Source organism: Triticum aestivum, chromosome 3B (assembly GCF_018294505.1).
Source record: "Triticum aestivum cultivar Chinese Spring chromosome 3B, IWGSC CS RefSeq v2.1, whole genome shotgun sequence".
In the NCBI taxonomy this organism is placed as follows: Eukaryota; Viridiplantae; Streptophyta; class Magnoliopsida; order Poales; family Poaceae; genus Triticum; species Triticum aestivum.
Window position 1 is genome coordinate 811,955,054 of NC_057801.1, and position 72,089 is coordinate 812,027,142.

Here is a 72,089-nt window from a genome sequence, read left to right on the forward strand (position 1 = left end):
AGGGCTAGAAAAAGGAAGAAAGATGAGAGTTAATTAATATGTGTACATATACCAAAATAATGAATGCATCAATTAACTAGTCAGCACGGGCTTAACTATTATATATATATATATATATATACCTGGCCGTACTCGGTTCGGTCACCGGAGCAGTCATCATGGTCTCCTTCTTATACCTCCATTGGGTCACCGGAGCCATCATGAACATAGCCCTCTTCTTGTACCGGCATTAATGGGCCGGAGCCATCATGAACATAGCCCTCTTCTTCACCCAGTCCTTCCTGACCATCGGTGTCGTTGAGAAATGACACAACGACATCACTTCCTTGTGCGATTATGTCCCCCAACATCGCTTCTGTTGCTTCGTCTCGGGAGTGCTCCATAGTTTCTGCAAATATTTACAACATGTCAATTATTATTCAAACATGGTACAGATGGATATATATTAGTGGCAAACGTAGAACTAGCTAGCTAATCACAATAAGGAATCATGTTAGTGGCCTCGACACTGCTTCTCTAGAGTTTGGGGTGGCCTAGACAACGCTTCAAGGGTTTGGGGTGGCCTCGACACAACGCTTCAAGGGTTTGGGGTGGCCTCGACGACAACACTCTTTTAACTTGGTAAATTTGGGTGGCCTCGAGAGAGTTTGTCGAGTAGGGGTGCGGTCGGAGGGTAGGAGACCAACATCATTTTTTCTCTAGGGTTTGGGTGTCCTCGAGAGTTTTGGTCGAGCGAGAGGGCCGAGGGGGGTGCTGCCGTGGTATAAGTTATCACGGTCGAGAGGGGGTATATAGACCAACATCATTTTTTCTCTAGGGTTTGGGTGTCCTCAAGAGTTTTGGTCGAGCGAGAGGGCCGAGGGGGGTGCTGCCGTGGTATAAGTTATCACGGTCGAGAGGGGGTATATATATATATATCGACCGCCCCTCATGTCGAAGTTATCCAGGTGGGGGTTATATCGACAACGACGAGACATACATATACATGGGAAAATAATGTTATCGGGGAGGGGGTTATATCGACAACGACGCGACATACATATACTAACCTAAAATGCACAAAAATGCTCGAAGAAGAAGAAATAGACTAACCTAAAATGCACTAACAACAACTAACCTAAAATGCACTATAAATCAACTAACCTAAAATGCACTAACCTAAATCAACTAACTCAACATATGAAGAAGGAAATGCTATCGGAGAGGGGGTATATCGACCCCCCTCATGTATCCACATACATACATCTATACATACATACATCCATCTATACATACATACATCCATCTATGTATCATCATTGGAAAAAAATGCATCATCCATGGATCATCATTTCTCATATATATCCATCTATAGCCACATACATATATAAATGGAAAAAATGCTATGAAAAAAATACATATATGAAAAAAATACATATATACTTGGTAAATATTCTATGAACATCATTTCTCATATATATCAATGCATATACATCCATGGATCATCATTGCTCATATAGCCATAGTCATATATAAAAACTTTCTATATATGAACAAAAACCTTTCTACAAACAAAAAAAAACATTTTTTACATATTTAGCATATTCTAAATTTTCCTAACTCTTTTACAACCAGAAAAATTACTCTAACTTCATGACAGTACCCACACTCCATTTCACCAAAAACCTTCTGATCCATAGTTCAATTTTTTCAAATTTCATTCAAATGAAATTTGAATCAGATTCAAATTACTTTCTAAAAACATATTCTAAACCACTCCAAAAATTCTGAAATTTTGCCTCTCCTCTTCTTCTGCTCTTCTCTGCTTCTCCTCTCCTCTCCTTCTCTCCTTCTGCTCTTCATGCGCCGGGGCCGTCGGCGACCATGGAGCAGGGGCAGAGCAAGGGGCGCTCGAGACCATGGGAAAGGGGGGCGGGGGGGGGGGGGGCTCACTTCGAGGGCAGCAACGATGGCTGGAGTCTGGTGACGAGGACGGCGGGCTCGGGGCGGCGCGGGACGTGGGCGACGACGGGGGCGGCGATGACGTCGGGGCGGCGCGGGATGCGGCGACAGCGTTGGGGCGGCGTGGGGCGTGGGCGACGATGACGAGGAGCAGGGCGTCGGGGTAGAGGGCAGCGTCGACGGCAGGGAGAATGAGGAACTAAATGAAATTTTTCACAAGTGCTATATATATAGCAAGAGCATTGGTCCCAGTTCGTGAAACCAACCAGGACTAATGCACCCTTTAGTCCCGGTTGGTGCCACCAACCGGGACCAAAGGCCACCAACCGGGACTAAAGGGTGGCATTGGTCCCGGTTGATGCCGCGAACCGGGACCAATGCAGCCCTTTAGTCCCGGTTGGTGCCACCAACCGAGACCAGTGGCCTTGCACATCGGGGTGGTGGTGGGAGTTTAGTCCCACCTCGCTAGTTGGAGACGCCCGACACCTGTTTATAAGCCCTGTTACCTCTTCCCTCTCGAGCTCCTCTGAACTGCAGGCCTATGGGCCTAAACTGATACTGATATGCCTGTGGGCCTGCTGGGCCTCCTGTGGGCCTGAATCCTGGCCCATGGTTGGGTTTCTAGTCGTATTCAGGCCGTGGGGGCCCAGTAGGAGGCACTTTTTTTGTTTTTTTGTTTTCTTTACTTATTGTTGCTATTTTTATTTTTTTTTCCAGTTTTTCTGTTTAGTTTTCTGCATTATTTATTTTCTTTTGTTTTTGCTTTATTTTTTAATTCTTTTTTGCTTTTAGTTTTAGAAAAATTATAAACTTTCTGTTAGTGCCATTAGTTTTCAAATTTGAAAACGCATTTTTTGTTTTTTTTGTTTTCTTTCTTGCTTTATTTATTTTATTTTGTTTCTACTTACAACAAAATACTTATTGTTGCTATTTTTATTTTTTTCCCAGTTTTTTTATTTTGTTTTCTGCATTATTTATTTTCTTTTGTTTTTTTGCTTTATTTTTTAATTCTTTTTGCTTTTAGTTTTAGAAAAATTATAAAATTTCTGTTAGTGCCATTAGTTTTCAAATTTGGAAACACTTTTTTTGTTTTCTTTCTTGCTTTATTTATTTTATTTTGTTTCTACTTACAACAAAATAGTTATTGTTGCTATTTTTTTTCCAGTTTTTTTTTGTTTTCTGTATTATTTATTTTCTTTTGTTTTTTGCTTTATTTTTTAATTCTTTTTTGCTTTTAGTTTTAGAAAAGTTATAAACTTTCTTTTAGTACCATAAGACATTAAAGCATTTCAAATGAACTCTGAAAAAGTTGAAAGTTGGCACGGTATCATAATTTCACCACATAGCATGTCCATGTACAAAATGGACAATGGTATCATATTCGTCTGTTACAAAGTTGGCATGGTATCATCATAATAGTTGCGGGAGAAAGTCTTCATTTTTTTCGCTTGTGTCATTTGCTTTACTTATTGCGCCGTAACCATGGATAATCTTCATCGTTTATCAGGATGCTGGGGTCAGCCTTGACTTTGAATGGAGGAATTTCATGAAACTTTTCATAATCTTTAGACATGTCTGTCTTGCCCTCCACTCCCACGACGTCCCTTTTTCCTGAAAGAACTATGTGGCGCTTTGGCTCATCGTATGATGTATTCGCTTCCTTATCTTTTCTTTTTCTCGGTCTGGTAGACATGTCCTTCACATAGATAACCTGTGCCACATCATTGGCTAGGACGAATGGTTCGTCAGTGTACCCAAGATTTTTCAGATCCATTGTTGTCATTCCATACTGTGGGTCTACCTGTACCCCGCCTCCTGACAGATTGACCCATTTGCACTTAAACAAAGGGATCTTAAAATCATGTTCGTAGTCAAGTTCCCATATGTACACTATGTAACAATAATATGTGTCATTTCCCCTCTCGGTTGTTGCATCCAAGCGGACACCGCTGTTTTGGTTGGTCCTCTTTTGATCTTGGTCAATCGTGTAAAATGTATTCCCATTTATCTCGTATCCTTTGTCAATCAATACAGTCAAAGATGGTCCCCTGGACAACAAGTACAGCTCATCACAAACAGTGTTATCACCTCTGAGACGTGTTTCCAACCAACTGCTGAAAGTCCTGATGTGTTCACATGTAATCCAGTCGTCGCACTGCTCCGGGTGTTTGGAGCGCAGACTGTTCTTGTGTTCATCGACATACGGGGTCATCAAGATAGAGTTCTGTAGAATTGTGTAGTGTGCTTGAGACCAAGAATATCCGTCCCTGCATATTATTGAGTTCCTTCCAAGCGTGCCTTTTCCAGTCAGTCTCCCCTCATACTGTTATTTAGGGAGACCTATTTTCTTAAGGCCAAGAATGAAGTCAACACAAAACCCGATGACATCCTCTGTTTAATGGCCCATGGAGATGCTTCCTTCTGGCCTAGCGCGGTTACAGACATATTTCTTTAGGACTCCCATGAACCTCTCAAAGGGGTACATATTGTGTAAAATACAGGGCCCAGAATGACAATCTCGTCAACTAGATGATCTAGGACGTGCGTGATGATATTGAAGAAGGATGGTGGGAACACCAGCTCGAAACTGACAAGACATTGCACCACATCACTCCTTAGCCTTGGTATGATTTTTGGATCGATCACCTTCTGAGAGATTGCATTGAGGAATGCACATAGCTTCACAATGGCTAATCGGACGTTTTCCAGTAGAAGCCCCCTCAATGCAACAGGAAGCAGTTGCGTCATAATCACATGGCAGTCATGAGACTTTAGGTTCTGAAACTTTTTCTCTGCATATTTATTATTCCCTTTATATTCGACGAGAAGCCAGTCGGGACCTTCATACTAAGCAGGCATTCAAAGAAGATTTCCTTCTCTTTTTTGGTAAGAGCATAGCTGGCAGGACCTTCATACTGCTTTGGAGGCATGTCGTCTTTTTCGTGCAAACGTTTCAGGTCCTCCCGTGCCTCAGCTGTATCTTTTGTCTTTCCATACACGCCCAAGAAGCCTAGCAGGTTCGCGCAAAGGTTCTTCGTCATGTGCATCACGTCAATTGAAGAGCGGACCTCTAGGTCTTTCCTGTAGGGTAGGTCCCAAAATATAGATTTCTTCTTCCACATGGGTGCGTGTCCCTCAACGTCATTCGAGATAGCTAGTGCGTCGGGACCCTTTCCAAAGATTACATGTAAATCATTGACCATAGCAAGTACGTGATCACCGGTACGCATGGCGGGCTTCTTCCGGTAAGCTGCCTCGCCTTTGAAATGCTTCCTTTCTTTCGACATTGATGGTTGGTCGGAAGAAATTGATGATGGACCAGGTACACATTCTTCCTGTAGCGTCCCAGGTATATACTATCGGTGTCAAGTAAACAGTGTGTGCAATGCATGGTATCCCTTGTTTGTCTGTCCTGAAAGGTTACTGAGAGCGGGCCATCGTTGATGGTCACGAACAGCAACGCCTTTAGGTCAAATTCCTCCTATTTGTGCTCATCCCACGCACGTACACCGTTTCCATTCCACAGCTGTAAAAGTTCTTCAACTAATGGCCTTAGGTACACATCAATGTCATTCCCGGGTTGCTTAGGGCCTTGGATGAGAACTGGTATCATAATGAACTTCCGCTTCATGCACATCCAAGGAGGAAGGTTATACATACATAGAGTCACGGGCCAGGTGCTGTGATTGCTGCTCTGCTCCCCGAAAGGATTAATGCCATCCGTGCTTAAAGCAAACCATATGTTCCTTGGGTCACTTGCAAACTCATCCCAGTACTTTCTCTTGATTTTTCTCCAATGCGACCCGTCAGCGGGTGCTCTCAACTTCCTGTCTTTCTTACGATTCTCACTGTGCCATAGCATCAACTTGGCATGCTCTCCGTTTCTGAACAGACGTTTCAACCGTGGTATTATAGGAGCATACCACATCACCTTCGCAGGAACCCTCTTCCTGGGGGGCTCACCGGCAACATCACCAGGGTCATCTCGTCTGATCTTATACCGTAATGCACCGCATACCGGGCATGCCTTCAGATCCTTGTATGCACCACGGTAGAGGATGCAGTCATTAGGGCATGCATGTACCTTCTGCACCTCCAATCCTAGAGGGCATACGACCTTCTTTGCTGCGTATGTACTGTCGGGCAATTCATTATCCTTTGGAAGCTTCTTCTTCAATATTTTCAGTAGCTTCTCAAATCCTTTGTCAGGCACAACATTCTCTGCCTTCCACTGCTGCAATTCCAGAGTACCGAGCTTTGTGTTACCATCTTTGCAATTGGGGTACAACCCTTTTTTGTGATCCTCTAACATGCGATCGAACTTCAGCTTCTCCTTTTGACTTTCGCATTGCGTCCTTGCATCAACAATGACCCGGCGGAGATCATCATCATCGGGCACATCGTCTGGTTCCTCTTGATCTTCTGCAGTTTCGCCCGTTGCAGCATCATCGTGCACATCGCCTGGTTCCTCTTGATCTTCAGTAGCATCACCGTATTCAGGGGCACATAGTTGTCATTGTACTCTTCTTCTTCGCCGTCTTCCATCATAACCCCTATTTCTCCGTGCCTCGTCCAAACATTATAGTGTGGCATGAAACCCTTGTAAAGTAGGTGGGCATGAAACCATTCTGCTTGTTTGCTTCAGCCACTTCGAGAAAATCATGCACGCCGTTAATGTACTCGGAGGTGTGTCTTTCACCGTACATCCATTGCCAGTTCATCTGCATGCATTATATATAATTAAGTGTGTCAAAAATCATTACAGAACATCATGAATAGATAATTAAGTGACCAAATTAATAGAAGTTCATCATCACATTAAAACCAAAGTACATACATAGTTCTCATCTAACAACATAAAGCTCTGCAGAGCATCTAAATTAATTAAACCATACATTGAAACTATGTAAAACATTTCAATGCGAAAACAAATGCGATCATAATCGTAACCAATGTAACAACTGATCCAACGGCATAATGATACCAAGCCTCGGTATGAATGGCATATTTTCTAATCTTTCTAATCTTCAATCGCATTGCATCCATCTTGATCTTGTGATCATCGACGACATCCGCAACATGCAACTCCAATATCGTCTTCTCCTCCTCAATTTTTCTTATTTTTTCCTTCAAGAAATTGTTTTCTTCTTCAACTAAATTTAACCTCTCGACAATAGGGTCGGTTGGAATTTCCGGTTCAACAACGTCCTAGATAAATAAAATCTATGTCACGTTGGTCGGCATAATTGTCATAAACAAAAAATGAACCCATAGTTATGAAAAGATAATATATACCACATAAGAATCATAGACAGGACGAGGGCCGACGGGGGCGGATACCAAAACCATCGCACTATATAAGATGCAATAATAAAAGTAAGAAAATTATAGAAGTATCTATATAAACATACAAGTGAGAATTTTTTTCCTTTCAGAAAGAAGATAAGAAGAAGAGGCTCACCACGGTGGTGCCGGCGACGAGATCGGCGCGGGCGATCGACGGTGGTGAAGACGGGGACGGGACGTGACGGACCGCTAAACCTAGACAAATATTGAGAAAAATGGAGCTTGGAGGTCGAGCTTGAAGAGGAGAAAGCTTAAGTAGTGTGGCTCGGGCATTCCATCGAACACCTCGTGTGCATAGGAGGTGAGCTAGAGCACCACAAAGCTCTTCCCTCGCCAGCCAGGAAAAACAAAGCAGTGGGAGTGCTCTGCTCGCGGGCAAGGGGTATATATAGGCAACTCATTGGTCCCGGTTCGTGGCACGAACCGGGACTAAAGGGCAGCCTTTGGTCTCGGTTCAAACCACCAACCGGGACCAATGGTGGTGGGCCAGGAGCGAGGCCCATTGGTCCCGGTTCGTCCCACCAACCGGGACCAAAAGGTCCAGACGAACCGGGACCAATGGCCCACGTGGCCCGGCCGGCCCCGGGGCTCACGAACCGGGTCCAATGCCCCCATGGGTCCCGGTTCTGGACTGAATCGGGACTAATGGGCTGGCCCGGCCTGGACCATTGCCCCCTTTTCTACTAGTGTATTAATGTGTCGTTTCAACGCAATAAAAATAGTTACATTTGTGTTAGTCTAAATTTCTCCTGCAATTGCAAATAAAATCAAATTATTAATAATTTCATCAGAAGATAACCTAATTTCTAAATACTTTCCTTTTCAATTTAGATTATCTTGCAATTCTGAACAAGTCGTCTCCATCTGGACTGGGATTGGCAACTTGCACATTAGCCCCGTTAACTATATCATTAAATTGGGAACCCAGTACAACAAGCTTAAAAGTTAAATTAATCATTATGATGTTTGTCGGCGCTTTTCTTTTCATAACCCCTTCTTGAGTTTTGCGAATGCTTTTCATAACTACTTGGCAGATCAAACTATCAAAAGAAATTTCAAAGGAACTACCGTTGTAAATCACCATTAGAATAAGTAAAACTGGATATGCAATTCAGACGCGCATAGATGAGGGTTGAGAAAGAATAGCAGACTGTTTTAGTGATGCTGACCTTGACTAGTTGATTTGGACCGCTGGAGATCTGGCGGGAGTAGTCTGCAAGATTGCTCATCGCGGAGCTAGTGCCGGTTGATTTAATCGGACTCAAATCTGATCATGGCCAGGGGAGGGCAGGAAGCAGCCACAGCCGCCAGCGCTTCGCCTCAAATCACGTCGAGGGTTAATCATTTTTTAGGGTAAATAACGCCAGGGGCTACTAGTACTTTTTTATTTAGAGAACCAGGGGCAGACGCCATGACCAACGGCAGCCTCCCTAGTGGCGCGATCTAGTGGGCAGGACACAGAACTGTGGTGGGAGGAGATCCAACGATGTGGCAGCTGCAGCCGCTGGCGAGCACGACGGAGGCGGAGGCACGAGTACGAGGCGCAGCCAGAGATCGAGGAAGAGAGGAGAGGCAACACAACCTCGGAACGAACGGTGTCGCAGGAGAGGGAGACAGCGGCCGCATGTGACTGGGGAGACAAGCGTTAGACTCGAGAGAGAGCGTGATAGGGGAATCCGCCCCGATGTCATGAGACATGGATCCTTTCCCATGAAAATCACACGGGGATAGGGCCGAGAAAACCCCGTGTATTCCAGACTCCAAATGTCCAGACACCTAGCCCGGAGCTCATTTTGCGTGTGGGCTTTCCACCCAGGGAATGGGCCGGGATTCCGCAGGGATCCCCTGGCTACCAAATGAGCCCTCATGAGTAAATATGGAGGTCTATGTCGCCATGATGAATGGCTATCCGCAATCTAAAATATTTTAAATGGGGGGGGGGGGGGGGGGGGGGGGTAAACACTACTAGCAAACCTTTCACTAACGATGCAATTCCGATTGTTTTTATTAATAGTAAATGGTAATTCTGTAATTCCGAAACTGGTAAAGAGCCGATAGAAATTATAGAAATAGGAAGGACGCTAAGAATAACACCGTCTAAGCCGTCCTCTATTGCTAACTGCGTCCAAGTCTAGACCCTAGTACGGATGGCGTCCAGTCATGCCCTTTGATTGGTGCTCTCATTGGGCTCAACAGAGTCATTTTCCTTTAATAGATAGAGGTTTCATGACCTATGTACTCTAATACGTCTCCAACCATCGCTTCTTACCTTGCTGGGTGGTAAGCAAGCTCTAGCACGGACATCACCAATCATCACAGGAGCAACATCGTCTCACTAGCCGCTTGTCATTAGGATCATTCACTCATCGTTAGGATCATCCACTCGACCTATGGTTGGACCATGTGAGTTGTTCCATGGCCTCGTTGAATCTTCTTTGTTTGGTCTTCTGTACAAATATTCAATGGTTGCAAGCGTACATTGTATAGGTGACTAGGTTGTTACTTTTGGGCAATACAATTGGTAACTGGCTAGTTTATGATAACAGATAAGTCAATCTTGAGTCAGCGGTTGCGCTTTTGCCTCTACGTGTCAGTGCACCACTGCCAGCAGTTTTGGAAGCATTGTGTGCCGGTGTTGCAGCCCGACGTGAACCTGCCGCACGACCTCAACCTCGATAAGGTTCCGGTGTCGAAAGTGCCGGACTCAGGCCGCACGCAGCTGATGGAGATCCACCACCGTCGTGCTCTACTCCTGAACGACCTCCGCTGTGGCCCAACGTACACGGTGGATTTGCCGAACTAGGACGCGTGGTTCCCCACCAAGCACGGCCAACCGATATTTTTATTAATAATAAATAATAATGTTGTAAGCACGACCAGGCCAGTGTTGTCGGTTGTGCTTCAAGGGTGCACCCCGTGCACCACGCGCGCTCGCCGCTCCACCATCACCACCGACCATGGTCAAGGGGGAGGATTAGGAGGCCTACATTGTGGCCCTCGAGGAGGCCACAAGGAGGTCCATCGAGGAGTCTGAGTGCAAGGAGCTCGACAGGTGGCCTAGCCTTGCACACGAGCGGGTTGAATCGGCAGCTGGAGTGGAGGCCAGCATGCCCCCATCGCCACCAGCACCGCCCGCGCCCGAGCGTGCGGAGGAGGAGCCATGGCCGCTGCTTGGGCAATCATGGTCGTGGACGACCATGTTGCCATCATATATCGTACACGCCCATGTGGGTGGGCGAGGCCGAGCGGCATGCTGCAGAGCACGTGATGAAGGCCGAGCGGCAGGAGAAGCAGCAGCTGGTGGCCCAACAAGCGGCGACGCTGCCCGCCATCGAGCAGGCGTTCCCATAGATGAAGATGCTGGTCTACGTCGACCTGAACAAGGAGGAGGTTGACAACGACGATGCCTAGATGTATGCCCACCGCTGAGTGTTTTTTTATCTTTTCATTTAATTTTTTAGTTTTAATTAATGTAAATTGGACTTTTGTTGGCTGTTTTATTTAATAATTTCTAAAATCCAGCGAAATGTGAATTTTTTTCGTCCGTGTTGTTCGCATCTTCGGACAGGCGAACGAAAACAGACATTGTCGTCTGCCTGACTAACCCAAATGAACAAAGAACGAACAAAATATGTGTCAATTTGGGTCGCCGCATCGGAGTTGCCCTTAGATCGGACGAAGGCGTGGACTTTTCTAGGCCAGGTTGAACCAAACACTGGACGCCTCTAAGAGCAGCGTCCAGGTGTGGACGTGATTTGCAACAGCGAACAGCGTCGAGATGTAGTACTATTGATGGCGTCCTTTCCGAAATTTTTATTATTGATAATTAATATTCCAGTAATTCTGAAACTAATGAACACTAATGAAAAAAATTGAAAAATAGGAAGGACGCTAGGAATAATAACGTCCAAGGCTGGACGCCAGTACCAACAACGTCCATGGCTGGACGCTCTTATAAAAAGCGTCCACTATTTGGTTCGACCAAATCCCGCCTGGCTATCTTTGGCCTTCGACTTGTACCCTCAGCAACTTCCGCAAGACCAAAGCTAGACTCTGCCACCTCTAGCCCGTCGAAAATGGCACTCCAGCAACGCACCACCCTCTTTTCTCTCGCTGGTATCCCTCTTTGCCAATTCCCATCGTCGTACCTCGCTCGCGATGGTGATCCGCGGAATCCCCGTTGCCGCCGGGGCTGCAGTTGTCGAACTCTGACGGTCATATCCTCCTCAGCAAGGACGACCCCAACCTCTTCCCTGTTACGTTTGGAGCCATCGTCTCTGGCAACACTGACTACTAACACGCCATTGTGAGCCCCTTCTCCCCCCTACACTAGGCATGCGCAACCGTGCGAGTGGGTGTGCTGTGAATTTGTGCATGAATATTTGTGCATCTTGGCGTGAACTTGAGTTGTTTTCTACCAAAAAAGGCTTGCGCCCCGCTTTATAGAGAACACAACAATCATACAACTCGACACTGTAGGGCAACGCAGCAGAAAACAAAAAATTTCCGACCTACGCACCAGCCCAGGACCACTATGGAGACTGCATACATGGTTTGATCTTTTTCGTTACCGACTCGTAGCGCAGCGGAAGTAGAGTCGATGACGAACGGCGGTGCAGATCCCCGCAGCTAGGATTTACAACCTCCCAACCGCGAGGATGTATATCCTCATACGCCCCACGGACAGCCCTCCGGGAGGCGGTCGGACAGTCCCTCGGACGGTGTCGCGGACAGCCCTTCGGGAGGACCCTCAAAACTCGAACGATCACTCGGACAGCCCTTTGGGAGGATTCACAGAACTCGGACCGTCACTTGGACAGCCCTTCGGGAGGCACTCTCAAAACATCCCCTCGGGCAAAAGGATCAAAACTATGACCTCTCTACGGGGTTGCACACATACGGTGTCATCTATCCGGCAGGACTTCGCCGTCCAGAACTAGTTCCTGCCGGAACCTAGACAACCTTACGGCTCTACGAAACTCTTTTCGTGGGAGGGAGAGAAGAAGCCAGATAATGCATGGCATGTGTATGAGAGCAAGGGATGATTGTGGAGAGTGCCTCTCCACCTCTATTTATAGGAAAACCCCAAGGGGTAGGGGCACATGAAAAACCCCAAAATGTCTACACTTTATGTCACACATAAAGGGCATAAAGGGCATAAAGGGATGTCAAGTGGAGCCCCATGGCGGAGCTGCACCCTCCAACGTCCCACCTTCATGGGGGCCCCCCAAAGGGGGTTCCTTGATCCCCAAGTCCTTCTAGAAGCCTTTTGGGAAAAGCCCCAAAAGGTGGCTTTCCATAAATATCCCAAAAAGCACTTTCACTATTCACGACGACATTTTTCAGCGTCCGTTCGAACTGAAAATATTTATGTGGGCTTAGAACATTTCCAGTACCCATCATAATAATTTTCAACGCGTTCCGAAACAATTCCGGTTTTAGTGATTTTCATCTGCGAAACGCATCTGAAGTGGCTCCGGCAGCTCCGGAACATTTCCGGTTTTTATCTCAGAAAATTCCAAAAAGCTTCCAGAATGATTCTGGCACCCTTCAAGAATTATCAGGCATTTGCCGAAACCAAATTGACTTAATGGTATATCCCGAAACAACTTTTCGGTATCATCGAAACTCATCCGATGACCTCTCTCTGCGGTACGATTCCGCTGTCCGAAACTTTTCCGGTGTCCGAAACATTTTCGGTGATTTTCTCTCAGACTCCTTGTCTAGTATTGAATAGATAGATGACCCTTAAGTGTGTGACCCTATAGGTTCGGTGAAGTATAGACATGACCCGAAAACACTTCCGATCAATGATCAACATCGGAGCCGTGGACACCCATATTGACCCCTATACCCACATGAATGAATATTCGAGTGAACCTCTAGTTGCCATGTGCTATTCCTGTTGCTTTGCGATATGTTACATAGACCCGAGGTGAGATTTACTTGCATCCCCGTGGATCAACAATTTGTCCACTATGCTAGTTACCTCGTTACTGGTTTTGTTCTCTTTTCTCGTTTCCGTGTTCCGGCATCCCTGTGATCAAATCACACTGCGTCTGGCCAGACGATGATGGATACCGTAACACCGAGAGGGACCGAGAATATCTCTCCATGGTTGGAGGAGCAAATCCCAATCTTGAGCTATCAAGTTACTTGACACACTTTTCCATGAACCCGTAAGCCGCCGTAATAGCCACCCATTTACGGATGACGTTTAACAAACCCCAAAGTTCATGAAGCAAGCATGAAGAAACTCGATACTCTCATGGTCTAAGGAATCATGCAAACATTAACCATCTCTGTGTTATTTACCATTAACTTGTGACGAATGAATCTCATAGCATAACATCAAACCGGGTTGATTCAACACAAATGTTCTCTTAACATTGTGCCCTCAAAGTTGCTGGCATAGACATGCCCATGATCAGGAAAACGGAACCATCATGCAACACTTGAGCTAGTCTTAGAGGCCAAACTAGGAATACTTCTTACCGTTTATTATTCCACATGTGCATATGAGTCTTCCTTCGAGCCTCGTGGATTTTGCAGACTCGAGAATCATTGCAGTTATAGCATGGAACATAAACATAATTATGAACTCAGAGATAAATAATATCATTTATTATTGCCTCTAGGGCATATCTCCTACAGACTCCCACTTGCACTAGAGTCAATGATCTAGTTAATGCTAATGCACTTTACACCTATGGCATGCCGGTGTAAAAAATGCTTCGCATGTGGTATAGCCTGATGTCCATCAGATCTGACAACTTCAGCTCCGTGTCTATCTCTGCATATCATCGCGTTTTCACGCTTTCATAAAATTCATATTTTGTGCGGACTTGGCTTTGTATAAATGTGAATCATAAGTTGAACCTGGATTCCTCAGACTGAGTTATGGAGAAACTACCTGCAGTATTGTCCCATTGACAAAAGTCATCTTGGAACCATACTAATTTCATGAATGAACTATATGATTCAACATCTTCTTTGTCGCTTCTAAAGCGTCAACATACTTAGCCTTTGTTATAGAATTCGCCACAGTAACTTGTTTGGAACATTTTCCAACAAACTGTGCCACCACATTGTGTGCAACACAGAACCCTTAATTTAAATCAAAAATCGCATGGAGCATTGATGAAGACTGTATCGATGTAATTACTTACAACGAGCTCTTCATAATCTCTTCTTGTGAGAAAACATGTCATCAGTACTACTCTGGTACTAAATGACATCTTTCACTGTTGTCCTATGATCAGTACTTTTGATCTCTTTGGTATCCATACTCGCAACACCTTTGGAGTATCGGACATATCTGGTTGTTTTACATACCATGGAATACATGATTAATCCAAACACAAGAGTGTGTGGAATCTCCATCATGTATTTTACTCATCAGTGTTTTGGGACACCGAATCTTGCAAAAACTCTTTCCATGTGACTTCGGCAAGAATCACTCCTTGGCTTTTTTAAATGCTAAAAGATTTTAGCATCTTGTCAATATGTATTCATAGCTTAGCCCCATTAGGTAAATCTATCTCCATAGATCATCATACCTAATACCAAGGCTATTTAGCCTAAGCACTTCATCGAAAAACTATTTTTAAATGAAGTCCTAATTCGTGTCAAGAAATTTATTTCCAATTACCAATGTGTCAAGCACACAAGGTTTATAGAAATATTATTACGCTCCCACTTACTTTCTTGAATTACAAGCATCTTCGTTACCCATTGATGAAGTCAAAACCCCTTTTGACCATTTCATCAAAACACGAAGATTCCAACTCCATTTTGCTCTCTTCTGTCCATCGCTGGATCTTTGAAGTTTGCATATTTACTAGCATCCTCTGGATCGATAAATTACTTTGGACTGTATCACATACAAGTCCTAGGTTTTATTTCCATAAGATGGAAATCCTTTTATCATCCATGTTTCATATCTCATGATTGAAATATGTATTAATTGCTAATTCAACCCGAACCGACTTTAAGCATCGCTACGATGAAACAACCTCATCGTAGTCAACTCCTTGAACTTGTTATTGCAACAAGTCGAGCTTTATGAATAAAACATTTTTATCCATATCAGTTTTAAGTTCCATAAATATTCGTTAGACTCTAAATCTTCCTAATGGTGTATCAAGGTTTTTAATCTTGAATCATTTATATGGAAACTAACTCGGGTTGTATTGGCATTTAGCCAATTCCGGAGTCAGGGCCCATCAACGCTTCCTTGTGTATCGTAGGTATACTGTTGTCCAACAACAATATCTCATCTGCGCACCTGAGAGGTTTGCACGAGCCTTGCCTACGTGGTTCAGCTGCAAGTTCGACCGAAGTCCATACATTTTATTGTAGAGACTTCCGTATCAGTCGCAGTAGGAAACTCTGGAATTACTTCCAATGTCTCTTTCCTTTGAATAGATGACGAAGATACTGTTTATCTCATCGAGTTGCATTATTCTCCCACTCACCTTTTTGAAAGAACAATTTTCTTCAAAATCACACCGTTCTTTATGGCAAAACTTTTTGCCTCAGTATAGTGGTGAGGGAATACCCAATAATTTGGATAACCTACAAAGTAGCACTTGAATGATTTGGAATAGGTTTGTAACCTTTTACACAAGCCCAATATTCCAAATGTTAAGAAAAGATATAACATGGTTGGGCGTACCATACCATGGCATCATTTCAACAGACCCGATGGAGCTCTTTTCAGTGTAAAAGCCGCAGTCTCTAAAGCATCACTCTTTAAAAGGGATAATGGCAAATTTATTTATGTCATCTTTGATCTTACCATCTCATAAATGGTTTGATTACATCTTCACAGACTTTCCACTTGCAGTGGTATTCTGGGAAGTGCAAGTTATGAAACCCCTTTCACAACTCATCAGACATTCGCTAAACTTGTAACTCAAATATTCCTTTCTGCAATCAAATTGTAGAAACATAATTTCTTGTTACAATAACTTCTACTTCATTTTTGAAAACCTTTCGAATGATTTCAAAAGATCCAGACTTACGTCTCATCAAGTAAATATCCATATATCTACTTGAGCCATTTCTGAAGATAGATAAATCCACTACCTGCAACATTTATCGGACTACACACATCAAATGTATGATCACCAATAAGTTTGTTGTTCATTCTTTATTGCCTGTGAACGGTATTTCAGTCACTTCACCTTTCGGAGGAAAGTTGCAAGTGTCAGATGATTCAAAATCAAACGACATCAAAATCCATCATAATGGAATTTTCCATGCGGGTTTCCCCAAATGTGACCAAATGTAGTGCCACACTTGTGTGGTATTCTTTTAGTCTTGCGACATTTAGCGTCAGTGTTATGGATGTATCATATTACCATCAATATTCATAACATACATCCCATCTTGGATGGAAGCATAGCCCTTCATGTTATTCATAATACTGAACAACAATTGTTGTTTTTATGAATAACCTCTCTTGCAAAAACATTGTGCAATGGGCTAGAGTGTATGAAACTCTAAAATGATTTATGAAAATAAACCTAGAGGTAATGTATTATTATCAATATTCATAACATACATCTCATTCATAATGAAAGTATGGCCCTTATGTTATTCATAACACTGAACATGAAAAGTTCTCTTATGAACAACCTTCTTGCAAGATACCTTATGCAATGGGCTAAAGTGTGAAACTCTAAATGAATTATGAAAATAAATACAGACGCTAATACACCAATGGAAAGTATAGTAACATTTACTATGTTCCCTGTGTATACCTAAACCTCATTCCTGGCTAGTCTTTCAGGCCATATCAGTTCTTACATCGAGTTGCAACAGAATGCAATCGAGTGGGTATCTTTGTGATTAACTCACAATACCCAAAACTCAATGATTAACAATTTAATCATAATTCGCAAGAACTATATCTTTGACCAGCCTTCTATACATCAAAAACTTGTATGACATTCATACATGAGCTGGATATTCCAATCTTCTTTCTTTTCGCCTTTATACTTCTAACAGTTTAACTTTTAGTATTTCTCCTACTCTCAGAAGAAGCACCCAACTTAAGAGTGGCGTTAGCCCCGGACTTCCTAGGCGTGAAAGTCTCACTAACACCCTTCGGACACTTCCTTTCTCTTTAAGTTGTTGTTTTATTCACCTTTCATCATATGACAGGCGTTCTTCTGGATCCCTTTCCCAACAGTCAAATGCATAGTAAACACTTTTACTAATACTTGCAAACAAACATTACTTTGGATATTTCATATCTTTCAGCCTTTGTTTGTATCTGAAAATTAATTTTCAGTTCCATGAATATCATATAACTGTCCCAACTTTCGAAGTTTGGGTTTCATGGAAGCAAACATATTCCACTTGACCGTAACAGAATTCTAGCTTTTGGATCGAAGGACGGGAGTCACATGATCCATAGCATTAGCGGGAGGATACGGAAAGCATGCGATAGGACAAATTCCCTCTCGACACTTTTGAGGACAATCCTCACATTACGTTACCAATCGTAAAGTTTTTAACCAGATATTTAACAGCTATTCAATTTTAACAGGGAAGGTGGAAACACGAGCCATTATTCTACAACTATTTTGCAAGAAACACTTAGACAGTGTTCATAATTAATTGCACTGAGAATTAAGCATGTTAATTCAATAGTGCGCTCCCACTCAAATCAATATCTCTCATAATTAATTTTGAGTGATACAAGATCCAGACTTCAACTCATCGCCATAGAATCATCATCTCATAACGGGAATTTTAATCGGTAGGCCAACTTGCCGATCACATCTCTATGTGACTCTTGCTCATCTTTCAATGCGTGTGTTCCGAGCTCAGGACGATCCTGCCATGAACGTCAAGACAACCAAGTGATCTTGCTGCGAGGTCTGACCTCACCCGCCTCACACTTCTCTAATCGTTCGTACCCATGCATCCATGGCGCACCCCGAAAAGATAGGTGTCGTGACGGTGCTACACTTGGGAGAACACTAACTACTTGATATTTTAGTGAGAGATCACCCTAATAAAAGCGACTACCGCGCAATCAAGAAGGGTGCATCATAAGGGATAAACATCTCAGGCAATTCATAATAGCATGATATGGTATAGCCCTTTCTGACGGAGAAGTCTTTCATTTCTTCGTCTTCGGCATTTGCGTCGGTGTTCACCTTCGTGAAGATTTCCACCACCTTATCGGTGCACCAGATAATATCGCTATTTCCATAGCTAATAAAATAAGTGCATTACTTAAGGTTGACACGCAGGTCACTAAAGTGACAATCATATGGCTCCAGCCATCATGCCGAATCATGACACGCAGGTCATGTTAATCAATTTACATCATATAGTCATCTCATACATAATCAAATTGAATATGAGCATTGCTATACCACATCACATGCACATGCAAACCCTCCTGCAAAACCAAGTTAGACGTTTCTAATCGGTTCATGCAAACTTGTTTTTCGTGGCTTCTAAGGTTTTGACTTAAACCACAGCTACCAACGTTTTATCATCAAGTATGATTATTCAAGTTGCTAGATTAACATCTCGGGGTGTATGAAACACGAGATAGTTAAATCTCGAGCCCCATACTAAACTTCGTCATACGCATGACCCCCGTGCAGATCATATCTGCAATGCCCTTTCATCTGCGAATTTCATCTTTCTTTTGACTACGGCAGAACCCAAAGAACTGATAGCACTTCCATGATCAATCAGGATCACGGATTGCCAGAACTTTGTGAAATTCCACCATGCTGTCTCGAGATTGAGCAAACGCAAATTCTAGGGAAGCAACAAGAACGTCGGGTAACAGATTTCATCTGTCACCCGCATAAATAATTTTTAGCAATAGATCTCATCTACTCCAAAATAATATTATGCAATACCCATACATCTCCATGTATTCTAGATCATAACCTGCATCTACGCATAGCACGGCTCTGATACCACTGTAGGGGAACGTAGCAGAAAACAAAAAATTTCTGACCTACGCACCAGCCCAGGACCACTATGGAGACTGCATACATGGTTTGATCTTTTTCGTTACCGACTCGTAGCGCAGCGGAAGTAGAGTCGATGACGAACGGCGGTGCAGATCCCCGCAGCTAGGATTTACAACCTCCCAACCGCGAGGATGTATACCCTCATACGCCCCACGGACAGCCCTCCGGGAGGCGGTCGGACAGTCCCTCGGACGGTGTCGCGGACAGCCCTTCGGGAGGACCCTCAAAACTCGAACGATCACTCGGACAGCCCTTCGGGAGGATTCACAGAACTCGGACCGTCACTTGGACAGCCCTTCGGGAGGCACTCTCAAAACATCCCCTCGGGCAAAAGGATCGAAACTATGACCTCTCTACGGGGTTGCACACATACGGTGTCATCTATCCGGCAGGGCTTCGCCGTCCAGAACTAGTTCCTGTCGGAACTCAGACAGCCTTACGGCTCTATGAAACTCTTTTCGTGGGAGGGAGAGAAGAAGCCAGATAATGCATGGCATGTGTATGAGAGCAAGGGATGATTGTGGAGAGTGCCTCTCCACCTCTATTTATAGGAAAAACCCAAGGGGTAGGGGCACATGAAAAACCCCAAAATGCCCACACTTTATGTCACACATAAAGGGCATAAAGGGCATAAAGGGATGTCAAGTGGAGCCCCATGGAGGAGCTGCACCCTCCAGCGTCCCACCTTCATGGGGGCCCCCAAAGGGGGTTCCTTGATCCCCAAGTCCTTCTAGAAGCCTTTTGGGAAAAGCCCCAAAAGGTGGCTTTCCATAAATATCCCAAAAAGCACTTTCACTATTCACGACGACATTTTTCAGCGTCCGTTCGAACTGAAAATATTTATGTGGGCTTAGAACATTTCCAGTACCCATCATAATAATTTTCAACGTGTTCCGAAACAATTCCGGTTTTAGTGATTTTCATCTGCGAAACGCATCTGAAGTGGCTCCGGCAGCTCCGGAACATTTCCGGTTTTTATCTCAGAAAATTCCAAAAAGATTCCAGAATGATTCTGGCACCCTTCAAGAATTATCAGGCATTTGCCGAAACCAAATTGACTTAATGGTATATCCCGAAACAACTTTTCGGTATCATCGAAACTCATCCGATGACCTCTCTCTGCGGTACGATTCCGCTGTCCGAAACTTTTCCGGTGTCCGAAACTTTTTCGGTGATTTTCTCTCAGACTCCTTGTCTAGTATTCAACAGATAGATGACCCTTAAGTGTGTGACCCTATAGGTTCGGTGAAGTATAGACATGACCCGGAACCCCTTCCGATCAATGATCAACATCGGAGCCGTGGACAGCCATATTGACCCCTATACCCACACGAATGAATATTCGAGTGAACCTCTAGTTGCCGTGTGCTATTCCTGTTGCTTCGCGATATGTTACATAGACCCGAGGTGAGATTTACTTGCATCCCCATGGATCAACAATTTGTCCACTATGCTAGTTACCTCGTTACTGGTTTTGTTCTCTTTTCTCGTTTTCATGTTCCGGCATCCCTATGATCAAATCACACTGTGTCTGGCCAGACGATGATGGATACCGTAACACCGACAGGGACCGAGAATATCTCTCCATGGTTGGAGGAGCAAATCCCAATCTTGAGCTATCAAGTTACTTGACACACTTTTCCATGAACCCGTAAGCCGCCGTAATAGCCACCCATTTACGGATGACGTTTAACAAACCCCAAAGTTTATGAAGCAAGCATGAAGAAACTCGATACTCTCATGGTCTAAGGAATCATGCAAACGTTAACCATCTCTGTGTTATTTACCATTAACTTGTGACGAATGAATCTCATAGCATAACATCAAACCGGGTCGATTCAACACAAATGTTCTCTTAACATTGTGCCCTCAAAGTTGCTGGCATAGACAATGCCCATGATCAGGAAAACGGAACCATCATGCAACACTTGAGCTAGTCTTAGAGGCCAAACTAGGAATACTTCTTACCGTTTATTATTCCACACGTGCATATGAGTCTTCCTTCGAGCCTCGTGGATATTGCAGACTCGAGAATCATTGCAGTTATAGCATGAAACATAAACATAATTATGAACTCAGAGATAAATAATATCATTTATTATTGCCTCTAGGGCATATCTCCTACAGACACCACACCACATACACTCGAGATAGGATACAAGAATGCAAAATAACAACGACACCACCACAACACACTCCATGCTCGCAAAAGGAATATAAAGAGTCCCGCGAGAAGCGGTCGGAGTGCTCCACCGTGACAGAGGTGTCACGAAGAGACGACGTTGCGCCCGACGAACCATGGACTCCAAGACGGTGCCTTCAGGAAGGGTACGATACTGGAGCACTGCCACCACCGATTCAAAAAAAAATCATGGTTTCACCTAGAGCAAACCGAAGGAGGAGAGTAGCCGCAACGTCGCCTTCACGAAGGTGACGACGTCCACGGCTGCCGCCGCCGTTGGCCTGGTGCAAGCCAACAAGGACTGCCCTCTCGCACGCACTTTCCACCTCTGAGACCACCATTGGTTGTTTAACACCGGACCATGCCGCCCGCACGCTCATGGCAGGGGTAGCTTCCCACCGCCCGCGAGACCCACGACCCACGCCGCCACATCCGGCAGCTTGCACCGCCTGTGCCACCATGCCGCCTGTCACGCTGCCGGCACAACACCGTCTATAACCGCTTCAGCGCACCACCACACCCGTTGTCCAACATTGTGTCCATGCCTGCTCGATCTGGCCCGCGCCCGACCTCCTTTGCATGGAAGACAAAATATCCCCGCCGCCGCCTACGCCGACCAGGCTTCGCCCGGCCGCGCCCTGTGGCAACGACTAAGGAGGGAGAGGGGGAGGGGGAACCCCGACGACGGTGGCTAGGGTTAGCCTCCCGGTAGCTCACGGGAGCGTCGCAGAAGGGAGAGAGGAGGCCTCCTGACTAGCTCACCACTCGAGTTGTTTTCTTAGCAGCAAGGAGTGTACTAGAGCACACTGTCCAGGGTTGCTTGGGACAGTTTTGGTAGCTAATGAGTTAGAAATACATATATATTCGTGTTTAAGACAATTTCTCTTCTAATTTGGCAAAAGCAAACTGGTCTAGAATGGTACAAATGGGCGTTTCAGTGATTTGTTATCGATGCCTCACAACCATCACAAAATATCCAAAGCTCACATATTAAATCTATTAGATGAAATACTCTCAGTAGAGTAAAATAAAAGCACCTGACCGAACCACATAATTGGATGCTGGTTATAATAGCGTCCGGCCGTGGACATCATTCGCAATAGCGTCCAGCCTGGACGTCGTTGTCCATAGCGTCCTTCCTATTTTTCAAATTTTGGCCCACCCATCATCATTTTTCTAATTGTTGCAGTACTAATTACTATTAATAAAAAATCGGTTACTAGTTTCAGAATTACAGCATTATTATTTATTATTAATAAAAAATCTGGTGCAATTCGAATGAACATTAAATGGGGGTAATTTGGGCCATAAATATCACAGTACTCCGTAGAAGTTATCAATTAAAATTCACTCTCCCGAAAATAGTGGGGAAAAGGACATGCTGATTTGACTTGTTTAACATAAGTATCATCAAACAAAACAAAAACATGTAGTGTCACTCGTATTGAATCCAGTGATCGGTTTCTTAATACTCCCATAGCCTAGATCAACGGAAATCCGAGGGAAAAAGCAACTAGAAACTTTGGGCAAAGTTCGGTGCTAGGCTACTAGGTTAGATAAAAATTACGCACGAGAGAGGAGATGTGATGTGATCTCACTACCTTGAATTTGGACTTTTTATTACCTGCTTGCCTTTAAAAAAAATACCTGCTTGCCGACTGTCTCTCCTTGCCATCCTGCCGCTCGCCACTGGCCGAACAGGAGAGACGAGCGACCTGCCGCCAAAGGTACCAAGAGGAGATGGCCATTATTTCATGTATATTATTCTGGCCGAGAAGACCAAACTCTTGTACCAGATTCTGAATAATAAAAATCATTCGCTAACGTGCAATTCAAATGAAAATTAAATGAGGGTAATTAACACAATAAATATAACAATAGAAGGTAACTATTAAAATTCACTCTCCTGAAAATAATGTGGAAAATGACATGTTGATTTTACTTGTTCAAAATAAGTATCATAAAGAAAACATGTAGTGTCACTCACATGATTTGAATCCAGTGATCGGTTTCTTAGCAAGAAATGTCCCCCATAGCCTAGATCAACCGAAGTCCAGGGAAAAAGCAACTAGAAACTTAGGGCAAAGTTCCGTGCTAGGCGCCTACTAGGTTGGATAAAAATTACAGGATGCTAAAACTTAGTTAGCTGAGATTTATTTTGGTCTCCTTCACAATTTCATCCATTGGATTAAAACTCGCATTGCGATTCATACGTGGCCCGCGGCTGACCGAATTTGCTTTCGCCAGCAGCCTGTTGTGTCTCGTTTGTCAAAGCCGTGTGTAAGCGTTGGGCATTTAGGCCTTTTATGTTGCGAGATCCTGGGTGGATTTGCGGTGTTGATGAGCCTTTTACTGTAAATCCCTATTTGCCGCATTTTGCGTCAAACAGTCGACCAACTGCAAATACGGAACGACCGAGCAAGCGATTGGGCTGGCCCATCTGTAGTATATAGGTACAACTTTAACGTTTCGATTTTGTAAATCTTCTAGAGTGTTCTGGTTTTTTGGTTTTGGGAACCTTCTCAAATGTTCCTGAACTTGAATTTTCTAAAAAAATATATTTTCTTTTTTTTTCCTTTTTTTCTTTCAGTTTCAGTTGTTTTTCTTTTTCCTTCTATTTCCTTTTTTCTTTCTGTTTAAATTTTTCCTTTTTCCTTCAAATATTGTTTGGAATTTCAAACAATGTTATCATTTTCTAAAACAATTCACAATTTCAAAAAGATTTCAGCAATTTTATAATTTTTTTCTCACTTTCAAAATTTGTTCAAGATATCAAAAAATGTTTTCATTTTCAAAATTTGTGCACAATTTAAAAAACGTGTTTAAAATAATCATGTTTTCAAAATTAGTTAACCATATCAATAAATGTTCAGGAATTTGTAAAAATGTTCTAGATTTCAAAATTTCTTCAAAATATGTTCTCGTTATCAAAACAATATCACAATTTCAAAAAATGTTTTTTCAACAAATGTTCTTGTTTTCAAATTTTGTTCACAATTCAGAAAAATGTTCGTGCTCCAAAAAATATTCATGAATTTGAAAAAGTGTTCACGATTTTAAAAATATTCATGATTTCATAAAAATGTTGATGTTTCAAAGAAATATTTGCGGTTTCAATATTTTGTTCGCAAATTCAAAAAATGTTCCCATGTTTTTTGGTGTCATTTCCAAAAAATATAAAATTTAAATTTAGTTTGCGCTTTAAAATAATATTCATGTTTAAATTATTTGTTCTCAATTTTAAAAATGTTCCTGTTTATGATTTTTATTCAAAATTAAAACTGTTTGTCATCTCAGAAAATATTTAGGAATTTCCAGAACAAATTGGAATGATAAAAATTGTTCACTATTCGGATAACAGTTAGTAATATCAAAAATAATTGTGGCATTTTAAAACCGTCGCAACTTTGAAGGATGTTTTGCAAGTCTCAACCTTGTAGTCTATTCTTATAGTGTTTAGCCCATTTATTTACAGCAACAACTGTTTGCTGTTGTGACTAATGGCTCGTGGTGAGGACTCTGCTTTGCGTGGGCTTCAGACCCTGTGCATCGAGCTTCTGCGCAACGCAAAATGCATTTAACAGAAGGTCCCCCTTTTACTCGAATCCTGATGTAGTGGTTTGTTTTTCAGCTATTTTTGCGTCACGTGAGAGTAAATAACAACGGGGGCATCGGTGGGCTTCATACCCTGTGCATCGAGCTTCTGTGCGACCCAAAATGTGTTTTACAGAAGGTCCCCCTTTTACTCGACCGGTAGTGTTTTTTGAACGGGAGCCAATAGCTTTCTTGGTGTAACGTCAGACTTTTCATCCTTTTTTCTGTAGAGCTATGACACAGGGCTGGGTCGGCAAAATCCGGGTGCCTGTGCGAAACTAAAAAAATAGGGTCCTATCTCACCAAAAAATTGAACTATCAAGCAATTATAATGTACTACCTCAGTTCCTAAATATAAGTCTTTTAAGAAATCTCATTATAGACTACATACGGAGCAAAATAAGTGAACCTATATTCTAAAACACGTCTATATACACCCAAATATATCCTCTATAGTAATATCTCTAAAAAAACTTATATTTAGGAATGGAGGGAGTCTGTGATATAATTTCTTAAATAACAATTTGATATATAAATAAGTAAATAGGAATTAGGAGAATAGGAGTAGAATTATGTGTACAAGCCAGCAGAATTCCTCTCTGACTCTCACTGAACCCGAGATAACCAGAGGAATAATCGATGGATTCAAAGTTGCAAACAAATGAGGACTATTGTATTTGCAATGCCAAAACTGTCGTACATAGTTCTCATCCTGCCTCCGCCTTACCTGTCGCTGTGTCATCCGTCACCGAATCTAGAAGTCTCGGTAGCAGAAGCCAGGAGGATGCGCCGTGTCGCTTGCCTGTGGAATGTGGAGGCGATCGATCAAGCAGAATTGAACCGCCGTTCGGTTTCCGATCAAGCAGATCAGCTTTTTCGAGGGGAGATCGAGCAGATAAGCTGAACTTGGAGCTGGCGGCGGGCATCGTTCAGCAATCGGCATCAAGGCATCGAGCAGCGCCTGGAACGCTCGAGGCCTGGCTCACGCGCGGGGGGGAGTCACGGCCAGCGGGCAGCGGCCCAACACCTGCCACATGAAGATATACATAGGCATATAAAAAAGAAAGAAGTCAAATTTTCACTCTCAAATGTAGCCCGAGGGACAAATACCCCCCTCAACTCAAATTTGGTATGATTTTAACCCCCAAATCCTTAAAACCGGGTAAATATCCCCTTAGGTTGTTTTGCATCAATTTTAGGCAGTTTTGGGGCGAGAAAGTGTGCCGTGGCATGGTATTTGGGTGCGCAACCAGAGTAAAGCTCGCCTCGATGCACGACGTCTGCCATGGCGCCACCTCCTGTTTGTGCCGTCCCTGCTGCCGTTCCTCTCACTTTACGCGCTCCTCGAGGGCACAGGTGACGGCGGCACGATCTTCATAGCCTACGAACAGATCGCCGCGCGGTTGGACGGGTTGCCGGCGCCCCCAATGCTTTCCGACCCGTCGTTCTTCTACCGCCAGTTGCCGCTCCGGTTTTTGGCCGTGGCGGGGTGGCTCGTCCTCGTCGCGGGGTGCACACATCCGCTCCACGAAGTGTTGTGCCGCCCGCTCGTGTTCGACCCGGGCCCCGTGCCCCGTGCCCGTGCCTTGTTGGCTGGCCAGCTCGCGGCTCCCTCTCGCTCTGCGCAGGTGGTGGACGGTGGGCGCGGGTGCTTGTTCGTCGCGGGCGCCGGCTATAACCTCGTTGTCTCGTGCTCCGGGAAGATATGGGACCCCGACATGTCCTCTCCGCGGTGGGAGCCGCTTCCTCCATTGCAGGATGGGGTGGACCGGCACGCCGAAGACGCCGCCTACTCGGGCGAGAAGATCTGTGTGGTCAACCTACACGGCAGTGGCGCCAAGGAGGCCGTGGTGTTCGACCCCGTGGCCGTTAGGTGGGAGGCCGCCCGGCATGCTCGCTGGGTGGAAGGGCCTTGCCACAGCGTTCCCGGGCGACGGCGACAAGGAGCACGGGGCGCCCCAATGCTTACGAGGATCTGGACGAAAAGGCAAACCGTAGACTATGAAGAAAGCTGGGTTGAGGATTTGGACGGCAACAACTTCTACGGCAGCGTCCTCATTGCCATGCTCTACAACGGCATCCAAATCTCTATCTCTACTACCTATTGTTCATTGTTTTTGATATAGCTTACCACTCATACCAAATGGTCTCTATCTCTACTACCTAAAATAAACGGAGGGTTCCGTTTCTCCTCTTACGTCGTTGTCCTTCGTCTGCCCTCCTCCCGCATGTCCCTCCTCCACCGATTTTTTTGTTTACCCTTTGCTGGGTTTTTTCGTCCATGTGTCACCCCTCCCCTCAACCCCCTCAGCTTTCTCTCCACTAACCATATTTTCCTTCTGAAATGCATCTCATCATCTCTCTCGCTCGGGGCGGCGGCGGCGGCAAATCCATGATGCAGATGACAACGAGCTCTTGCAGGTCAGCACCTCTTCTCAACTCTCTCTTTACGTACGCCCAATCATCTCTTCTCCCTTTCTGCGACCATTGGCGATGGTGTCACCCATGGTTATAAATAGCGGATAGCGGGCTGGTAGCGGATTGGGGTCCATGTAGCGGAATGTGGATAGCGGCGATATTGCGGGCGCTATGTCCGCGTAGCGGATTTGTAAAAACACTAGATTATCGAAAATTCAATATGGGTCATACTACTATATGGTACTATTATCTCAGTCGTTCCTCCTCCTCGAGATTCTCGCGCATGCATGTATATGCATATGTATTCAACTGTGGCACTGAATTGAACAGAGTGGCAACGCGGCTTGTCTTTCGTTAATTATGAGGCCCAACGGTATAGGTCCAGTACGGTCTTAGAAGGCCGGCTTTCAGCAGGACCGACTGGTCTCTCCTCCTGGGCCGCCTCCATCCCACGCGGGGGTTTGGTCCACTGATTTGCTGAAGTTCCCATTTGCATTTATGTGAAGCCTTATCCCATCTGCTGAAGATTGGCTGCCTCTGAGGCACACAGCAGACAAATACCAGCCGAGGAAACATTCAGAATCAGATGTACAGACCAGACGCAGAACGAGGAACAGCCTTGGAGCTCACCTGCATACTGGATCTACCGGGAAGATGACATCCTGAGACGCCGCGGACGCTCCAGCCGCCTCCTCCGCCCAGGGCGCCCCGCCTCCGCCTCCGCCTCCATGCCCCTGCTAAACTTCTTTTTCTATTTTTCACTTTGTTTTATCCTAGCTCGCCCCCACCACAGCTGGTTCCTATTCGGCGCCTTAAGCGCTCCTTTCTTCGATCCTTGCAAAGGGGCGCACACCCCTGCCGCCGCGCTGGGTCGGCCCATATTACCTTTTTCTGTTTTTTCAAGACACAAAAAACTGTGGGAAAAACTGTGCTATTACTATGACTCAAACAGCGGATCTCCCAATTCATTGTACAACGCAGTAACCACTGGACCAACCAACCTTGACGTAATTGTTTATATCTTTTTTGGCTATTATTCTTTCTTTTTTCTTTTCTTTCCTTTTTTTGGAATGGTTTCTTCAATTTTTTTCTTTTTTCTTTTTTTCTTTTCCTTTTTTTCTGTTTCCTTTTTTATAAATACGTAAACTTTTTTGAAAATCCATGAACTTTTTTTCAAATTAGGTGAACTTTTTTTGAAAATCGATGAACTTATTCAAAATTGATGAACTTTTTCTTTAAATTTGTAAACTTTTTTCAAAATCGATGAAACTATTTTTCTCCAACTCGATGAACTTTTACTTTTTAATTTGTGAACTTTTGTCAAAATCGATGAACTATTTCTCCAACTCGATGAACTTTTTTCAAAATTGATGAATTATTTTTTCAAATTTGTGAACTTTGTCAAAATCGATGAACTCTTTCTGTAACCCAATGAATTTTTTTCAAATTGATGAATTATTTCTTCAAATTTGTGAACTTTTTCTAAAATGGAGGACCTATTTTTCAAACTTTATGAACATTGTTTTCAAAATCGATGAACTTTTTTCAATATTGATTAGCTTTTTTAAGAAATCAATGAACTTTTTTCAATATTGATTATCTTTTTTAAGAAATCGATGAACTTTTTTAATGTTTTGTGAACTTTTCTTCAAATGAACTTTTTTGAAGTTTGTTTACTTTTCTTCTGCAATGGTGAACTTTTTTAATTCACTATTCTTTTAAAATTGATTACAAATCTAAATAGTGCGGCCACGCTTGTTCTTATAGTTTCAGTGCTATTACCAGTCACAAGCTTGCAATGGTTCTAGTGGTCAGCGGAGCGTGAACAAGTACGTGGGCTTCGTGAGTTCTAATCACCTAGGATTCATATTTTTGCATTTTTCTGGAGTTATTAGTTCGCTGTGCTTCGGCTTTGCGGGCCGGCCCAATAACGCGCTAGAGTGTAAATAGGATTCACATTTTTGCATTTTTCTGGAGTTATTAGTTCGCTGTGCTTCGGCTTTGCGGGCCGGCCCAATAACGCGCTAGAGTGTGGGCGCCAGCCACCCAAAAAGGGCTTATCCCACCGCCCAGCAGCCCATCCAACCTGTCAGACGACATAAACACAAGCGCTGCTGTGAGGAAAAAAATAAACTTCTAGTGCCACGTATCTATCTATCTATCTATATCTATACTAATTCTAGACTTCCAAGAAATTCTCACGTAAATTAGATTTTAATTCTAGACTTCCAAGAAATTCTCACGTAAATTAGATTTTACGAGCCGTTAATCTGGTGGGACCGAATTATTACGGTGTAGATCGAGTCATGAATTTTATCATAAAACCTATCTCAACAGCCAAAAAAAAAAAACTAAAAGACCAACCTTAGGTATCCATCTCTCACGTCTCTCTTTGGCAAACTCTCACGACTCCTAGAAAAACTAAAAAAAAAAACACTTTGTATCCACCTCTCTCTCACGTTTGTCTGTAGCAATCTCTCACGGCTCAAATCTTTCTAACCTTGGACTCTCCTGTTTCTCTCGGAAAGAAGATGCATAGGAGATTTGAACGTCCTCCGCTAACCATCCCAAGTTGTTCTTCTTGGGAAAAAAGGACCAGAGTAAATCGTTTTCACCTTGGACTCTCACCGTTTCCTTAAGAAATAAGAAATATAGGAAATCTGAGCGTCCTCTCCCAGCAATCCCAAGTTGTTTCGTTGAAAAAAACATTCATAAGTTGGCGGACGCTAGATCCTACAGGTATTGTCATTCTATATTCCCCGCACATGGCTCCGGTTCTTCTGTCGTTGCATCCGCTGACCATTGTTGTGCATTGGTTCTTCGGTTTCGTTAGCCCTAGCATCTCACTTCTTGCATCTTTCTCCAGGACAGGTCTGCTGTGTCGCCGCGCCTATCATTGCTGAGGGGTGAGCGCCCTTGCCATCAGGTATGAGGCTACTATATTTTTATGCCGTTGCCACTTGCCAGCGGCCGGATGGCCTCCCCAACTAGATTACGCGCCCCTAATTGTACTGCCTCCAGCCACTATGGTGCCGAAGCTCCAGCCCCTTTAATCCGAGGTTTTATCTCTTCTCGACGTCCCAAACGCTTCATCTCTATGGTGCTTGGTGATGACACAAATATGGAATCGATGGATAGTAGGATTTATGGATGCATACTTAGATACTTGATGATGAAAATATGGAATAAAAAGATGCATACACAGATGATTGGATTCTTAGTACGATTATAGAGAGAAAAATGATCTATTACGACATGCCCATGCAAGGTGCAGAGGCTATCATGCCTCCATGTCCTCAAGGTCATCCCTGAATCAGAGATTGCACATACTCTCGATGATCTCCCTGGCACAGATCGACTAGAGTAATGCAGTTTGTTTGATTTAATTGTCCGTTATTTTCTTATGATCTGCTCATACCAGTGGAAAGATTTAAGCTATTCAAGTGTCACACGTGTTCTTTTTCTGCAGCTCATTGCTGGCGAGGAGACATAGGCTCCTGGATACTTAGTGACAGAACGATGCCCATATGACTGCTAGAACATAATGTAAGTATGAAGCTTTTTAAGTATGGGAATTATTTATAAGCACAAGTCCTTAGTTCAAAGATATGATCAAACATCATGAGCACAGCCCGCAGCAATATGGCGCTCCTTAGCTCATGGTGTTTATATGGTGCAGAGCACTTTAAGCCTATAAAATCGCGCTTAGAGGTTAAAATCATCAGCAAACATTTGGATTTCATCTATGTATATGGAATAAATAGATGCATACACGGATAATTGGATTCTCCGTATGATTAGATAGAGATAAATGATCTATTGCGACATGCCCAGGCAAGGTGGAGAGGCCGTACATGCTTCCATGCCCTTAAGGTCATCCCTGAATCAGGGATTGCACATACTCTTGCTGATCTCCCTGGTAGTGTTCGACTCGAGTAAGGAAGTTTGTTTCATTTAATTGTACGCTATTTTCTGATCTTCTGCAAATACCAGTGGAAATATTTAAGTTATTCAAATGTACAAATGTTGTTTTTCTGCAGCTCACTGGCGGCAAGGAGACATAGGCTCATCAATACTGAGGAAAGAAAGATGCCCATATGACTTCTGGAACATAACGTAAGTATGAAGCTAAGTATGGGAAATTATTTGTAAGTACAAGTCTTTAGCTCACAGATATGATCAAACATCATGAGTACTGCCAACAGCAATGTGGTGGTCCTTAGGTCATCGTGTTTACGTTGGAGCGCACTTTGAGTCTATAAAATCGCACTTAGATGTTAAAATAATCAGCAAACAACATTTGGATTTCATCTATAGATAGTGTGACGGAACTAAAGAATCACAGTTTTATAAATATTATATGAAATATAGTATTTTCTTTATAGTACATAAAATACATTGGTAAACAGAACAATGATATAGTTCTGTGATTTGTTTTAGGCAACTGCTCAAGTCTTGAAGATGACTATAACACTAAAGTGATGTGAAATATTATGAAAAGGTTATTTTGGAATATATGCAACATGATATATTTTTTCTTGATCCTCAATATCAATGAACAGGTCAATACTTGCAGGAAAAGGTCTCAGACAGTCGGGGTAATGGGGTGTCTGTGAAGGTCATGATAGGTGTGCGACATCATCAGCGGACTTCATAGAATTTAACATTAATTAGATCTTCCATGGGACAAACTGCGAGGGGTTGTCTTTGAGTTTGCCCATGTTGCCAAAAGTGCCAGTTCTGGGAGAAATTTCTACTTTTTACTTGATCCAATATACGGGCACACTGATAGTTCAGTAGCCTTTGTCGGTTGTCAATATCATCATTGGTCAAGCTTCTCTAGGTGTGAAGATTGTCTGTACTCAATTTCTCGCCCAGTTCTTATAGAGATTTTTTATTCCGTTGGTTCAATCACACTATTAGGCTATGCAGTTCCTAACTAAATACAAACTACATGACAACTAAGAGCTAATCTTTCTTTTCAATTAAAGTCTTTGATCTTAAAATCTTAAAATCTCCACATTGTAATATGGTTGTTTGTGACCCAAATACTACTGCAAAGTAGAGATAAGTGGTTTTTGTAGCTTAGAACAAAGAAAATTAGTCATTGAAAAATATGGTAACTGTCCTATGCAACTGGAATTGTCATTTTGACCAGCAAAAGTTTTTTACTTAGATGATATTAATTCCAGCTTTGGTACATAGTCATATTTTCGAAGATATTGTCTTCTGATGTCCAATAAAAATCTTTTTTTCATCTCTGTTTCATGAAAGGCACAGGCCAAAAATCATGGACTCACTTTGTAGGTGCCTAATATATCCTTTTGTCAAGCAGGACCGCATGGTTAAGATTGCAATTTGTCATAAGTTCTTATGCCGTGAAGTTACAAAGCAAGGTGACGTTGATACTTCCAAAAAAAAATTGCTCCTAATTATAAACAACACATAATTTTTTTGCATGTTGAAAACAACTAAAATTGTTTCCGAAATTACTATTAGGTTTTCAGTTAAACTATATATGTATTAAAAAATAATTATATTAATCTTCACCCACACTATTCATCTTCCTTTTTGATATAATATACTTCAGTTTTGTTTAATGTTTTGTAAAGGTATATATAGTCCAAATTTTTGTGTAAACCAGTGTGCATCACAAGGCACCAGTGATCTGCCTGCATGCGTCCAATTTATATAACCATTTGATTATTTAATAGCACTAGCACTTGATTTGCGAGATTAGAGAAATAAGTAAGTGACTACTACAAATTCACTCAGGGAAGAGACTTTTATTTAATGATGTATAATCAAGAGATGATATCGGAGGTGTACTGTTGTTGCAAAATTACTCCAATTTTAGAAAAAAATACAGAATTTTTGATAATTTTTGGAAAAATCTAATTCGTTGTTTATTGATGTTTACAGTCTACAATCATCGAACAATCCCACTCAAATATTTTAGAATGATTACACAGGAAGAAACCATATATTTCTCATCGTAACAACATGGCAGAAACTCATGGGCCCATAGTTATTTAAGTGTTTGGTAGAATGTCATGATTATACAGATCATGCTTATTTCTATGGTTCAATAATTATGCACTATGTTTATGAAAGTTTAAGCAGTTTTATTTGTTGGTTTTTGTATTAAATATCAGAATGCTGTTTTTCCCACAACTGTATTTTCTTTGACAAACATAATTGAATGTATGCTTTAGTTTTTATTTCTGCAGAACATATTTATATATTTAATACACTTGAGGTAGTTAACAAATGGATGAATACTTTTGAAACCTAAGCATTTCAACATTGTTTACATTTGGGAACTCTTTGCAAATATTAAAGAAATAGTTACATTTTCTGTGGGAAGGGAAACAACTATCATGTTCTTATATGTGTATGTTACTTCAATACAATTTTAAATGTATGATTAAAGAACATACTTTCATGTTTAAAAGCAATTCAATGGATTAATACAAAGTCTATGAATTCATAGTTATTTCCTTTTTTACGTATATATGACCAATATTTAGGAAATTTTCTACTATGTTATTGTCTCATTAGCTAGCCCGTGCGGCCTGCACGGGTTGACGTCTAGTATAAACAGAGATCCACATTTCCAGGCTAACTAATCGACCTAGCAACGATCCCCTGGCGACCGCGCTAGGGTTCCACCTATCCCCTGGCGACCGCGCTAGGGTCCCAACCAAATCTGCTACCCAACACCAAATCTCACGTCCGATCGCTATCCCTGCGATCCCTACATGATCCCCAATTGCTCAGCGCCCCTGCTAGTCAGCTACATGGCGGCTAGGGTTTCTGCAACGGCCGGGCCGAGACACGATGGCGGCGGCGGCGGCGGAAACCAGACTGGAACCCAGTCGAATCTGAGACAAGTTTGAGGGATTGAATTTGCATGGAGAGGAGGAAGAGGATCTGGATCTGCCTGGGGAGATTGACGATCTGGTAAGAGAGACACGATGGATTGCCATCTTTAGGGTTCATACATCTAAACCCTTTAGTCATGTTTCGTTGTTCAAAACCTTGAGGAATGCCTGGATTCCAGCCCAGGGGGTGATCTTCAAAACCATAAACCCTAACCGGTTCCTTGCGCAACTCTCTTGTCTGGGAGATTGGAACTGTGTGATGAGGGGAGGGCCGTGGTTGTTTAGAAACGCAGCAGTTGTTATAGAGGAGTATGATGGAATCACCAATGCTGAGGATTACAAACTGGATCGTATACCAGTGTGGGCAAGAATTGTGGGCTTACCTGATGGACTGATGAAAAAGAAGGAAACGGCAGAATAGATCGCAAAGAAAGTAGGCCACCGATCTCAGTCATAGTCAATGAAGGTCGTCTGAACCCGACCAAATACCCGAGAGCTAGGGTGTCTGTGATGCTTGATACACCCTTGGTCAGGTTTGTGCCACTAACGCTCAGGGAAAGCAAGAGGTATCCAGTTGAGTATGAAAAGCTTCCTGATTTCTGTTACTTTTGTGGTTTGATGGGACATGTTGTAACGGAGTGTGGGGATGGAATACACAACCCTGACACATGTGAGTGGGGTGAATGGCTCTACGTCGATTCTGATGGCCCGGTTGGGAGAGGAAATAACAGAATGGGTCGAGGAAGGCCAGATGGAGGAGGAGGGGTTTTTGGAAGAGGTAGAGGAAATGCAGGAGACCCAAACCAAGAGGAAGATTTGGAGATGGATCTAGATGGAACGGATGGTGCTAGTGCTACTGCAATAGTGCCTTCCGCGCGAAAGCGATTGATTGGACAGGACGGCACTATCAATGGCCCGGTGGCGCACACAGGTGCTCCGAGTGGCTCAGGCACATCGCTGCCGCCAGGGTATGTGTCGGAACAAATTCATCTTTTGGAGAACACTAGCAACATGGATCCAGTGGATAAAAGTAAGATGAATACCCCGCAGAAAATTCATGACCCAAAGAGAATGAGATCAGCAGAGAACAGTACATCCGGCAACATATCGGCGACTCCCTTCGAGGGTGATCGCCGGGCGCAATGAAACTTATATGCTGGAACTGCCGTGGCATGGCCAGTGCTGCGGCAGAAAGAGCTCTTCTGGACATCCAGAAGCAGTGGGGGCCGGATGTCGTCTTCCTTTCTGAGACACATCTGAATAAAGCTAAGGCAGGAAAGCTTCGGAGAAAATTAAAAATGGATTGTATGGAAGTGCATGAAAGTAATGGAGCGAGTGGGGGGCTACTTCTATTTTGGAGGAGACCCGTGGCAATACAGTTGAGAGATAAAGATAAAAACTTTATAGATGTTACGGTGGGAGATGGCACGGAGGAGGCATGGAGATTTATGGGCTTCTACAGGGAGCCGAAATGGGAAGATAAGCACTTGTCGTGGTCGTGTTTGCGTCATCTACACCAGCGAATCAATCTCCCGTGGATGATAGCGAGCGATTTCAATGAAATTTTGTATTCCCATGAAAAAGAAGGTGGAGCACCGAGGCCAATGCACATGATGTAGAACTTTAGAGATGCTCTAGTTGACTGTGAGGTGGAGGATATGGGTTGTAGCGGTGATCTGTACACCTGGAGAAGGAGGAGACTCAGGGAGCGGCTGGACCGATCGGTATGCAATGGGCAGTCTCATGGACTGTTCCCAAATACAAAGGTCATAAACACTGCTCATATAAAGTCGGATCACAGACCACTTTTCATCGATACCGAGGGAGATGCGCGGGTAGACTCTCATACCCATCGGAGATGTTTTGGGTCGAGGTGGCTGCAAGAGGATAACATCATGCAGGTGGTGTCTGATGCATGGGAACGTACAGACCCGATGGCGCCAATTGCAGAACGAACAGGGAGTGTCCATTGCACTCTGCATCAGTGGGATCGCTCGATCTTGAAGGCACCACAACGCAGATTGAAGGAACTGAAGGAGGAGCTAGAAAAGTTGCGGTAGGCGGGAGACAGGCAGCGAATTCTGTTAATGGAGATAGAGGAAAATCTGGAAAAGGAAGAATTATACTGGGTCCAGCGCAGCCGAGCAAACTGGCTCAGATATGGTGACCGGAACACCAATTTCTTCCATAACTTTGCATCTGCTAGGAAGAAGAGAAACCATATAAAGCACCTGCTGGATGACTCGGGAGTTAGGAGAGAAAGTAATGATGCTATGAGTAGCTTGATTAGTGATTATTTTCAGCACCTCTTCCCTGCTGAAGTGAGTGTACCGAATATGAATGTTATCAATAAAGTCAAGAGGAGAGTTACAAATTATATGAATGAGTCTCTTATTGCACCTTATATAGAGGAGGAGGTAAAGGGAGCTCTTTTTAGCATTGGTGACTTAAAAGCGCCAGGACCAGATGGGTTACACGCCATCTTTTACAAAAAAAATTGGCACTTGCTTGGAGGTGATTTGACCAAGGAGGTACTTGAGGCTGTTAATACAGGCATTATACCAGAGGGGTGGAACTCAACCACTATAGTCCTAATTCCGAAAGTGGATAACCCGGAAAGAGTTACCCAGTTTAGACCCATAAGTTTGTGCAACATGGTCTATAAAGTGATCTCAAAGATGCTCGCGGCGCGCCTAAAGGTTCTCCTCCCAGATATTATCAGCGAGACCCAAAGTGCGTTTGTGCCGGGCCGCATCATCAGTGACAATGTCATAGTGGCGTATGAATGCCTACATACGATGAAGAAACGGAAGAAGGGAAAGGTTGGCACTCGTGCAATAAAACTTGATATGCACAAGGCATATGACAGAGTGGAATGGACTTTTCTAGAGGCCATGCTCATCAAGCTGGGGTTTCATGCCCAATGGATCCAGATGGTTATGTCATGTGTGAGAACGGTCGAGTATAAGGTTCGGTTTAATTCCAAAGAAACACTTCCTTTCTTGCCGACTCGAGGCCTGAGGCAGGGGGATCCTCTATCCCCCTATCTGTTCCTGTTATGTGCTGAAGGACTGTCAGCGTTAATTGCTCATGAGGAAGAGGCGGGAAACCTTATTGGAGTGCAGGTATGCAGAGATTCACCAACTATATCCCACCTGCTTTTTGCGGATGATTCATTAATTGTCATGAGAGCGGATGATCAGAATGCTAACACGCTGAGATCGATATTGGATGAGTATTGTGCAGCGTCTGGTCAAATGGTTAGTGAGTCGAAGTGTTCTATTTTTTTCAGTCCGAATACAAAGGTGGAAGTAAAGGCTGATGTATGCCATATTTTGAACATTATGACTGAGACCATCTCAGACAAATATTTGGGACTACCATCTATGATTGGGGTGGATCGAGTGGACTGTTTTAAACACTTCATTGAAAGGATCCAAGCATTGGTAAATGGTTGGAAGGAGAGAAGCCTATCTTTCGGGGGAAAAGAGGCTTTGCTGAAGGCGGTGGCCCAAGCCATCCAACCTATGCGATGGGTGTATTTAAATTCCCAAAAAAATATGCAAGGGAATCACTGATGCAATGTCGCATTTCTGGTGGGGTGATGAGGACGATCATCGCAAGATGCATTGGTTTGCATGGTGGAGAATGTGCATCCCAAAGGAGAGAGGAGGTATGGGATTTCGGGATATTCAAAGTTTCAATTTGGCAATGCTAGCGAAACAATGCTGGAGACTAATTGACAATTATGATTCTCTTTGTGCGCGAGTACTACGATCCAAATATTATCCCACGGGAGATATACTTAACAGCCAACTGAAAAAAGGTTCGTCCTATGTGTGGCAGAGCATTTGGTAGGAATTCAAACTTTCAAACATGGTTGTATTTGGAGAGTGGGCAATGGGAACAAGATTGATATCTGGGATGACTACTGGATTCCAAACAGTGCATCAAAGAAAATCCTTACAGCCCGTGGAAACCGAGTTCTCACAAAGGTTAGCGAACTTATTGACCCAAGTATGGGAGAATGGGATGAACAACTGATCCGGGACAATTTCTAGAATATTGATGCAGAACGGATCCTTCGAATCCCATTGTTTCATGTAGAAACGGAAGACTATGTGGCATCGTATCTAACGAAAAGTGGAGTTTTTTCAGTACGCTCCGCTTACTATAAACAGTGGGAAATGAGCTATGCATCACATGATAGCAGCATGGTCCGATCTGCTATGGCACCACATCAAGTATGGAAATCTTTGTGGAATCTGAAAGTGCCAGCGAAAATAAAGATTCATATATGGAGATGCCTTCATAACACTATACCATGCCGTAGTGTGCTAATGAACCGACATGTGGGTAATTTATCTTGCTGTCCGTTTTGTTCAGAAGGAGCAGAGGATCTCGCACACATGCTGTTCAAATGCATCAGATCGCAAGAAGTGTGGAGATCTCTCGGGGTCGCGGATGATATAAACTTCGCTTGTCAATTGGATCGAGAGGGTTCAACAATTATAGAGTTTTTTCTTTGTGATACCTACTTTCGAAGACAATACGAGGGCGTGCTTGAGCTACCGGAGTTGTTTACCACAACTTGTTGGTATATTTGGTGGCAAAGGAGATAGTTTGTGCGAGGGGAGGATGTTTCCTCTCCAGCGCGAACAGCAGTAGCAGTGGCAGCCCTTGCCCTGAATTACGCCCGTGGAGCACAAACAAAAATGACACCAAAAGTGAACATTTGGCCGGGCTTTCTAGCTGGTCAGATGATCATTAACGTTGATGCGTCGTTCAGCGAAGGAGATTATGCAGGATCTTGTGGAGTGGTCATCCGTGATCATCATGGAAACTTCATGTCTGCAGCGACATCTACACTCGAGCATGTGGCTGATATTGAGACAGCTGAAGCCGCAGCGATTCTAGAAGGATTAAAGCTAGCAAAGGAAACGGGGTGCCATAATGTGATAGTTAGATCAGATAACATCACGGTGGTGGAGGCACTCAAACTAAATGGAGGATACTCTATGGTGGCAGGACCGGTTTTGGATGAATGTCGCAGTTATCTGGAGGATTTCGGGAAGTTTAGTATTGAGCATTGCATTAGAGAGTCAAATTTTGTAGCTCATGAGTTAGCATGTTGGGTTCGTACCCAAAGTCCTATTCGCTGGGTTCATGACCCGCCTGACTTCATTGTAAATCGCTTGGCAGACGATGTTGCTATCTTTGGATTAATAAAGTAAATTTTCCTTTCAAAAAAAAACAGAGATCCACATTTCTCTATTTTTTTATCAGTCCTTTTCAAACTGGTTTCCTACTTTTTTTTCGTTTTGTTTTTTATTTTGCCGAGAGGAAAATTCTGGACCAGGCACAGAATCCAGCAGCTGACATGTACTACCGGCCCATGTCCGGCACATGTCCAGGTAAAATTGAATATGCCTGGCCGGGCGTCAACCACCCCCCATTCGTACCGTATCTGCTCGCCACATGCCTGCCCACATCATTTTACCCCAATTTCTGGCGACAACACTGTGCGCATTCAATGCAGCCCACCTGCCCGATCTACGAAAACCAACGGCCTGGAAAATACTACCATATAGTAGTACGACCCATATTGCTGCTCTCATAGATTATTGTGTATATCTCTATATCATTAACAAAAAGTACTGGCATTTAATTTGAGCAGTAGCAGACGCTATTGCAGACGCAATAGCGGAAGCTATCTATGCTATTTAAAACTATGGTGTGTCACCACGGAACAAGGGGCGATGGCGGCCGGCTGTGCGAGAGCCAATTGAGAGAGGCCTCGAACGATCGGTGGTGACCTACTCTTATCCCGCTCTCCAGGGAACAAGACCAGTGGCGGTAGGGCCAGGAAGACTCTCCTCTCCATATCACCATCTTCTCCCATGTCCTCCACCGAGGACCTTCCAGCAGCGGCGACCGGCGACCACCGATGGGGTAGCCGACAGCCTCTCTGGCTCCTATGCGCCCAAGGTTTCCTAAAGCAGCAGCTTGACTGCCCATGTGATCAGGTCTAATGTCAGGTGTGTTTGCTTTTTCTTTTGTTCCTTTCCTACAAGGACAGCCCTACCCTCGGCAAGCTCCCATAGCACACAATGCGATATGTGAAGACTTTCAGTTTGGTACTTTTGTTCCTTTGGCTGTAGTCTGAATCGTCATTTGTCAGAAAACCATGCCTTGCAAAGGTGTTACTCCAAGGGGACCTGCTTCAGTTTTATCCAACTACAATCAATTTGTTGGCTAGGCATGCATGATGGTCAATTTGTGGCATCCAAGATGCATATGCAGTTGTGATTGTAGTGTGATTGAATGCCTACTATTTATAGATCAGTTACAGGAAGTGAATTGCTCTGATTAATTAGTTGTGTTATAGTGCATATTGTTTCTTAATATTTATCCTTGCCACTAGGATGCTATGTTAAATATCCGTGCGCTCTTCAGTTGTCTCTAACATAAGGCTGCCACACTATTTTTGCAAGTATATGGAAGAGCTCCCCAATGGTTAATGCATGGATTTTACGAAGAGAATGTTTGTGCATCATAAATACAGTTTCTTAATTCATAGTTGTTTGCTTGGGAAGGTTTTTGATGAAGACAAACTCTGAAGATATATAACACATACCCTCTTTTCCATTTCCTTTCTAAAATTCAGAAACAGTTTTCACTTGCCTACAGCAGGTTCTCAGATCAAAGTGTACATGAACGATGGTTGGCAGCTCATATTCCCTTGTAGATTTTTATGCAAAGGTATTGACGTTGTGTTCCATTGTGAACATGATAGTGCACCCAGGCCAAAAATAAGTGCACGAACCACTGGAATTGACGTTGAGTATTGACGTTGTGTTCCATTGTGAACATCATAGTTGAAATGGGAATTGAAAGATTGGACGCTGCTTTGTGTCATAGCTGAAAAAAGAAAAAAGAAAAAGATAGTTGTTGCATACTCATTTTACAAATTATGAGCTCACATCTTTTATTGCGGTTCTGTAGCACAATGTGAAAAGTCATGCTAAATAAATCACAATGATTAAATATAAAATATTGATGTACCCGTTGCAACGCACTGGCAATTACCTAGTGAAGAAAAAAGAATGGAGCAAGGATGAATTGGTCTGATGCAAAGAAAACTGTTCTGGTGCCATGTCAAGAGTCAAACGCCTAATCATCTTTCAAAACCACCTAAACTCTGACAAGTCGGCAGCAAAACCACAGAAGGGGATGATTTATCCGGTTTTGAGGATTTGGGGGTGAAAATCGTACCAAATTCGAGTTCCGGGGGTATTTATACCTTATGATGCATTTGGGGGTGAAAAATGGACTTCTTTTAGTGGATAAAAAAGATCGACAGTCTTGGGATCCACGCACAGCCCACGGTCCAAAATCTTCAATTTTATTTTTATATGAAAAATACAACGGGGCTGTTTCCATCTAAGTAACTTCATTGTGTAAGCCGTGAAAATAAATGCAACTCCACTCCATTGCAAGTTTACCAGGGAATGCAAGCTATATTAAGAAGTCAAGATTTAGCATATTATACAAAAGACGCAGAAATAACTCAAATATTAAAAAAAACAGGGACCAATGTCAAACCAACAAATGCAAAGATCCACAAGGACGACACACGCAAATGCTCCAGGATGCACAGTCTACACGGATGCAGCATGGAAGGCAACAACAAATCCTTTATCTGCACACGCAACGACAACTATGATTGGCACCTCATTCTGTTTGTTTTTGGTGAATTTTTTTCTTATGAAAATCCTAACGCAGTGCAAGAAGGCGATCCCCAAACCAGGGGAAAAGTGATAATTGTGGATATAGTCATCGGGTAGCATGGGGAAGAAGAAGATGTGTGGGGATGTTGGGGGATGGATGGAGTAGTTGTAGAGAGGAGGTGGGTGAGTCTCGCAGCGTGATTTGCAAACTGGTCGGCGCCCGCTGGTTGCTGGATGGCGGGCGGGTGGGGCTTTCCTTTTCTGAATTGGGGGGAGGGGGCGAATCTTTCCTTTTTCGAGAGCCGCTCATGATCGTTAGTGGGCACGCGGACGCTCGCTAGATGTGTCCAACATAGAACGTAAACACTAATTTATGAACATAGGAATATAATAATACAATATTATTGGTTCTAGGGCATATCTCCGACATTAAATAAATTAGAAAAAAAATGATTTGCAGAATAGAAAACCAACATCAACAGGGGGCATATGCCCCCTCCTCGGCGCTCTTCACCATATTGTATTTATTCAATTGTTATTTTATAGTTGAGTATATTATAATCATTATTTGCATCATATAATCACATCCAGCCGCATCACCTGCTCCTCCAGCACTGCCATCTCCATCACAAGAGCCACCATCTGAACACATCAGATGGTTTGAGAATCCTCCAAACAGAAAAATAGTGCTCCAGAGGTTTTAGAATGTTGGTACTAACTTCACACGGAATATAGGGGGGCGTGAGGTGGGACGCTGAGCAGCCGCATGAATGCCCTCTTCGGAGCTCGGTGGACATCCTCTTGTCGCCGCAACTGCTTCTTGAGATCGTCCACCTAGCAGCATGTGATCACCGTCACCTGAGTGCAGAGAAGCATCAATCCATGGTTTCAACGAAAATTAGGAGGATGTAGTTCACCTATGTTCCGTTGGAGCGCAAGCTTCCGCTCCCGCGTGGATGTGTTGGCATTCGCCGTGGCTTTGGCACAAAATTAACCTTCTTTTGGTTTGTCATGGACTTAGTTGTTTGTGCAGAATCGCCTTTACCCAAAACATCTTGACAACTTTCTGAAGGATTAGCTATAGCAACTGATGTAGTAACTTCATTCACTGTGTGACTGTTTTTTAAGAAGTATTCTTCTTTATTTTCTTGACAACCTTTCTGTTCTTCTTTACTTCTCCTGGTTGGAAATCATCCATGCCAACTCCCACCTTCTCACAAACTATATTAGCCATGGCAGTAATTGACGCCGCAATATCAGGAGTTTCTTTCAACGGGCTTCGAGGAGGACTTTCTGAAATACTCTTACAACCCAACTGTTGAGGAGGATTGTTTGAGCTATCCATTATTACATGTTCAATTTCTTCTAGAGTATCAATAGACTTTGAAGAGTTTGGACACAGAAAAGAAACCAAAGGATTAGTTTCTGTATTTTCATCAGATGAAGCTGAGGCTGCTTCTTTTCCGGTAGACTTCTCAACTCTTTCAAATAGATACTTTAGTTCACTCAACCTTCTACAATCAATTTCTTCAAGCTTCTTTCTCAACTTTTTTCATGATGTTTATCTTTCAAACCTTTATCGTTCATCATTTGCTGTAATTTGATTCATTAAATTGACCTGCACATATAGATAATACTTTTAGTCAGACAAGTAGTAGTGTGTAAAAATAATTGTCTTAAGAAATATGTTTATTCTTTCACCTCATATACAAGGAGGCATGCCAACACTAACACGAATCGCGGAGTAAACGACCGGTCTAGAATCTACCGGTACATTAAAGAACTGCGCAAAATGACTTTGCGCATATTATACGCCTTCTCAGCTTGTGCTAATAGTTTACAATTTTTCTGAGAGGTTCCCATATAGCGGTAAATTACCATTATTATTATTATCCACCACGAACAATCCAAATGCATTAGTGAACTAAACAAAGTTGGTTAGGTTACTCGTACTGAAACCTACCTACCCGGGTTCAGTTCTAGACTTGGCACCGGTGGCCACGCCAGAAAGCGTCGTGCTCCTACGTGAGTCCATCGTCACACATCAGACACCGAGTCTCCACTCCGCCGATGAAGCACCGCTTCACCAAAGATGCCGTCCACTGGTCCCTCGAGACTATGCACACCTTCAAGAAAAACACCCTCAAGAGGGGTACGACACATGAGCGGTGCCGTCATCTGATCAACTGATCTAGGGTTTCCCCCCGAGATAGTGGATAGGGGTCTATAGCTTCTCCACGATGATGCCTTCAAGAAGGAGACGACGCAGAAAAACGCCGCCATCGCCGACCTTGGCAACATGTCAAGAGTAGGGGTTTTCCATCCAAATACCAGCACAAATTACGAATCCGCATTTTATTCCGAACCGAGTGCTTGGATCATCATTTATTTCTCTTCTTCACCTGTAAACTTTACAGGCCCGACGAGGTATTTGGGCTGTTTACACTTGTATGCTTTATAGGCTGGGCGAGAGCGACACTACTTGGTGACGAGCCAACGGGGACTTGAGCGGTTGAGTCAGCCGCCCCTTGCACCATGTGGATTAATCATTATAGGTGGAAACATAATCCGGTTGTATTTTACAAGGGTCTAGTAATATACAATTATATTTTGAAACAGTTGCAAAAAAATTACAGGGTTTCCAATCGCACCTAAAAAGAAGGGACACCGATAACTACCAAACGTGCGGGCTACAAGGGGGTTATGCCGCATGATCCGTCTGGTGTTTCAGCAAGCCAGCCCACACGCCCGCCATTCGGGCAAACAAGCGAACACCCGCGCGTTTGGGCATCCACCTGACGTCCTGCACGTTCTGGTGTTCCTAAATACATGCTTTGGAAACTTTTATGACTTTTGAACAATCAATATAACGATATTTAGCTCCAAAAGTCTTAAAAGCTCTAAAAGCACCTACTTAGGAACTTTTATGGATTTTTGACCAAATTGAAAAGGCTGCAAAAGCAGAAGCAAAAGCCCAAACAAACATGGCCTTAGACTCCTAGTCAAATGCCTTTTCTCTCGGTGTGTTGCATGGACGCTATGCCATGGAGCACACCGAGAGAAAAGGCATTGGACTAGGAGTCTAAGGTCTTCTTGGGTATTCGGTTGAATACCCAAGATTTTGAAAAACCATTGAAATTTTATATAAAATAGGTGATTTTTTTTCGAAAAAACTAACACCCACACGTGTGGGCGTTTGCACATCGTCCACACGCCTCCATCACCACTCGTTTTGATTTTCGGCTTAAAAATGTTTTATCTCCTAATTAAAAAAGTAAATTAAAAATATGTTTTCACCATTAAATCCGTCTCGACGAGATCTTAAAAACTAGACTCCATGTTGATATGTTTCGACGAATTATTTTTTTGCACAAATGTTGCCATGATGTTTACACTGTAGTTGCCATAGTGCTTAAACTAAAGTTGCCATGTGGCAATTTTAGTTTGTAGATTATGGCAATTTTAGTTTTTCGATGATGGCAATTCCATTACTTTGACCATGAAAATATTTTTTGTATGAACCATGGCTATTTTAAGTGCATGTATCATGTCAATTTTAATATATGGTGCATGACAAGTCTAGTTTCTTATTTCCTTGTTTTATAATATGTCAAAATTTACTTTAAAATGTAGAAGAAAATAACTGAAACATATCATGGCAACTTCAGTGTAAACATCATGGCAATTCATGTGCAAAAGACATGACTCAAAAAAAATTCGTTGAAATATATTGATATGAGATCTAGTTTTGAAGATCTCATCGCGAGGGATTTAGTGGTGAAAACGGATCTTCAATCGGATTTTTCATTTAAGAGATAAAACATTTTAAAAACAGAAAATCCAAAAAGATTTTCACATGCATGCACGCGGTGACATGTCGTAGTCTGTGTGCTATAGGGCGTGTGGGCCGGTTTGACTCCCACCATACGTGTGGGCGTTAGCGTTGTCCTTTTTTTTTGCAAAATGGTGATGGTTTGGGCAAAATGAATACCCTCCTCCAAGATGAATACCCATCCTCTAGAACGTGGCGCCGCCACTGCATAGCGTTTGAATTCAAATGTATCTATACTCCTTTCTCAATGAAAAGACTAAAATTGGCTATAGTTTCATTGATTTTAGCATATTTTACATTGATGCCTACTTGCATTACTGGAAACAGCTTCTTTGCCGTCCGCCAGGGCGGACAGCAAAGGCATAGATCCCGGACGGCAAACATCTTTGCCGTCCGCCAGCAGACGGCAAACTGTCTGTCTGAACAGGTGCCAGCAAAGGCCTTTTTTGCCATCTGCTTTCGCGAAACTGACGGCAAACAATTGTGCCATCCGCCTTCTGAGGCCAGCAGACGGCAAAGACAGCGGACGACAAAGGGTTGGCGTCAGAGCCGTTAGGGCGTTAACGGCGCTCTTTGCCGTCCGCCAGCAGACGACAACGATTCAAAAAGCTTTGTCATCCGCCAGCCGACGGCAAAGAGCACAGTTAGGCCAGCACTAGGAAGCTGCCACGTGGCCAGCTATGCCGTCCGCCAGCTGGTGGCAAAGATTTAAATGTCTTTGCCATCTGCTGGCAGACGACATAGCTGACCAAATAGGCAGCCAGTGTTCCCAGTGGCCACAGGTAGCTGCCACGTGGCCTCTTTGCCGTCCACTAGCGAACGACAAAGAGGCTACATATCCATTGTTTTTATTTATATCCATTTAATTTGGCAACATATAACAGATATATAACATATATATTTACATACATATAACTCCAACATGTCCAACAACATATTTTCATCAAATCCAACATATCCAACAACATAAAAGTCCAACATATCCATATATGTGCATACATATCCAGAAACAAGTTTTCAACAACATATCCATATAGACATATGTACATATCCAACAAGTTTTCATAAACAACAAGGAAGCAAGAGAAGAATAGGACACTCCATCAATAAAAGCTTCCTCATCGATCTAAAGCAAATCTGCAAATTGGGAAACATGAAAGTTAGAACACAAGAAGAAAAAGAAGAAGAAGACTAGCTAGAAGACAAGTAAGAGGAGGAAAATAATAATAATAATAATAATAAGAAGAAGAAGAAGAAGAAGATGACTAGAAGAAGAAGAAGAAGTACTTCTTCTTCTTCTTCTTCTTCTTCTTCTTCTTTCTATTCCTTCTTTCCTTCCTCTTCCTTGATTTTCGTCATATTATTATGTCATTTGTGGACTAAATAAGCTAAATTATGCCATAAATGGACTAAATAGGCTTAATAAGAGGAAAAAATACCGTTATCACGGAGGTGTAGGAATGGTCGGGGCTGCGCCATTGTTGGCAAACGGAGGTGAAGGACCGGTCGGGGTTCCGGCATTGGCAGAAGCGGAAGGATTGGTCGATGCTTGTCGGGAGCCATGCTGAACCAAAGATCATTTCCAATAATGTCTCGTTAGCATGATGCAAACTGAAATGTGAATAGTACTAACCAAGGACCATTCAAATCAAACTCACCATGCCCGCCGGAGCAATCTGGGGCATCGGCGGAGCGGCCTGACCGCTTTTCTCGCACATGGTCTGCACATTTGGTTCTCACGAGTCAGTGATATTAGTTAGTAATGCGAACATTACGTGCATGATTGGGCTAATATGCACAAGAAATGTACCACGGTGAGCTTGTATAGGGCCCGGTGAGACGCATCGTTCCGGTTCCTCTCCTCCTCCAACAGCTTAGCCGTCCTCTCCTCCCTCTCCCTCTCCCTCTCCGCCGCCTCCCTTTCTGCCTCCTCCAAAAGCGCCTGGGTCTTCAATCTCTCTTTCCCAACCGCTGCCTGCAACACAACACTCATCCTTAGCATTGTAATCATCGACGAATGCACACACAATGTAATGAGGAAAGGTCAGAGAGTCTATATAACTAACCGCCACGGCGAGCTCCGCGGGTCGTGCACGAGGCGTTATCTCAGGATCAGAGCTACTCAGGCGCTTCTTGATCTGCGGGAGAGTCTTAGGACAATGTAGCAGTCCATCACCAATGGCTTGAGCGCCATGGGACCTCCCGCCATCAGATATCATCACCAGCTCTGTATCAAAAGGATCCTGGCTCGGGTTAAAGTCGTCCCCTTTCCTCGTCTTCCCCTCATGTGTGTACTTCACAAGCTTGTGGTGGGAGGAGATGTTGGTGAAGTTCTCTGGATGATCTAGGTCAGACTCCGTGAATGCTTTGGCCTTCTTGTACGGGGCCATATGGGCCATGCCATAGATGTCGAACACAGAAGGCACATGCTTCTTATGGTAGTGCGCCTGAGAGAGAGGAACAAAATATTAGTTAATGAGGGCTCAAGCTAGCATTAAGAATGATATTACTATGTAAATAGGTCATTTTGGAGCTAAGAAAGGTTATTATGTCATTTCGAGGAAAATAAGCTAAGTTTAGGTCATTTTGAAGTTAAGAAAGATTATTATGCCATTCTTGACCAAAGTATGCTAATTATGTCATTATTGAGCTATCGAAGGTAGTTATGCCATTTTTTAACTAGCTAAAGCATATTAAGTCATTTTATAGAGCTATCTAAAGGTTATTATGTCATTTTAGAGCTAAATATGTCATTATTGAGCTATCCAGGGTAATTATGCTATTTTTTAGCTAACTAAAGCATATTAAGTCATTATTGAGCTATCGAAGGTAGTTATGCCATTTTTTAACTAACTAAAGCATATTAAGTCATTATTGGGCTAATTATGTCATTATTGAAGTATCCAAGGTAGTTATTATGTCATCTTAACTAACTAAGCATATTAAGTCATTTTGGAAAGGATAAATGCTACCATGAAGAATGAAATAGCATGAATCATGTGGCAAACCACATACCCAGTTATCCCCGTACTCGAACAGGTTGGAGCTCCCTTGATGGTGTGGCACACCTTCCATTTGGTCGCGCTTATCCTTGGACCTTTGGTGTTCGAGCCGCCATTCAGGAGAGCACCACGCATCCACCAACGCCTCCCAACAGTCCATCTTATCGACACACCATCTCAGGGGCACCTAAGTGAGTCAAGAGAAATTTCAGCGCTACGAATCAAATCAAGAAAACTAAGTTCAAGGCCTTAAGAATAGGTATAATTACCGACAAGTACTTCTCCCTACTCAGAAACTTTCCGCGACACTTCTTCTTGGCCCTCATAATACCCTGCGAGGCATAGTAGTCTCGAAAGGCCTGCACCCGAGCCTCGTGCCGTAAGTTCAGAAGTAGGCGCTTGCACTCGGCTTGGACAACCATAGCCGCGTCCTCCTGTTCTCCCTCTGAAACCATGTAGAAGGTCTGCAATCAAAGAAGACAACAATGATTAGTACAATCAGTAGGTAGGTAGTGTTCATTTTTAATTCTCTAAAGGAGAAATTACCCAAAACCGACGGAACACAATGTCAGCCACCGTCTTGCACTCGACACCGGTGACCATCTCCCCTGGAGGGGTCGGGGCAACAGAGTACAGCTCCCAGCTCAGTGCTAGCTGTGGAACCTGACCCTCACCGGGCATCGTGACCCACCCAGGGAAGTGCTGCCAGTAAAGCGTGCCAAGGACCTGGTTGGGCCTGCGGACACCGCGGTCACGGGGGTATACCCAGCCCCTGTAGTATGACAAGACAAACGGATTAGATATTAATTTGAAGGAACATGAAGGCAAAAGGTTAAAAAAAGTAAAGGCACTTACTTCAACCCTTTAGGCGCAATCAACCACCTCTTGTCGGGGGTCGTCGACACGGGCGGGAGCTTTGTACCGCCACGCTTGTAGACCTTCTTGCCCTTCTCAACCATCTCGTCCTCGCTGTAGCTATCATCTAAAAAGGTCTCCTTGCTACCATCATCTGGGACACTAGCCTCCGAAGTCTCGTGGGAAGAAGACGGCGGGACCGGAGTCTCGTGGGAAGAAGACAGAGGGACCGGAGTCTTCTGGGATGAAGACCCCGTGACCGAAGTCTTCTGGGATGAAGACCCCGTGACCGGAGTCTTCTGGGACGAAGACTCTAGGACCGGACTCACATGGGCCGAAGGAACAGCGACCCGAGTCTGGTGCAGCGAAGGATCATCAACCGGAGGCTCATGGACCGGAGTCCGAGACGGGTCCACATCAGACGGAGCAGTCCTGTGGTCGGGTGAATCAGCTGAGGGTGGCAGCAAGGAAGGCGTAGCAGCCTTCCTACCTGTTCCGCTGCCACGTCCACCTCTACCAGCAGACTTCTTTGTCCTCCCCCGACCTCTCCCAGCCGAAGTAGAAGTTGTCTGCATACTGTCTAGCAGCGCTCTCCGGAGGGGCACAGGTGCAATAATAGAACCACCCCTCCCAGTAGCGCTCGCAGGAGGCTCGGGGCGCTCTGGACCCTTGCCCACCAATTTGTCAACACCTGCAATGATGATACGTCCCCAACGTATCTATAATTTTTTATTGTTCCATGCTATTATATTACCTGTTTTGGATGTTTATGGGCTATATTTTATACATCTTTATCATTCTTGGGACTAACCTACTAATCGGAGGCCCAGCCCATATTGCCATTTTTTTGCCTATTTCAGTATTTCGAAGAAAAGGAATATCAAACGGAGTCCAAACGGAATGAAACCTTACGTGATTTTTGGAACGAACAAGATCCGGAGAGCTTGGAGTACAAGTCAAGAAACAACCGGAGCCTCCACGAGATAGGGCGCGCCCCCTGTCTTGTGGGACCCTCGGGCGTCCACCGACGTACCTCTTCCTTCTATATATACCTACGGACCCCGAAAACATCCAGGGGCACCATGAAACACAATTTCCACCACCGTAACCTTCTGTATCCACGAGATCCCATCTTGGAGCCTTCGCCGGCACTCTGCCGAAGGGGGAATCGACCACGGAGGGCCTCTACATCAACATCCTTGCCCCTCCTATGAGTTGTGAGTAGTTTACACAGACCTACGGGTCCATAGTTATTAGCTAGATGGCTTCTTCTCTCTTTTTGGATCTCAATACAATGTTCTCCCCCTCTCTTGTGGAGATCTATTCGATGTAATCTCTTTTTGCGGTGTGTTTGTCGAGATCCGATGAATTGTGGGTTTATGATCAGATTTATCTATGGATATTAATTGAATCTTCTCTGAATTCTTTTATGTATGATTGAGTTATCTTTGCAAGTCTCTTCGAATTATCGGTTTGGTTTGGCCTACTAGATTGATCTTTCTTGCCATGGGAGAAGTGCTTAGCTTTGGGTTCAATCTTGCGGTGTTCTTACCCAGTGACAGAAAGGGTTGCAAGACACGTATTGTATTGTTGCCATCGAGGATAACAAGATGGGGTTTATATCATATTGCATGAGTTTATCCCTCTACATCATGTCATCTTGCTTAATACGTTGCTCTGTTCTTATGAACTTAATACTCTAGATGCATGCTGGATAGCGGTCGATGTGTGGAGTAATAGTAGTAGATGCAGGCAGGAGTCGGTCTACTTGTTATGGACGTGATGCCTATATACATGATCATGCCTAGATAACGTCATAATTATTCGCTTTTCTATCAATTGCTCGATAGTAATTTGTTCACCCACCGTAATACTTATGCTCTCGAGAGAAGCCTCTAGTGAAACCTATGGCCCCTGAGTCTATCTCTTATCATATTTTCTTTCAATCTACTTTTATTTGCATCTATATTATAAAATACCAAAAATATATTTATCTTTTCATACTATCTCTATCAGATCTCACTTTCACAAGTGGCCGTGAAGGGATTGACAACCCCTTTATTGCGTTGGTTGCGAGTTCTCAGTTTGTTTGTGTAGGCGCGTGGGACTTTTGAGGAGCCTCCTACTGGATTGATACCTTGGTTCTCAAAAACCGAGGGAAATACTTACGCTACACTTGCTGCATCACTCTCTCCTCTTCGGGGAAAACCAACACTAGCTCAAGACGTAGCAAGAAGGATTTCTGGCGCCATTGCCGGGGAAGTCTTCGCTCAAGTCAAGACATACCAAGTACCCTTCACAAACTCATCTCCCTCGCATTTACATTATTTGCCATTTGCCTCTCGTTTTCCTCTTCCCCCACTTCACCCTCGCCATTTTATTCGCCCTCTCTTTCCCAATCTCCTCATCTCTTTTCCGCTTGCCTTTTTCTGTTTGCTTGTGTGTTGGATTACTTGTTTCCATGGCACAAGATAATACCAAATTGTGTGATTTCTCGAATACCAATAATAATGATTTCCTTAGTACTCCGATTGCTCCTCTTAATGATGTTGAGTCTTGTGAAATCAATGCTGCTTTGCTGAATCTTGTTATGAAAGATCAATTTGCCGGTCTTCCTAGTGAAGATGCCGCTACCCATCTAAATATTTTTGTTGATTTGTGTGATATGCAAAAGAAGAAAGATACGGATAACAATATTGTCAAATTAAAGTTATTTCCGTTTTCACTTAGAGATCATGCTAAAGTTTGGTTTTCGTCTTTGCCTAAAAATAGTATTGATTCTTGGAACAAGTGCAAAGATGCTTTTATCTCTAAGTATTTTCCTCCCACTAAGATCATCACTCTTAGGAACAATATTATGAATTTTAAACAACTTGATCATGAGCATGTTGCCCAATCTTGGGAAATAATGAAATTGATGCTTTGCAATTGCCCTACTCATGGTTTGAATTTATGGATGATCATACAAAAAATTTATGCGAGTTTGAACTTTTCTTCTAGAAATCTCTTAGATTTGGCCGTGGGAGGCACCTTTATGGAAATCACGTGAGGAGATGCTACAAAACTTCTTGATAATATTATGGCTAATTATTCTCAATGGCACACCGAAAGATCTTCTAGTAAAAAAGTGCATGCTATAGAAGAAATCAATGTTTTGAGTGGAAAGATGGATGAACTTATGAAGATGTTTGCTACTAAAAATACTCCTCTTGATCCTAATGATATGCCTTTGTTTTCCTTGATTGAGAATAATAATGAATCTATGGATGTGAATTTTTTTGGTAGGAATAGTTTTGGAAACAATGCTTACAGAGGAAATTTTAATGCTAGACCTTTCCCTAGTAATTCCTCGAATAATTATGGAAATTTTTACAATAATTCTTATGGTAATTTTAATAAGATGCCCTCTGGTTTTGAGAATAGTGTGAAAGAATTTATGATTTCTCAAAAGAATTTTAATGCTTTGCTTGAAGAAAAATTGGTCAAAGTTGATGATTTGGCTAGGAACGTTGATAGACTTTCGCTTGATGTTGATTCTCTTAAACTTAGACCTTCTCCTCCTAAGCATGATATCATTGATCTCTCAAAGTAATGAGAATTTCCATTGACGAGTGCAAGGAAAGAACCGCTAGATTGCGTGCTAAGAAAGATAGCCTTATAAAAGCGTGTTCTTCTAGTTTCCGTGAAAATAATGATGAGGATCTTAAAGTTATTGATGCGTCTCCTATTAGATCTATGTTTTGCAATATGAATTTTGATGATTATGGGACTGATGATGAATCCACTTTGCCTAGAAGGCGTCCCAAAAATTTGGAGTCTTTAGATCTTAATGCTAAATTTGGTAAAAGAGAGATTAGAGAATCCTCAACTTCTAATAATGTTGAATCTACTCTCTCGGATTTCAAGGAATTTGACTATGATAATTGCTCTTTAAAAGGTTGTATTTCCTTGTTGCAATCCGTTGTTAATTCTCCTCATGCTTATAATCAAAACAAAGCTTTTACCAAACATATTGTTGATGCCTTGATGTAATCTTATGATGAAAAACTTAATTTGGAAGTTTCTATACCTAGAAAACTTAATGATGAGTGGGAACCTACTATAAAGATCAGAATTAAAGATTTTGAGTGTTTTGCTTTGTGTGATTTGGGTGCTAGTGTTTCCACAATTCTGAAAACTTTATGTGATATTCTAGATTTTCATGATCTTGATGATTGCTCGTTAAATTTGCACCTTGCGGATTCCACCATTAAAAAGCCTATGGGAAGGATCAATGATGTTCTTATTGTTGCAAATAGAAATTTGGTGCCCGTAGATTTTATCGTTCTTGATATAGATTGCAATCTTTCTTGCCCTATTATTCTTGGTAGACCTTTCCTTAGAACGATTGGTGCGATTATCGATATGAAAGAAGGGAACATTAGATTCCAATTTCCCTTAAAGAAAGGCATGGAGCACTTTCCAAGAAATATAGTCAAATTACCTTATGAATCTATCATGCGTGCTACTTATGAATCAAGTGCCAAAGATGGCACTCGCTAGATCTATCCTTGCTTTTATGCCTAGCTAGGGGTGTTAAACGATAGCGCTAGTTGGGAGGCAACCCAATTTTCTTTATGTTCTTTGTTTTTGTTCCTGTTTAGTGTTAAATTTTGTTTCTACTTTCTTTTTAGATGTGTTTTTATCTTTTGTTTAGTTTTTGTGCCAAGTAGAACCTATAGGATAAACTATGATGATGGTTGATTTGATTCTGCTGAAAAACAGAAACTTTGCGCTCACGAGAAACAATTCAATAAATCACAGAAACGAGTTTTTGCGTTGATTCTTTTTGCTGCTGATCAATAAACAAATTGTCCAGTACGTCCTATTTTGGTAGGATTTTTAGAACTCCATAAGTTTGCGTTAGTTACAGATTGCTACAGACTGTTCTGTTTTTGACAGATTCTGTTTTTCGTGTGTTGTTTGCTTATTTCAATGCATCTATGGCTAGTAAATCAGTCTATGAACCATAAGAAAGTTGGAATACAGTAGGTTTAACACCAAAATAAATAAATAATGAGTTCATTACAGTACCTTATGTGGTGGTTTTGTTTCCTTTCACTAACGAAGCTTATAAGATTTCCTGTTGACTTTTGTGTTGTGAAGTTTCAAGTTTTGGGTAAGGCTTTTATGGACTATGGAATAAAGAGTGGCAAGAGCCTAAGCTTGGGGATGCCCAAGGCACCCCAAGATATTCAAGAATAGCCAAAAGCCTAAGCTTGGGGATGCCCCGGGAAGGCATCCCCTCTTTCGTCTTTGTTCATTGGTAACTTTACTTGGAGCTATCTTTTTATTCGCCACATGATTTGTGTTTTGCTTGGAGCGTCTTGTATTTTATTGGTCTTTTCTTGTTAGTTTACCACAATCATCCTTGCTGTAACAAACCTTTTGGGAGAAGCCTATTTGATTAGAATTTGCTAGAATACTCTATGTGCTTCACTTATATCTTTTGAGCTTGATAGTTTTTGCTCTAGTGCTTCACTTATATCTTTTAGAGCATGGTGGTGGATTAATTTTGAAGAAATTGCTAGTCTCTCATGCTTCACTTATATTATTTTGAGAGTCTCTTAGAACAGCATGGTATTTGCTATGGTTACAAATTTGGTCCTAGAATGATGAGCATCCAAGTTGGGTATAATAAAAACTATCATAGAAAGTGAATTGGATGCTATGATCAACTTGATACTTGATAATTGTTTTGAGATATAGAGGTAGTAATATTAAAGTCATGCTAGTTGGGTGATTATGGTTTTAAATAATGCTTGTGTTGAAGTTTGTAATTCTCGTAGCATGCACGTATGGTGAACCGCTTTGTGATGAAGTTGGAGCACAATTTTATTTATTGAATGTCTTCCTTATGAGTGGCAGTCGGGGACGAGCGATGGTCTTTTCCTACCAATCTATCCCCCTAGGAGCATGCGCATAGTTCTTTGGTTTTTGATGACTTCTAAATTTTTACAACAAGTATATGAGTTCTTTTGACTAATGTTGAGTCCATGGATTATACGCACCCTTTCACCCCTCCATTAATGCTAGCCTCTTTTGTATCGTGCAACTTTCGCCGGTACCATACACCCACCATATACCTTCCTCAAAACAGCCACCATACCTACCTATTATGGCATTTCCATAGCCATTCCGAGATATATTTCCATGCAACTTCCCACCGTTCCGTTTATTATGACACGTTTCATCATTGTCATGTTGCTCTTTGCATGATCATGTAGTTGACATCGTATTTGTGGCAAAGCCACCATCATAATCTTCATACATGTCGCTCTTGATTCATTGCATATCCCGGTATACCGCCGGAGGCATTCACATAGAGTCATATCTTGTTCTAGCTTTGAGTTGTAATTTTTGAGTTGTAAATCCATAAAAGTGTGATGATCTTCATTATTAGAGCATTTTCCCAGTGAGGAAAGGATGATGAAGACTATGATTCCCCCACAAGTCGGGATGAGACTTCGGACTTTAAAAAAAAGAAAAAAAAAGAAGGCCAAAAAGAAAAAGAAAAAAAAGAAGGCCAAAGAAAGAAAAAAAAGGAAAAAAAGAATGAGAGAAAAAGAGAGAAGGGACAATGCTACTATCTCTTTTTCCACACTTGTGCTTCAAAATAGCACCATGATCTTCATAATAGAGAGTCTCATATGTTGTCACTTTCATATACTAGTGGGAATTCTTCATTATAGAACTTGGCTTGTATATTCCAATGATGGGCTTCCTCAAAATGCCCTAGGTCTTCGTGAGCAAGCAAGTTGGATGCATACCCACTAGTTTTCTTTCGTTGAGCTTTCATATATTTATAGCTCTAGTGCATCCGTTGCATGGCAATCCCTACTCACTCACATTGATATCTATTAATGGGCATCTCCATATCCCGTTGATACGCCTAGTTTATGTGAGACTATCTTCTCCCTTTTTGTCTTCTCCATAACCACCATTCTATTCCACAAATAGTGCTATGTCCATGGCTCACGCTCATGTATTGCGTGAAAGTTGAAAGAGTTTGAGATTATTAAAGTATGAAACAATTGCTTGGCTCGTCATAGGGGTTGTGCATGATTAAATACTTTGTGTGATGAAGATGAAGCATAGCCAGACTATATGATTTTGTAGGGATAACTTTCTTTAGCCATGTTATTTTGAGAACATATGATTACTTTGCTTAGTATGCTTAAAGTATTACTATTTCTTATGTCAATATGAACTTTTATTTTGTATTATTTGGATCTGAACATTCATGCCACATTAAAGAAAATTACATTGAGAATTATGCTAGGTAGCATTCCACATCAAAAATTCTCTTTTTATCATTTACCTACTCGAGGACGAGCAGGAATTAAGCTTAGGGATGCTTGATACGTCTCCAACGTATCTATAATTTTTGATTGTTCCATGCTATTATATTACCTGTTTTGGATGTTTATGGGCTTTATTTTATACATCTTTATCATTTTTGGGACTAACCTACTAATCGGAGGCCCAGCCCATATTGCTGTTTTTTTTGCCTATTTCAGTATTCGAAGAAAAGGAATATCAAACGGAGTCCAAACGGAATGAAACCTTACGTGATTTTTGGAACGAACAAGATCCGGAGAGCTTGGAGTACAAGTCAAGAAACAACCGGAGCCTCCACGAGATAGGGCACGCCCCCTGTCTCGTGGGACCCTCGGGCGTCCACCGACGTACCTCTTCCTCCTATATATACCTACGGACCCCGAAAACATCCAGGGGCACCATGAAACACAATTTCCACCACCGTAACCTTTTGTATCCACGAGATCCCATCTTGGAGCCTTCGCCGGCACTCTGCCAGAGGGGGAATCGACCATGGAAGGCCTCTGCATCAACATCCTTGCCCGTCCTATGAGTTGTGAGTAGTTTACACAGACCTACGGGTCTATAGTTATTAGCTAGATGGCTTCTTCTCTCTTTTTGGATCTCAATACAATGTTCTCCCCCTCTCTTGTGGAGATCTATTCGATGTAATCTCTTTTTGCGGTGTGTTTGTCGAGATCCGATGAATTGTGGGTTTATGATCATATTTATCTATGGATATTAATTGAATCTTCTCTGAATTCTTTTATGTATGATTGAGTTATCTTTGCAAGTCTCTTCGAATTATCAGTTTGGTTTGGCCTACTAGATTGATCTTTCTTGCCATGGGAGAAGTGCTTAGCTTTGGGTTCAATCTTGCGGTGTTCTTACCCAGTGACAGAAAGGGTTGCAAGACACATGTTGTATTGTTGCCATCGAGGATAACAAGATGGGGTTTATATCATATTGCATGAGTTTATCCCTCTACATCATGTCATCTTGCTTAATGCGTTGCTCTGTTCTTATGAACTTAATACTCTAGATGCATGCTGGATAGCGGTCGATGTGTGGAGTAATAGTAGTAGATGCAGGCAGGAGTCGGTCTACTTGTTATGGACGTGATGCCTATATAAATGATCATGCCTAGATAACGTCATAATTATTTGCTTTTCTATCAATTGCTCGACAGTAATTTGTTCACCCACCGTAATACTTATGCTCTCGGGAGAAGCCTCTAGTGAAACCTATGGCCCCCGGGTCTATCTCTTATCATATTTACTTTCAATCTACTTTTATTTGCATCTTTACTTTCTTGCATCTATATTATAAAATACCAAAAATATATTTATATTTTCATACTATATCTATCAGATCTCACTTTCGCAAGTGGCCGTGAAGGGATTGACAACCCCTTTATTGCGTTGGTTGCGAGTTCTCAGTTTGTTTGTGTAGGCGCGTGGGACTTTTGAGGAGCCTCCTACTGGATTGATACCTTGGTACTCAAAAACTGAGGGAAATACTTACGCTACACTTGCTGCATCACCCTCTCCTCTTCGGGGAAAACCAGCGCCAGCTCAAGACGTAGCAAATGACAAAAAGTAAACGAAATTAGTAAAACATAAAAAAATTGGATACCTAACATGAACATATGTCAGGACCCCGACTCAATGCCACATAGATCTAGCATGTAACACTTCATATCACTTTGCGGCCTCACGCACGGTATTCCCACGGGTGTCGCCTTACCTTTACCCGGGACCGTTTGCGCCTTTTGGCACACGTATATGACAGTGTCGCTAGCATCCATATGATAAGGAGCCCGGGCTGACATGGCTAGTCGTAAACCCAAAGTGGCACAAACTTACAGGGACAGGCATCCATGACCCAGCATCGAACGTGTCGGTCATCAGCGAGTGAATCCAGGCTGTAGCACTGGGCTAGCAGGACTCCGGTGAACCGGGCTGTAGCGGGCTAACAGGACTCCGGTATTCATCGCGTGACATTTCCCCGAAGGGACAGACACAGGAACGAAGAAGGACACATGCCGGCCAGCCTAAGTGTTCCGGAGCAGTAGCAAGCTACCATGGCTCGGTGGAAACACTAGGAGACATTTCCCGGTAAGAGAGCCTACTAAAGATAAACAACTAGATAGTCAGATCCCACACATACCAAGCATTTCAATAACATACACACAATATGCTCGATATGTGCAATACAACATGGCATCACAAAATGACTCTACGACTCAAGTAGTTTATTCAATAGGCTCCGAGGAGCGAGACATTACAAACATGGGTCTCATGACCCAACAATCAGAGCATACAAGTCAAAGCACAAGCGGAAGCTATCATGTCTGAGTACAGACATCTATAAATGAAAAAGGCTGAGAAGCCTGACTATCGATCAGATCCTGCCGAGGGCACAAGATCGTAGCTGAGGTAACAAGCTAAACGTCGAAGTCCACGTGGAACTACTAGTGAGACTGAAGTCTCTCTGCAAAAACATAAATTAAGCAACGTGAGTACAAATGTACCCAGCAAGACTTACATCAGATCTATCTACATATGCATCATTATCAACAAGGGGTTGGAGGGGTTTGACTGCAGCAAGCCAGCTTTGACTCGGTGGCTATCCTGAACTACGACTGCAAGTAACTCTTTTGAGGTGGCGCACACGAGTCCACATATTCACCATATCAATACACCACTATGGATCCGCTCCCGTCTCCCTACGAGAACGCCATCCATAGCACTCACGCTTATCTTGCGTATTTTAGAGTATCCACTTTCACTTGTCTATGAACTAATATAAGCAACCCAGAAGTCCTTTTCCGCGGACACGGCTATTCGAATAGATGATGTTAACCCTGCAGGGGTGTACTTCTTCATACATGTTTCCACCACTTAGCGTCTGCACACGACATGTGCTCGGCAGACTTCAAGCGAAAGCCGACGTGGGTGTAGACCACGACCTACCTAAACACTCAAGTCTCTAGTCCAGGTTTATCGCCTATTCGGGTTCCATCCATGAGGAGATCCGGCCGGAGTTTCGCTCACAGCCCCAAACGATGTGAACAGGGTTCCGTGACACCAAACGGGCGCCCGGTATACCCGGCCACGTGCCTACCGCATCACAGCCCACCCCTACGGTCAGCGCTGTCCACGGCCTCCAGCATACTACAAACACCAGAAACTACTTGCAACTCCTGGACAGAGGACTAGGGTGATTAAGAAGTTGAGCGGGGTCATATTTCAGGGCCCAATGTATGGTAGTAGCTGAATCATGGATCACAAACACAGAACTCAGTTCCTGAGGACGGCTTCAATGAGACAACCCACCATGTACTCCTACATGGCCTCTCACCGACACCTTTTACCAAATCATGTTCACACACTTAGCTCACACACAGTAGGACATGTTCACACACCTCTGATTCATCCCGGATGAATCAGACCTGACACAACTCTAAGCAGTAGCAGGCATGACAATAAGCATGAATGAGTAGGCACAACAGGGCTCAAACAACTCCTACTCATGCTAGTGGGTTTCATCTATTTACTGTGGCAATGACAGGTCATGCAGAGGATAAAGGGGTTCAGCTACCGCAGCAAGTAACAGTTGAATCGTTGTTGTCCTAATGCAGTAAAAGAGAGCAGGAGCGAGAGAGTGGGATTGTATCGGAATGAACAAGGGGGTTTTGCATGCCTGGCACTTCTGAAGATAACATTGAGTCTTCATCAGTGTCAACGATCACATCATCGGTATCACGTCTATCGAGAGGGGACAAATACCGGCAAATACAGAAAAACACGATCAATGCAATGCACAATATGATGCATGCTATGACATGACAATATGAATGTGTTTTGGGCTAATGCACCTAAAACCAGATTAAATGAAGTTGGTTTGAATCCAAGATTCAAATTCAAACTCCACATGTGGATATTTAAATGCCATTAGTATGATTTGTGCTAAACAGCATCTATAAGTTGTTCTAACATGCATGAAAATGGTACAGATGGATTCCTTGAATTTTTCTGATAATTTTTCATATATAAATTATTTAATTTGGAGTTACGGTTGAATTTCTATGAATTTTAGAAGTTTATACAATTTTCTGGAATTTCCTGAATATTTTCAAATTCAGAAAATACTTATTGCGTCAGCCTGATGTCATGATGACGTCAGCAGGTCAACGTGGCACAGTCCGGTCAACCCCTGACCGGTGGGTCCCGAGTGTCAGTGTCTAACTAAACGAACCTAGCTTAGTTAAACTAACCTAACCTAATTAGCCGGGCAGGGCCCGCAGGTCAGTGAGAGAGAGGGGGTCAAACCCGGGTCAAACTCACCGGAGTTGACCCGAGGCTCGTCGCCGGCGAGGCCAGGGACGGCAGAGAGCGTCGGGATTTGCCCTCCGATGACCAAAAGAGCGGCGGAGGGGCTCTACCGGATGCCCAGATCCGCGCGCATCTAACAGGGCCAACGGAAGAAGCTAGGGTGGCCGGAGGCGACGGCAATCATGACGACGACGGCGGCCGGAGTTCGGGTGGTGGCGGGTTTGGCGCTACGAGCGGTGGTTTGGCGCGCTGAGGGCACTGGGGAGAAGCTCTTGCTCCTACGCATCCAAAGGAACAGACAGGAGGACGCGAGGTGGCCGGAGTTGAGCACGGCGTCGACCTCGGCGGTGGCCGGAGCTCGGGCGAGCTCGGGGTCGGGGTTAGGGAGCACGGCAGGAGGAGCTGGGGCGTGCTACGGACTCCTGAGATCGCGGTGAGCACGTCAGTGGGCTCGGATACGAGCTGGGGTGGCTGTGGCCACGGCCACGCCATGGCCGGCGGCGAGAAACTCTCGGCCGCGGTGGAGGAAGAGGCTAGGGGATGAGTGCGAGCTTGAGGGAAGGGGGAAGAGGAAGAGAGGCTCACAGGGGTTGCATCGGTGGCCTCGGGGAGCTCGGGGAGGCGTCGGAGGCGGCGAATCGTCAGCGGTGAGCTTCGGTGGCCGGCGACGGAACGGCGATGGTGGCGGCGTTGCAGGGCTTCCGGAGGGCCGTGGGTCGGTGGGGAGGAAGGAGGGGGTCGAGGCGGAGCCTCTGGGCTAGTCGGGGGAGCGAGGGAAGGGCGGTGGCTGTGGTTATGGCGAGCGGCGGCGACGGGCTCCGCTCGGTGAGGAGAACAGAGGAGGGGGGGAGAGTGTTCCGGGGAGAGGATGAGGATGCGGGAGAGAGGGAGAAGGGTGAGGGGGTGCGTGGCATCCGTAGCGGCGTCGGAGTGGCAGCAGGCAGGCAGGAGGTGGCGTTGCGCGTGCGTGCGCGCCGCGGGCACACGCCCCTGTCCTACTATCCCGAGGAGGAAGACGACAGGGGGGGCGCTGGTGGGCTGGGCCGGTGCAGCTGGGCCGGCTACAGGTAAGTGGCCCAGGTGCGGGTCTTTCTCTCTCTCTCTTTTTCTAATTATCTCAGTTTTCTATTATTCTGTAAATTTAGGGCTTTATTAAAAATACTCAGACACTTTCAAAAATCATGAAACTAATCATGGCTACTGTTTAGAATATATCCAACAGTAAACATTTTAGTTTATGATTATTTGAGCATTTGAAATATTTAATAGCATTTAAATGCCCAAATGAAAATACTATATGATTTAATTCAGTGACCAAATATGTCCTGCAAAAATATAAACCATTTTTGGTAGATGCTTCCACCTCAAACCAGAAATGTTGAACATTTTTAGAGGACATTTTGAGTTCAATGAAAAAGGTTTTATTTTGACCCTAGTTGAATTCATTTGGTGCTAGGGCTTAGTCAATCCCCATCTCAGGTTTAAATGAAATTTAAACATGATGTAACACTCTAATGCATGCACTAGGCATTGTCAGAACTAGGGATGTGACAACATAATAATATGTATGTAATTTAAGTGTATCATCATCATGAACATAATAAAAATACACCCGATCAACACAAATATATATGATAATTTTGTATGGTGTGGGGGTGTCAATGGTCGGGGTCGGGGTCGGGGTGTGGTGTCTGGGTGTCGAGGTCGGGGTGTCGTGTCGGGGTGTAGTGTCGGGGCGAGGGTGTCAGGTTGTCGGGGTCGGGGTTGGGGTGTGGGTCGGTGTGTGGTGTCAGGGTGTCGTTGGTCGGGAGTAAGGATGGGTGTGGTGTCAGGGTGTCGGTGGTCGGTGTGTCAGGTGTCGGGGTGTCGGTGGTCGGGGTCGGGGTCGGGGTGTGGTGTTAGGGTGTCGGGGGTCGGGGTGTGGTGTCAGGGTGTCGGTGGTCGGGGTCGGGGTGGGGGGGTCAGGGTGTCGATTGTAGGGGTCTTAGGGTGTCGGGGCGGGGTCGGGGTCGGGATGTCGGTGGTCGGGGTTGGGGTGTCGGTGGTCAGGGTGTCAATGGTCGGGGTCGGGGTCGGGGTGTGGTGTCCGGGTGTCGGGGTAGGGGTGTCGTGCCGGGGTGTCGTGTCGGGGTCAGGGTGTCAGGGTGTTGGGGTCGGGGTCGGGTGTGGGTCGGTGTGTGGTGTCAGGGTGTCGGGGGTCGGGGGTAAGGGTGGTTGTGGTGTCAGGGTGTCGGTGGTCGCGGTGTCAGGTGTCGGGGTGTCGGTGGTCGGGGTTGGGTTCGCGGTGTGGTGTCAGGGTGTCGTGGTCGGGGTGTCGTGTCGGGGTCGGCGTGTCGGGGGTCGTCAGGGGTCGGGGTGTCGTGCCGGGGTGTCGTGTCAGGGTCGGGGTGTCGGGGGTCGTCAGGGGTCGGGGTCGGGGGTTTGCAATGAAAACAACATATAAAACTCTGGACAATTTCGAAATCAGGCCAAGCTTCTTAATACATATGCAAAAAAAATCATTATTGGTCCACCATTGATTAGAAGATTTAGCTTGTAGGTGTAGCCCGGCATCGATTTCACGTGTAGGTTGCCCAACCCAATAAGTAGTAGTTTTTGAATGATTCGCGTTAGCCGGGAGTTAGAGATGTACTTTCTATTTCAATGAAGTAACCAACCAAAAGAGAGTGCTAAAGAAGTCATTCAGAAGTGAGTGAAGGGGCGCCTCAAGGCCAAATATGGCCCGTAATAATCCAGCTTCCGCGATATAAGATGATTTGCTCGCTATCTGAGGCATTAATTTACCTACTAAAATATCACCAGTTTCTACCCAGGATCCCAACCTAACAACTCCATTTCTGTCCAAATTGCGGAGTAAATGTTCTTCTAGATGTGGTATTTCTTTAGTGATTTTTTCAGCGGAGCCCTAGCTTGTCGTATCCGTCTGTTGGTGTCAGGGTGTCGGGGGTCGGGGGTCGGGGTCGCGGTGTCGTGCCGGGGTGTTGGGGGTCGGGGTCTCTTTTTTCCTTTTCTTCTTCTCCTCCTCTCCTATTTCTTGTTCTTCTTCTTCTCCTCCTCTCCTCTTTCTTTTTCTCCTCCTCCTCCTCCTCCTCCTCCTCCTCCTCCTCCTCCTCCTCCTCTTCTTCTTCTTCTTCTTCTTCTTCTTCTTCTTCTTCTTCTTCTTCTTCTTCTTCTTCTTCTTCTTCTTCTTCTTCTTCTTCTTCTTCTTCTTCTTCTTCTTCTTCTTCTTCTTCTTCTTCTTCTTCTTCTTCTTCTTCTTCTTCTTCTTCTTCTTCTTCTTCTTCTTCTTCTTCTTCTTCTTCTTCTTCTTCTTCTTCTTCTTCTTCTTCTTCTTCTTCTTCTTCTTCTTCTTCTTCTTCTTCTTCTTCTTCTTCTTCTTCTTCTTCTTCTTCTTCTTCTTCTTCTTCTTCTTCTTCTTCTTCTTCTTCTTCTTCTTCTTCTTCTTCTTCTTCTTCTTCTTCTTCTTCTTCTTCTTCTTCTTCTTCTTCTTCTTCTTCTTCTTCTTCTTCTTCTTCTTCTTCTTCTTTCTTCTTCTCCCTCCTCATGTTCCTCCTCCTCCTCCTCCTCCTCCTCCTCCTCCTCTTCTTCTTCTTCTTCTTCTTCTTCTTCTTCTTCTTCTTCTTCTTCTTCTTCTTCTTCTTCTTCTTCTTCTTCTTCTTCTTCTTCTTCTTCTTCTTCTTCTTCTTCTTCTTCTTCTTCTTCTTCTTCTTCTTCTTCTTCTTCTTCTTCTTCTTCTTCTTCTTCTTCTTCTTCTTCTTCTTCTTCTTCTTCTTCTTCTTCTTCTTCTTCTTCTTCTTCTTCTTCTTCTTCTTCTTCTTCTTCTTCTTCTTCTTCTTCTTCTTCTTCTTTTCTTCTTTCTTCTTCTCCCTCGTCATGTTCCTCCCTCCTCCTCCTCCTTCTACTCTTCTTCTTCTTCTAAACTAAAACTAAAGCTAATCTAAAATAAACTAAACTAAAATAAACTAAAACTAAAACTAATCTAAAATAAACTAAACTAAAACTAAAACTAAAACTAAACTGATACTAAAACTAAACTAAAACTAAAACTAAAACTAATCTAAAATAAACTAAACTAAAATAAACTAAAACTAATCTAAAATAAACTAAACTAAAATAAACTAAAACTAAAACTAATCTAAAATAAACAAAACTAAAACTAAAACTAAACGGATACTAAAACTAAACTAAAACTATAACTAAAATAGAAACTAAACTAAAAGAAACAAAAAGAAACGAATTAAAAAAAGGAGGGGAGGAGCTCACCTGCAGGAGGAGGAGGCGACCCGGTGGAGGGGGAGGCCGGATGGCCGCTGGAGCAGGCGGTGACCCGATGGAGGGGAGGCCGGACGGCCGCTGCGCGATGGGGCGAGGACGGTGACGGGACGGGGAAGGCCACGGCGCCACGGGGCGGGGACAGTCGCGGCGCGGCTGGCCGACGTGGAAGGGGTGGCGGGGCCGCGGTGGAGGTCTGGGAGGGGTGCGGGGCGGCGGGGCGGCGGGGGTTGGGGATGGCGACGGAGGGGAGGGGTTGCGGGTGTGGGTAGGGAGGGGAGTTAGAGAGTGAGAGAAGAGAGAGGACGGGGGCGGGACGACCGTTAACGTACCCACCTCTTTGCTATCTGCCAACGGTCAGCAAAGATTCTTTGTCGTCCGCTGGCGGATGGCAAAGAGGTGGGGCCAGTGGGCTGTAGTTAGTTAAACAATAACTGGACCCACCCACTTCTTTGCCGTCCGCTAGCGAACGGCAAATAATCTTTGCCGTCAGCCAGCACATGGCAAAAAATTGGCTGACGGCAAAGACCTTGTTTGCCATCAGCCACTTCTTTGTCGTCCGTTTTCTTGTGGCTGACGGCAAAGACCCTCTTTGCCGTCAGCGAGCGAACAAGAAAGAAATAGCGGACGGCAAATAAGGTAATTCCAGTAGTATGCTAACTTGTGTTTTTTTCGGTCTAGTGCACTACAATTGATTACGACGCTCTACAGTTGGTGGCTAACTCGTTGCCCGCATCAGTGCATTATATGATACTAGGAAAAATGCCCGTGCGTTGCAACGGGAGAAACGATCCACGCACACGATCATGTAATTTGTGAACTCACTGCTTCCACTGATGAAATCGCCCTGTCGGTTTAGTTGTATATTTGTACCTATGCTTCACTATGGAACAAGAGCCAGACTCCAAGCAAAAAAGGTGAGCAAGGTGTCAACAGACTTAGTTTGATGCCACATCCATTCACATGTTCAATCCTCACACGGGTCAATCTTGAAAATATTTTGTTGTTGAATAAATAACGATAGAAGGAATCATACAAATAAAATAATTCTAAGCAATTAAGAATCTACAATTGACACATAATCATGGTGCTGATAGTAGATTGAACGTTCATTTTAAAAGTAGTACCAAAGTCAGTAAATGGGAAACTCCTGACTTATGAGATAATGGAATTGGGTCTTCTCATACTACTCAAGTACATCCTTGCCTTCTCATCTAGGAGCTAAAAACCGCAAATAAATAAATAAAAGAAAGTCACATTTGTGGTCACTCAAATCATTTACAATGTAAACCAAAAATATAGTCTTCCCATGATTACCTTATCAGAGAACTGGTATACTCCCTTGGAGAACCTTATATTTCTTTACGAAGGGAGTATATTTGAAGGTGGATAGTGTTTTTACCAGGGAAGTGGGTTTTCAGTCAGGGAAAAAAAGGTTGACATGCTTCGCTGCAAAGCAAACATCAATTACCATTAGTCAGGCTGGACAGATAGAGGATAAGTTTGCTGATAACAAAAATGATGAATCGATTACCAATAGGATTCCTTGGGGCTCTAGTTCGAAACTTGGGACATGAATCCTAGTAAACTAATCAGATGACAACCTTATCTTTTAGATTACCATAATACTAATAAAAATATCGTACACATAGTGCTTCTTCTGAGTTACCGACATTAAAAAGTAAAAATGTGGTATACTTTGTCGGACGTCTAGGCATGCATGCACTAGTAGAAAAGGGGGCATTGGTCCAGGCCGGGTCAGCCCTTTAGTCCCGGTTCATTCCAGAACCGGGACCAATGGGGGCATTGGACCCGGTTCGTGAGCCCCGGGGGCCGGCCGGGCCACGTGGGCCATTGGTCCCGGTTCGTCTGGACCTTTTGGTCCCGGTTGGTGGGACGAACCGGGACCAATGGTCCTCGCTCCTGGCCCACTATTGGTCCCAGTTGGAAGCATGAATCGGGACCAAAGGCTGCCCATTAGTCTCGGTTCATACCACCAACCGGGACTAAATGGTGCCAGAGTTTAGTCCCACCTTGCCAACCGAAGGGGGCTCACACCGGTTTATAAGCCCCTCCCTCTCTGCCTTATTGAGCTCCTCTCAAAATGAAAATAGATGCCCTTATACAGGAATTTGACCTAAATTCATACTGAATTTCTCTGAAGTTAGTAGAAATTTATTATGAATTTAGGTTTAATTTTCTCTATAAGCGCATCTATGCTCATTTTTTTAGTAAAGTTAATCACAACTATTTTTTCTTCTATTTATCTCTAAGTAGTTTTTTATATAGTTTTTTCTGCTATACTTATTTTTTTTCTATTTTTTCTGAGTTGTAATAAGTCATTAAAAATAAAAAAGATTTTAGTAAAGTTAATCACAACTATTTTTTCTTCTATTTATTTCTGAGTAGTTTTTTATATAGTTTTTTTCTTTTCTGCTATATTTATTTTTTTCTATTTATTTCTGTGTGGTAATAAGTCATTAAAAATAAAAAAGAGGCGCAATGCTAGTTAATTCGCTTTAAACCTTTCGGAATAGTGTAAACTGCACTGCACATAGCTCCGTGCAGTCTACCCTATTCCTCAAGCCTTGAAGCGAACCAACGTGCAGGTGAGCACTGAGCCTCTTCTTCATCGTCTCTGCACTCAGGGCTTATAAATAGCTGCGAGTGCCTCTCGCTTGGCGAGGTGGGACTAAAAAAACAGTTGCAGAAAGAATCAACTAAAAAACAGCTGCAGAAAATAAATAAGTAATTAGACGGGTCCATTGGTACCGGTTGGTGGCAACAACCAGGACCAATGCCCCTCTTTAGTCCCAGCACATAATGCTTTAATGTCTTTTGGTTCGGCCCTCGTGATACCATGCCAATTTTCAACTTTCAACTTTTTCAGAGTTCATTTGAAATGCTTTAATGCAGAAAACAAAAGAAAATAAATAATGCAGAAAACAAAACAAAAAACTAGAAAAAAATAAAATAGCAACAATAAGTATTTTGTTGTAAGTGGAAACAAAATAAAATAACTAAAGCAAAAAGAAAACAAAAAAATTGTATTCAAATTTGAAAACTAATGGCACTAACAGAAAGTTTATAATTTTTCTAAAACTAAAAGCAAAAATAATTAAAAAATAAAGAAAAAAAACAAAAAAATAATAATTTATAAAACAAAAAAAACTAGAAAAAAATAAAATAGCAACAATAAGTATTTTGTTGTAAGTAGAAACAAAATAAAATAAATAAAGCAAAAACAAAACAAAAAAGGTGTATTCAAATTTGAAAACTAATGGCACTAACAGAAAGTTTATATTTTTTCTAAAACTAAAAGCAAAAAGAATTTAAAAATAAAGCAAAAAAACAAAAGAAAATAAATAATGCAGAAAACAAAACAAAAAATCTAGGAAAAAATAAAAATAGCAAAAATAAGTATTTTGTTGTAAGTAGAAACAAAATAAAATAAATAAAGCACGAAACAAAACAATAAAACAGAAAAAGTGTTCTCAAATTTGCGAACTAATGGCACAAATAGAAAGTTTACAATTTTTCTAAGACTAAAATCAAAAAAATTTAAAAAATAAAGCAAAAAAACAAAAGAAAATAAATAATGCAGAAAACAAAACAAAAAATCTGGGAAAAAAATAAAAATAGCAACAATAAGTAAAGAAAAAAAATTTGCCTCCTACTGGCCCCCCACGGCCTGAATACGACTAGAAACCCACCATGGGCCAGGATTTAGGCCCGCAGGTGGCCCAGTAGGCCCATCAGGCAAAGCAGTAGTAAGTAGGCCCGTAAGCCTGCAGTGGAGAGGAGCTCGAGAGGGGTGCGGCAGTGGGGCCTATAAACCACTGCGCGCCCCTCTCAGCTAGCGAGGTGGGACTAAACTTTCGTGCCGCACCGTGCCAGCACACGACCATTGGTCCCGGTTGGCGGCTCCAACCGGGACCAATCCCAACCCTTTAGTCCCGATTGGTGGCTCCAACCGGGACCAAAGCCCTCTACTTCCCGCCCTTTGGGCTGCTGAAAAGAGGCCTTTGGTCCCGGTTGGTGCTACCAACCAGGACTAAAGGGTGCATTAGTCCCGGTTGGAGCCACCAACCGGGACCAAAGCCTTTGCTATATAAGGAAAATTTCAGAACCGCATCCCCACTTTGATCTCTCCCCCTCCTCGATCTCCCGACGCCGCGCGCCGTCGCCTGCCGCCACCTAACCGTCGCCGCCCCATCCCGCCTCGACGCCGTCGCCGTCCCGCCCTAACGCGGTCACCGCCCCGCCCCGCCCTGCCGCCCCGACGCCGTCGCTGCCCCGCCCCAACCTGCCGCACCTCGTCGTCGCCGCCCCGCCCCGCCCTGCGCCCCGACCTCGCCACCCCGATGCCGTCGCCGCCCCGACCCGCCCTGCCGCACCTCGCCGTCGTCGTCGCCGTCGACCTCGCCATGAGCAACTTTGTATGATTTTTGTTAGATTTTTTTGTAGTTTATAGATTTTTTTGTTAGATTAGATGTGTAGTAATTTAGATATGTAGTTCATAGTATGTTAATTTAGATTGTGTAATTAATTTGTTCATATTGTGTTAGATTTTTTTCTGTTAATAGATTTTTTTGGTGTAATTAATTTGTTCATATTTAGATTGTGTTAGTAAGTACTATAATTGAACTAGCTAGTTAGAAAAATATAATTACTATTTTATTTAGATTTTTTTGGTAATATAATTAGTTAGAAAAATACTAGTTTATTTTTAGTAAGTACTATATAGTAAGTGCTACTTTGTTTTTAGTAAGTACTACTTTATTTATTTATAGTAACTGCTTAGTATAGTTGAACTAGATAGTTGATTTAATTAATAAAACTACTTTATTTAACTATATATAGAAGTAGTTTGTAGTAAGTGCTACTTTATTTAACTATATATAGAAGTAGTTTGTAGTAAGTGCTACTTTATTTATTTATAGTAAGTGCTACTTTATTTATTTATAGTAAGTGCTTAGTAGTTGAACTAGATAGTTGATTTAATTAATAAAACTACTTTATTTAACTATATATAGAAGTACGTAGTTCTCGCATCGACGTCGGCGATGCCTATCCCGCATCCTCGTCGTCGTCGACTCGGCGGTGGAGGCCTGCTTGATCAGGGCCATGTTCGGGACTGGGCTCCGCCGGGCTGGTATTGGGAGGTGCTACCTTCTGGGGGACGTAGGTTGGTGAGGAGGCAGCCCGTTGTTGATTCGATCCTTGTTTGGTGGCGGTCGCGTGGACCAGTGATGGTGCCGAGGCTTCTGGACACCGCGGAGGTGGTACGTCACCGTGTCAGCGAGGGGGACAAGCATGTCCGTCGCTACATGGTTACGTTGGAGGGAAGGTTCGACAATACCTGGCAGGTTCTTCAGGGATCTCACTGGAGATATGATCCTGTGATCGTTTCTTATCTTTGGGTGTCCACCGCCAGCGACGATACCCGTTGGGCGCTACGGTTCTAGCTGTATTAATTAGCGATGCTATATGTATGATAGTATTCGAGGAGTATTCGACGATGTACGGACACAAGAGATGATGTACTTTTGGTTATAATTGAATGCATGCTAATTTGATTACTACTTTATTTTACGATTTGGTTTTGCTTATTGAATGCTCATATTGGAAAAGTACTCCTACTTTGAATGCTAAAATTGAAGAGCACTCCATGCAGAAATCTAGGAGCCCCCTCAATCATCCACGCCGTCGTGGGGGTAGCTTCTCCTTCATTCCCGTGTGCTAGACAATTTGTTGTAATAATGCACTCGGGAATGAAAGGAGGAGCTACATACCATCACCGATAGTCAACCCGTGATTAATAATAATGATCTAATTTAGGTTTTTTAGTACATATATTTAATATTAGAATTATGAACTTAGGCCGGAAATGTCGTACTCGGACGATGAAAACTGCCCGGGGGAGTGCGACTGGTGCCACGACGACCGAGGTATGTGTAGGGGAACGTAGTAATTACAAAAATTTACCTACGTACACGCAAGATCATGGTGATGGCATAGCAACGAGAGGGGAGAGTGTTCGTCCACGTACCCTCGTAGACCATAAGCGGAAGCGTTATGACAACGCGGTTGATGTAGTCGTACGTCTTCACGATCCGACCGATCCAAGCACTGAACGTACGGCACCTCCGAGTTCAGCACACGTTCAGCTTGATGACGATCCCCGGGCTCCGATCCAGCAAAGCTTCGGGGATGAGTTCCGTCAGCACGACGGCGTGGTGACGATGATGATGTTCTACCGGTGCAGGGCTTCGCCTAAACTCCGCGACGATATGACCGAGGTGGAATATGGTGGAGGGGGA

General features: G+C 43.4%; 1 long non-coding RNA gene and 1 pseudogene across 1 annotated transcript; both read left to right on the top strand.

Annotated features, from left to right (window-relative positions):
* The first annotated feature begins 10,512 nt into the window (after positions 1-10,512).
* Positions 10,513-27,075, top strand: LOC123067976 (F-box/kelch-repeat protein SKIP25-like; annotated as a pseudogene).
* A 3,024-nt stretch (positions 27,076-30,099) lies between these two features.
* Positions 30,100-32,271, top strand: LOC123066782 (uncharacterized). Its single transcript, XR_006431437.1, has 6 exons — positions 30,100-30,234; positions 30,362-30,421; positions 30,965-31,041; positions 31,330-31,430; positions 31,536-31,611; positions 32,058-32,271. It is a non-coding gene; the product is annotated as an uncharacterized lncRNA (long non-coding RNA).
* Positions 32,272-72,089: the final 39,818 nt, after the last annotated feature.